The sequence below is a fragment of the Pelobates fuscus genome, chromosome 7 (genome assembly GCF_036172605.1).
Source record: "Pelobates fuscus isolate aPelFus1 chromosome 7, aPelFus1.pri, whole genome shotgun sequence".
Taxonomy (NCBI): Eukaryota; Metazoa; Chordata; class Amphibia; order Anura; family Pelobatidae; genus Pelobates; species Pelobates fuscus.
This window is the reverse complement of record NC_086323.1, coordinates 20343701-20415789: the sequence shown is the minus strand read 5'-3', so window position 1 is coordinate 20415789 and position 72089 is coordinate 20343701. Positions and strand designations below refer to the sequence as shown.

The following is a 72089-nucleotide window of genomic DNA, read 5'->3' as shown; positions in this document are numbered from 1 at the left end:
TTAAGGTTAATGGTTTGGGTTAGGGTTAGGGGTAGAGGTAGGTTCAGGGTTAGGGGTAGAGGTAGGTTGAGGGTTAGGGGTAAGGTTATACAGTATTTATTACATACATTCATTAATCCTGTACATAATGGCAGGCAACACCAGACCTAAAACATAAATATGTATCCATTTTTATATCACTGCTACTTTACAATATGTAAATGCAATTAATAAATATAAAGATATTAGAGCAATATGTTGCAATATAAGTGGACAGCTACATTTAAAAAATGGGTTACTGATGACAATGAGCCGTATACTTAACCCAACAGTATAAACATGCAGAAACTTTTAAGAGACGTAGTACTGTACATAATTAAAATCCCACGTTCCCACAATCAGAGCTGTATAAGTCTGAATTCCCTTGTTATGTGGCCTTAAGTTCTGGTTCAGTGAATAACTCATGCCGTATGTCATATTCTCTTGCAGGAGTCCTGCTATCAATGCTTTTTAATACTTTAAAGCATTGTATTTTATATTTATGTACTGACACAGTCCAGTTGCTCTCTTTATTATGTACCCAAATTACCTGACTTTTAAATAAAGTGTTTTCTTTCTATAGATTATAATCAAAGTAACCTTCAGTAGAAGAACAAACAGGCAGACGGAAACTTATTATTTCTCTGATTGAAACAGCTTCATTCTCCATATGTGCCAACCATCCTGAATTTGCAGAGACAGTCCTGTATTTTGGGATACTGCCTCAGCTGAAATATGTCCTGTGTACTGTCTCGCTTTTTAAAGTGTTTCCAACAGTTACCCCCGGAGGACCAAATTTTCACTACGTGTTCATCTTTTACAGAATGAGATGGGGCTGGCTGTTAGACATTAAATAATTTAGGGATTAACTTCTAAAGTTTATAATTTTAATAGACTGATAACATGGAACGTGCTGGTGACCTGCCATCTGCAGTCTTGTTTTTAGACAATTATCTTTTTTTTTTTTATTATTCTTTCTTTTTTCGTGCACCCCTACCTCTGTTGTTAGTATTTTTCTCTGTTTATTTTGTCACAGCGCGGCTATTCCATCACCAGCGTGAGCAGTTGGTCATCACTCCCTACACATAGTACTAGATACTCTGCACCATCACCACATATTTTCTTTTTTATTGCGTATACCTTTCATTATCGGAAGTGTGGACGACTACCATCTGAGAATATCCCAAGCGTTTGTGGACTTAATGGACTTTTAATATTGGCACAACCTGTATTTGCATTCTGTGTTGTCTTGTTCTCTGTTCATCAGTAAGGGGTCGAGGGTATCCCTTGCTATCAGTGTTGCAGCCTGTTTGTATATCCATTCATACAGGGAGTGCAGAATTATTAGGCAAATGAGTATTTTGACCACATCATCCTCTTTATGCATGTTGTCTTACTCCAAGCTGTATAGGCTCGAAAGCCTACTACCAATTAAGCATATTAGGTGATGTGCATCTCTGTAATGAGAAGGGTGTGGTCTAATGACATCAACACCCTATATCAGGTGTGCATAATTATTAGGCAACTTCCTTTCCTTTGGCAAAATGGGTCAAAAGAAGGACTTGACAGGCTCAGAAAAGTCAAAAATAATGAGATATCTGGCAGAGGGATGCAGCACTCTTAAAATTGCTTAGCTTCTGGAGCGTGATCATCGAACAATCAAGCAATTCATTCAAAATAGTCAACAGGGTCACAAGAAGCGTTTGGCCATATTTTGGCCATATTTCAGAGCTGCAACATCACAAGGTGTGCAATACTCAGAGACATGGCCAAGGTAAGAAAGGCTGAAAGACGACCACCACTGAACAAGACACACAAGCTGAAACGTCAAGACTGGGCCAAGAAATATCTCAAGACTGATTTTTCTAAGGTTTTATGGACTGATGAAATGAGAGTGAGTCTTGATGGGCCAGATGGATGGGCCCGTGGCTGGATTGGTAAAGGGCAGAGAGCTCCAGTCCGACTCAGACGCCAGCGAGGTGGAGTACTGGTTTGGGCTGGTATCATCAAAGATGAGCTTGTGGGGCCTTTTCGGGTTGAGGATGGAGTCAAGCCCAACTCCCAGTCCTACTGCCAGTTTCTGGAAGACACCTTCTTCAAGCAGTGGTACAGGAAGAAGTCTGCATCCTTCAAGAAAAACATGATTTTCATGCAGGACAATGCTCCATCACACGCGTCCAAGTACTCCACAGCGTGGCTGGCAAGAAAGGGTATAAAAGAAGAAAATCTAATGACATGGCCTCCTTGTTCACCTGATCTGAACCCCATTGAGAACCTGTGGTCCATCATCAAATGTGAGATTTACAAGGAGGGAAACCAGTACACCTCTCTGAACAGTGTCTGGAAGGCTGTGGTTGCTTCTGCACGCAATGTTGATGGTGAACAGATCAAAACACTGACAGAATCCATGGATGGCAGGCTTTTGAGTGTCCTTGCAAAGAAAGGTGGCTATATTGGTCACTGATTTGTTTTTGTTTTGTTTTGGAATGTCAGAAATGTATATTTGTGAATGTTGAGATGTTATATTGGTTTCACTGGTAAAAATAAATAATTGAAATGGGTATATATTTGTTTTTTGTTAAGTTGCCTAATAATTATGCACAGTAATAGTCACCTGCACACACAGATATCCCCCTAAAATATCTAAAACTAAAAACAAACTAAAAACTAATTCCAAAAATATTCAGCTTTGATATTAATGAGTTTTTTGGGTTCATTGAGAACATGGTTGTTGTTCAATAATAAAATTAATCCTCAAAAATACAACTTGCCTAATAATTCTGCACTCCCTGTAGTTGATTTCTTAGCACTTATCCTATCTTCTATTTTTTCACTTATTTATACTCCTCTGATAGTTACTTGTAATAACAATGTTGCAACATTGTACCTCCTAAGTACACTTTAGCTACATGATATCAACTCTCTGGCTATGTTTGTATGTTTGTTTGCTATATTGTTCTTTGCAAAGTTCGATACTGTTTACATGCTTTTTAACATGCATACATATCTTTGTCTACATGGTATCAGCTTACTGTCTGTTGTTACTGCTTATAACCCTTTTTGCAAAGTTTGATACTATTCTCCTGCTTTTAACTTGTACGTGTGTGTTTTGGGTTTTCTTAATATGCTTTTTTCCCACCAATTCCAAATGTGTTTACAGCCTCGGCCATGGAGCATTTGGTTTGCTGAGGATGATTGCTCCAACGGTCAACTTTATAGACATGTCCTGATGAAAGTACAAATGGGAACACACAGAGAAGATAGAGAGTGAGAAAAAACCCTCTACCACTCTGTGGGACAGTAGTGCAGCGCTGTACAATAGAATCAACTCACCCTGTCTGAGTTGATTGGACAATTCGACTCGGTCACATATATTTACATGTAAGGGGAAACAAAATAGAGGCTATATAGTGCAGAGTTGTAACAACCTATGGGTAAGGTTAAATGCAAAATGTTACACTCACATGCTTTTGAGCCTTTTATAGAAAACAGGCTCTAAAATCCTCAGCAGGTATGTTTTAAGGTAGCATACAACCCTCTTTTCCACTCTCCTCAGAGGTAGTGCTTCCAATATGCGTTGTGGGGAAAGGAGACACAAAAAAATATACGCTCTAAGTGAGATCTGTGTATCCAAAGCAAAGCATCAAATATAACAGAGTATGCTCACCTGGCTCAGAGCCTTCCAAAACTGGCTCTGAGTATAAAAGTGTATTGTCAAATAAGGGTGACAACTCCCTAGAAACCGGGCAGGAACTGGAGACTGGATCCAAATATTAGTAAAAAATGCACTAAAAAGTGCCAAATTTAATAAGATTAAGAAAATAAAAAGATTAAAATTACAAATAAAAAGTGCATGGATCCTCCGATACGCGTTTCGCCTATCCTGTAGGCTTTTTCAATCGACATAGTCTTTCTTCCTGGTTCCGGTATTTACGTCATCGTTGTGGCTCGCCCCTTTGGGTTTCGTCCTATTGGGGTTTTCCGATCCGTCTAGTTCCTCCTTCTCACAGCTAACCTTCATACAGTTGATTTTCCAAACCATTGTGATGTTACAAGCGGGTGGGCGGAACTACATTCCCCAGAGTGCTTTGCGGCTGCACGGTTTTCTCACTTCCGGTACGGCAGAGACATCACTCCCATCATACTCGGCGAAAATTTTGTTTAAAAATAACGAAAAGAGTCCCAAATTCAGTATAATCTCATATGATAGTCCATAAAGGAAAATGGGGGAAAACAAGTATTACCATATATACAAGAGTAAATCACAGTTTGTCAAACAGGAAAACATGACTCCATAACCCAGAGGAACTTATTAAGCTGGGTCAAAATGTTGATATAGAGAACTGTTATCTCAGAACTTTATAAAGGAAAATGTGTATACTCAAAAGGTGAAAAATATGAAGGGTATATATACAGTGTGTCAGATACACAATAAGGCAGAGACAGAGATGCGGTGGATCACAGGAAATGACACAATTCAAAGTCTGCGTTCAGACCCTGTGGGGCCAGAGTGTTCAAATCAAAAATCCACCGCATCTCTGCCTGTCCCATTTTTTTGATGACATCATCTCCCCTCCAGTTCAAATGAACCTTCTGGATTGCAACAAAAGTTAGGCACCGTGGGTCACTACCATGGTGTTCTTTAAAATGTGCCGAAACACTATGTTGCATAAATCCCTTTTGGATGTTTCGGATGTGTTCATTTATCCTTATATAAAGGGGCCGTTTTGTTCTTCCTACGTAATGTAGATTACATGTACACTTAAGTAGGTATATTACTTGTTTGGTATAGCAAGTAATTAAACTTCTTATTGTATATTCTTTTGTACCATGTGGATGTTTAAAGGTGGTTACATGTCTCTTCACACTGTTTGTCCGTCTGCATGATATACACAATCCACAGCCAAAAAAACCATCTTTATGCAGGAAAGTTTTAGGTTGATTATTAGTTTTTATATGGTTTTTAACTAGCTTTGAAGATAAACTTGGAGCTCCCCTGTATATCACCCTTGGTTGTTCCGGCAGTAGGTTATATAGTAAAGGGTCAGCCCTTAAGAGTGGCCAGAATTTTTTAATGATCTTTTTCACCTGCTTACTCTTTGAGTTAAAATTACATACAAAGGAAATGTTTTCACTTCCTTTCTCTTTTGTATCTCTATATTCCAAAAGTGGCAGCCTATCTTGAGACTTTACTTCCTCAATCGTATTTTGTAGTCTGCTACTATTGTATCCCTTTTCTAAAAAGCGGCTCTTTAGTTTTTCCGCTTGATTGCTGTATGTTATTATGTCGGTACAGTTCCTACGTATTCGAAGGAACTGGGACCTTGGGATATTCAGGAGCCAGGGCGAGAAGTGGCAGCTTTGAAGGTCTATATAATTATTGACATCCACCAACTTGAAATGCGTTTTAGTTTTTACAGAGCTCTCTTCAATATAAATGGTCAGATCAAGAAAGGTGACATTGCTCTTGCTGTAATCTACTGTTAAGTTAATCCCCCAATTGTTGAAATTTAGATATGCCAGAAATATCTTAAGACTCTCTTCCGGACCATCCCACACAAAAAAAATATCGTCAATATAACGACGATAGGAAACGAGGTTTGCACACCAGTCTGCGTTGTCAAAAATGAAAACTTTCTCCCATAGGGCCATAAAAAGATTCGCATAACTGGGTGCAAACCTCGTTCCCATCGCCGTACCGCAGATTTGCAGGTAGAACTCATTTGAGAACCAGAAGAAGTTGTTGCACAATATAAGGTGTATACCTTGAACAACAAAGTCTATCTGGTCCTGATGGTATAACTTCGACTCTTCCAAATAAAACCTTACTGCTTCCTCTCCTCTGCTATGGGGGATGATTGTATAAAGAGAGCTAACATCAGCCGTAACCAATATATAGCTCTCCTTCCATGTTATGTCTCGCAGAGTTTGGAGTATGCTGATAGTATCTTTCAAGTGGCTCGGAGTCTGGCGGACAAGAGGTTGAAGGCAGTGGTCGATATATTCCGATAGTCTACTGGAAATTGAATTGATTCCAGAGACTATCGGACGACCCGGTGGCAAGGTGGGATGTTTGTGTATCTTTGGGAGGTGATACACAAACATCCCACCTTGCCACCGGGTCGTCCGATAGTCTCTGGAATCAATTCAATTTCCAGTAGACTATCGGAATATATCGACCACTGCCTTCAACCTCTTGTCCGCCAGACTCCGAGCCACTTGAAAGATACTATCAGCATACTCCAAACTCTGCGAGACATAACATGGAAGGAGAGCTATATATTGGTTACGGCTGATGTTAGCTCTCTTTATACAATCATCCCCCATAGCAGAGGAGAGGAAGCAGTAAGGTTTTATTTGGAAGAGTCGAAGTTATACCATCAGGACCAGATAGACTTTGTTGTTCAAGGTATACACCTTATATTGTGCAACAACTTCTTCTGGTTCTCAAATGAGTTCTACCTGCAAATCTGCGGTACGGCGATGGGAACGAGGTTTGCACCCAGTTATGCGAATCTTTTTATGGCCCTATGGGAGAAAGTTTTCATTTTTGACAACGCAGACTGGTGTGCAAACCTCGTTTCCTATCGTCGTTATATTGACGATATTTTTTTTGTGTGGGATGGTCCGGAAGAGAGTCTTAAGATATTTCTGGCATATCTAAATTTCAACAATTGGGGGATTAACTTAACAGTAGATTACAGCAAGAGCAATGTCACCTTTCTTGATCTGACCATTTATATTGAAGAGAGCTCTGTAAAAACTAAAACGCATTTCAAGTTGGTGGATGTCAATAATTATATAGACCTTCAAAGCTGCCACTTCTCGCCCTGGCTCCTGAATATCCCAAGGTCCCAGTTCCTTCGAATACGTAGGAACTGTACCGACATAATAACATACAGCAATCAAGCGGAAAAACTAAAGAGACGCTTTTTAGAAAAGGGATACAATAGTAGCAGACTACAAAATACGATTGAGGAAGTAAAGTCTCAAGATAGGCTGCCACTTTTGGAATATAGAGATACAAAAGAGAAAGGAAGTGAAAACATTTCCTTTGTATGTAATTTTAACTCAAAGAGTAAGCAGGTGAAAAAGATCATTAAAAAATTCTGGCCACTCTTAAGGGCTGACCCTTTACTATATAACCTACTGCCGGAACAACCAAGGGTGATATACAGGGGAGCTCCAAGTTTATCTTTAAAGCTAGTTAAAAACCATATAAAAACTAATAATCAACCTAAAACTTTCCTGCATAAAGATGGTTTTTTTGGCTGTGGATTGTGTATATCATGCAGACGGACAAACAGTGTGAAGAGACATGTAACCACCTTTAAACATCCACATGGTACAAAAGAATATACAATAAGAAGTTTAATTACTTGCTATACCAAACAAGTAATATACCTACTTAAGTGTACATGTAATCTACATTACGTAGGAAGAACAAAACGGCCCCTTTATATAAGGATAAATGAACACATCCGAAACATCCAAAAGGGATTTATGCAACATAGTGTTTCGGCACATTTTAAAGAACACCATGGTAGTGACCCACGGTGCCTAACTTTTGTTGCAATCCAGAAGGTTCATTTGAACTGGAGGGGAGATGATGTCATCAAAAAAATGGGACAGGCAGAGATGCGGTGGATTTTTGATTTGAACACTCTGGCCCCACAGGGTCTGAACGCAGACTTTGAATTGTGTCATTTCCTGTGATCCACCGCATCTCTGTCTCTGCCTTATTGTGTATCTGACACACTGTATATATACCCTTCATATTTTTCACCTTTTGAGTATACACATTTTCCTTTATAAAGTTCTGAGATAACAGTTCTCTATATCAACATTTTGACCCAGCTTAATAAGTTCCTCTGGGTTATGGAGTCATGTTTTCCTGTTTGACAAACTGTGATTTACTCTTGTATATATGGTAATACTTGTTTTCCCCCATTTTCCTTTATGGACTATCATATGAGATTATACTGAATTTGGGACTCTTTTCGTTATTTTTAAACAAAATTTTCGCCGAGTATGATGGGAGTGATGTCTCTGCCGTACCGGAAGTGAGAAAACCGTGCAGCCGCAAAGCACTCTGGGGAATGTAGTTCCGCCCACCCGCTTGTAACATCACAATGGTTTGGAAAATCAACTGTATGAAGGTTAGCTGTGAAAAGGAGGAACTAGACGGATCGGAAAACCCCAATAGGACGAAACCCAAAGGGGCGAGCCACAACGATGACGTAAATACCGGAACCAGGAAGAAAGACTATGTCGATTGAAAAAGCCTACAGGATAGGCGAAACGCGTATCGGAGGATCCATGCACTTTTTATTTGTAATTTTAATGTGTTTATTTTCTTAATCTTATTAAATTTGGCACTTTTTAGTGCATTTTTTACTAATATTTGGATCCAGTCTCCAGTTCCTGCCCGGTTTCTAGGGAGTTGTCACCCTTATTTGACAATACACTTTTATACTCAGAGCCAGTTTTGGAAGGCTCTGAGCCAGGTGAGCATACTCTGTTATATTTGATGCTTTGCTTTGGATACACAGATCTCACTTAGAGCGTATATTTTTTTGTGTCTCCTTTCCCCACAACGCATATTGGAAGCACTACCTCTGAGGAGAGTGGAAAAGAGGGTTGTATGCTACCTTAAAACATACCTGCTGAGGATTTTAGAGCCTGTTTTCTATAAAAGGCTCAAAAGCATGTGAGTGTAACATTTTGCATTTAACCTTACCCATAGGTTGTTACAACTCTGCACTATATAGCCTCTATTTTGTTTCCCCTTACATGTAAATATATGTGACCGAGTCGAATTGTCCAATCAACTCAGACAGGGTGAGTTGATTCTATTGTACAGCGCTGCACTACTGTCCCACAGAGTGGTAGAGGGTTTTTTCTCACTCTCTATCTTCTCTGTGTGTTCCCATTTGTACTTTCTCACAATAGTGGGTGATTTTTGGAGCACCCACAAAGTGTACTAGCTGCTATTATTGAATAATTATTACACAAAAATAGCGCCTAAAACTCACACATTTGTTTTCTCTGTATGTCCTGATGAAAGCTTGAGGGAATCAAGCTGAAACGCTGGAAATTTTAACTGTAAGGTAAATAAAAGTTACATTTTATAAGTCCTTGGAGTGCTATCCTTTGAAATGTATTTATATATAAATATATATGAGCAAGCATTAGGCTGCTATTAGGATAGGACCTGCCGAATAGAGTACTTTGACGTAGTTGGCAGGCTTATGCAATGTATGATCATGTAATGTAACTAAACCCCCATTATTTTTTGCCTAGGTGAGGTGTTTTTATATAAAACGATTACACTCTAGGGCAGAGTACAGAATATTTGATAGAGTCCTAACCTCAACATCTGAGGAAAGGGATTTAGGGATGATTATTTCTGATGACTTAAAGGTAGGCAGACAATGTAATAGAGCAGCAGGAAATGCTAGCAGAATGCTTGGTTGTATAGGGAGAGGTATTAGCAGTAGAAAGAGGGAAGTGCTCATGCCATTGTACAGAACACTGGTGAGACCTCACTTGGAGTACTGTACACAGTACTGGAGACCCTATCTTCAGAAGGATATTGATACCTTAGAGAGAGTTCAAAGAAGGGCTACTAAACTGGTTCATGGATTGCAGGATAAAACTTACCAGGAAAGGTTAAAGGATCTTAACATGTATAGCTTGGAGGAAAGACGAGACAGGGGGGATATGATAGAAACATTTAAATACATAAAGGGAATCAACACAGTAAAGGAGGAGACTATATTTAAAAGAAGAAAAACTACCACAACAAGAGGACATAGTCTTCAATTAGAGGGGCAAAGGTTTAAAAATAATATCAGGAAGTATTTCTTTACTGAGAGGGTAGTGGATGCATGGAATAGCCTTCCAGCTGAAGTGGTAGAGGTTAACACAGTAAAGGAGTTTAAGCATGCGTGGGATAGGCATAAGGCTATCCTAACTATAAGATAAGACCAGGGACTAATGAAAGTATTTAGAAAATTGGGCAGACTAGATGGGCCGAATGGTTCTTATCTGCCGTCACATTCTATGTTTCTATTTGAAATCATTGTTTAGTGAATAAGCGAGTGTGCTGGATTTTGTATTTTGGGTATTTTGGCCCCAGCAGCACCCTATAATGTAAGCATGTTCAGGCGAGTGCAGCCCTCTTGGTTTCTTTTATATATTTGGGAGTCCAAGCCAACTCCTTGGTTTTGCACCCATCCCTGTCACAGGTGCCTCATTGCAGGACCCTATTTAGCCTTGACTTGCAGAGAGTCCCAGTAAGGAACTATTTCTCAAGTAATTGTATTAATCTCATAAGAGCAAGCTGTAACGAATCACCTGGCACCACGACTGGGTACCTCCGTTTAAGGATGCTCCTAGCGCTTCCTGAGGGCTCCAAGCACTCCAGCAGACACCTCAAGGCACTGGACAACACTCAGTCCTGGGAACTCTGGAACCGCTCCATCCTGGAGTCGAATGGGGAATTAGCTCTAGTCCTTACAAGGACATTCCCTGGTGAATCTCCTGCAAGCTGGTGCAGCAGACACCGGAGCAAAGCTTCTTTCCCTCCAATAACTGGAGGACACACAGTTTTAGAGTGTAAGCAGGAACAGACAGAGCTGGGGCTTTATTGCGTCTTTTATACACATTTCTCCACAAGGTTACCACCCACGTGGGCCTTGTGGAACAGCCAATCAACAACGTACAGTACAGTCAGAAACTCCCAGCTAATACACACAAACCCTCCCCTCTTCCTGTGATACAATTATCTCAACACAATGGGCTAACTTAACTATCACAGGCAGTAAAATGTACAGTTTTACACAATATTCATAACTTCCAAACCATACATGCAATTTCCATAAAGGTTACATATTCTGAACCAACATAATCAGTATACAAACATATTCAAAAATCATACAATTTGGTCCAGGGTTTCAAAAGATAGGTGGAAGTCCTAATTGACCAACTATAAGCTTGGCTTTCCTGCCCAAAACAGTTCCACAGATTTAGGCTGTGCAGCCGGTCTATCTTCTCCTCTATCCTGGAGATAATTGGCTTAAGTGGGTATGGTAACTTAATTATCTCCAAGTACAGGGAATATCTCCATTTACAACAACAGTAAAAATACATAAAAATACATAATTCCTATTATACTGTACAGAACCCCCACATTCAACCTATCCCCAGCTAGCCTGGATCTGAGCGCTCAATATATCCGCACAGTGCTCAGATCCCATGAACAGAATAAAATTGCCATGGGGTTAAAGTTTAGCAAGGGCTGATGAGAGCTTGAGGAGGGACAAAGCAGCCAGTTTAAACTGTTCTGGCAGTGTCCCTGGGACAACACCCTGCTGGAAAAACACTAGACAGGAAAAAGGGGGAGGGGAAGAGGCACATTTTCTCATGGAATTAAAGGGGCAGAAAAAGTGTTACAATCCAATATGCCCAAATAATGTTTCCAAGGGGCAATACCCCCATGGGCCATAGTCCTGGGGCAAGAGGCTGGCAAACAGGCCCCTCCAAAAACCTGTGGCGGGGTCACTTTTGCCACACAGGCATCCTACTTCTAGCAGCTGGTGATGTCTCTCCCAACCCAGGGCCTTTCACCTCGTCTGCTCACACTAAAACAACTAGAAACCACGCAAACCTCATCCAAATACCCTGCAGTTTATACTCCTCTACGAACATTCACTGTGCACTCTGCAACGCCCATTCCATCTGTAGCAATATTAAATCAACAGACATACATGACCTCTTTATCTCTAATTTCCTCACACAACTAGCACTCACTGAGACCTGGCTGTCCCCCTCTGATAGCGCCACTGCGGCTTCTTTATGTTTCGGTGGACTACAATTCTCCCACACTCCCAGACTCAACTGTAAGGGAGGCGGTGTAAATATCCTTCACTCCCCTCAATGTACCTTTTAACCTATCCTCCCTGCCCTATCCTTTACTTTCTTTGAAGTTTACACTGTCCGCATATTTAAACACACTCCTTTAAGAATTGCCATAATCTACCACCCCCTCAGGCTATTCATTGAACAATTTTCTTCCTGGCTACCCCACTTTCTCTCCTCTAGCACTCCTTCCCTCATATTTGGGGACTTTAACATCCCACTCAACAACCTCAACTGCCCTGAGGCCTCCCGTCTGCTTCGGCCTCACACAGTGGTCTACTACAGCAACTCATACAGCAGGAAATACTCTTGATCTCATCTTCACCAATCTCTGTAGCACATCTTATCTCTCCAATGTTCCATTTCCTTTATCTGACCACCATCTGCTGACCTTTGACATTGGCATACCCCGTACCCAAATTTCACCACCCTCAACTCTCGCAGAAACCTCCACTGCCATGATCTTCAGCATTTCACCACCAAACTCCAAATTCTCCTTTTACCCATCTCAGCTCTCACTTGCCCTAACTCTGCAACCTCACTCTACAACTCCACTCTCTCTCCTCTCAATTAGACATCATGGCACCGTCTACATTTAAACGCAGCAAGCGTTCCCAATTACAACCTTGGCACACCAAGCTGACCTGATATCTCAAAAAATGTTCCAGAACTGCTGAATGCTGCTGGAAAGAGTCTCACTCTGCACCGGACTTCCTCCACTATAAATTTATGCTGCACTCCTACACTCTGGCTCTTTCCTCTGCAAAAGTAAATTACTTCAACACGCTCATAAGCACACTGTCCCAAATGCCTATTTCACACTTTTAATGCTCTCCTTTGCCCGGTTGCTTCTCCTCCCCTTACCACTCTGTCCACCTCAAACTTTTCAACTCACTTCACTGAGAAGATTTCTACAATCAGGGAAGAGATCTCTAACCTCTCTCCCTCCCCTTCCAATACATCTTCCAATACATCACCCAACTCCACTCACTCCACTGTTCTATGCTTATTCGCACCAACTACAACGGAAGAGGTTTCAGCTCTGCTGCGGTCCTCCCGCCCCACCACCTGCTACCTCAATTCTATTCCCTCATATCTCATTCGCAATCTGTCTCCATCTCCTGCTCTTCCTCTTAAAATAAATTTTCAATCTCTCTTTCCTCCGGCACTTTCCATTCACCCTTCAAGCATGCAGCTATAATGTTGATTCTGAAAAAGCCCAACCATGACCTCAATTCCCCATCCAACTTCTGCCCTATATCGTTACTGCCATTTGTCTCCAAGATCTTTGTGAGATGACACACAAATCTACCTGTCCTCTTCTGATCTCTCTCTGCCCACCTTGACTCGTGTCTCTGACTGCCTCTCTGTGATTTCCAACTGGATGGCTGCTCACTTCCTTAAACTCAACCTGTCCAAAATAGAACTTCTAGTGTTGCTACTTCCAGGTTTGTCTCCCTCCAAGTAAACGGTGCCACCACTACTTTGTAGGCCCACTGCCTAGGTATTCTCCTTGACTCCGACCTCTCCTTCACCCCTCATGCCCAGTCGATCGCCAAATCCTGCCGCTTCCATCTCAAAAACATTGCTTGCATCCGCCCCTATTTAACACCTGGTCCATGCCATTGTTCTTTCTCGCCTTGACTATGCAATCCCCTTCTCAGTGGTCTTATGTGTTCCCAGATTGCATCGCTGCCATCTATAATGAATGCAGCGGCAAGGCTCATTTTCTTGTCCGCCCGCACCTCCCACACCTCTCCCTTCTGTTAGTCCCTACATTGGCTTCCAGTAAGATATAGGGCTCAATTTAAGATTCTGGTGCTTGCTTACAAGTCCCTACATAATGCTGCTCCAACCTACCTATCCTACCTAATGCACAAGTATGTCCCGTCGAGGGCCCCTGCGTTCTGCCGAAGACCTACGTCTATCCTCTGTCTGTACTCCCACATCTGATGCTTGCCTCCAAGACTTCTCCAGGGTTACACCTTTTCTGTGGAACCTTCCCTTCTCTGTTAGACTTTCACCCTGTCTCCACTCCTTCAAAAAATCTTTGAAATCACACTTCTTCAGGAAAGCATATAATTTAAACTGTTAGCGGGTTTTCATTCGGGGGGAATGACTCCTCTCCTGCAACTGTCAAAAATAACCTAGGTTCTCAGTGAATACTTTTGTAGCAACCTATTTCATTACCCCTACTTATACCCTTTGTGTCACTATACCCCACTCCCTCTAGGATGTAAGCTCATTGAGCAGGGCCCTCAACCCCTCCTGTGCATCCATTTGTTTGGTTACATTTACGTGTCTGTTAGTCCACCCATTGTACAGCACTACGGAATTTGCTGGCGCTATATAAATAATAAAATAAAAATAATTTATATATATATATATATATATATATATATAACATATGACACTATTTAATATTTGTAGTGATGAAATGTTTGTGTGTGTGATTACGAGGGTGGAGGGGGTGTTTTACCCGCTTTTGAGCACTTTTCCACTTTTCCCCTTTTGTAAGTTCTAGTGTCTGAATGCTGAGGGCTCCAAGGAGTCTTGGGCAGGCATTGTAGGCACGAGTCCTGATACATCAGTGATTTTCATATATACTATGAAATCAAGTCACAAATTGCGTTATTACCATTTTTCTCTTGAAAACATATGTCAACACTCAGAGGCTTTGAGAGGGGGTTAAACCATTACCCCACGAAGGACGGACATACGTCTAATACCCAGTTTCCAGTTCAGTTTATCGGTTTCTACTGGAGTTATGGAGTTCTACACCTTATATATTAGTTGCTAGGTGCTGATTGGTATCACTGTTGCTATGCAATGTTATGTTATTTTTCTCTTTTGTATACATCTCTCTTTCACTGCTAAGGCAAATTAAATGAAAGAGAAAAAGCATAATACTCGCCTCCGTGTCATTAATAAAATCATGACTTTACTCATTTAGTCTATAATAGGATGCAGTGGAGTGTCCTGATGACAAAAAACTAAAAGAGAAAAAATGAGAAGCAAGCTTGCAATTGTAGATTAATCAGTGGTGGGATGTATCTGCTGATCCTGTCGGTTTCCATGGTAATTGCTCCCATTTTGGAATGATGCATCGCTTGATATGAAAGTCTTATTAATCTTCACCTTTGAGTGTCATTGCCAGATGGGGGAAGACCAACGCATCACAATCCTGGTTCCATACACAACGACACCCTGAGATGAGGATACCCTCAATATGGAATAAAGAAATAAATTATGAAGATCACCAGCTGAATCATATAAGAAAAAAACATTGCTGAGGAAACGGAAACCCTCGAGAGATATGTGTAGGAAGAGGTAAAATTCCTTCCTTTGACTTCCTGCCAAGTGGATGAAGGTGGAATGCCCTTGTGAATTCATCTGTCAAATATAATCTCCCTGTTACACAATGAGTCCCATGACTGGGTGAAAGGACTCGTACTGTGACACAGGTGACATAGTTCCTTGTGGCATGCTCTTGTTTTTGTCAAACAATAATTAATATTATGTCACATAAGCAAACAATGACTTGCATATCAGGTGTAATTACATTAAAGTTATATCCAAATGTTTTTTTTTCTCTACGGAACAGATAAACCTGTCTCGAAAGGAACTATCATGTCTCTGTAAGTGAGAGAGAAAATAATCTACTCCTGGTAATTTAAATAGATATCCCTTTGTTTATAACCCACAAACCGAGATGCTTCTAGTGATCAGCGTTTGCCAGTTTCTATTGCATAGCAGAAGAAACATAAAGGCTACTCCCATCATGCATGATGTGTTTGTTTAGGAAGTTTCAATATTTACCATTTCAGCAACAGTTTTTACAACTCCTTTAACTCTCAGCATGCCAAAGAAGTATTTGGATGCTAGTAGCATACTGCAATACTAGCATATGTGCTTTCTATTGACTAACGAAGAGGCCTCTATAGGATCAAGAGCATCTAATCTGTTAAAGCCAATTGCTTAGCTCCCTTTCTTACTGCAGGGGCTCCATTAAAGGGACACTATAGTCACCTGAACAACTTTAGCTTAATGAAGCAGTTTTGGTGTATAGAACATGCCCCTGCAGCCTCACTGCTCAATCCTCTGCCATTTAGGAGTTAAATCCCTTTGTTTATGAACCCTAGTCACACCTCCCTGCATGTGACTTGCACAGCCTTCCATAAACACTTCCTGTAAAGAGAGCCCTATTTAGGCTTTCTTTATTGCAAGTTCTGTTTAATTTAGATTTTCTTATCCCCTGCTATGTTAATAGCTTGCTAGACCCTGCAAGAGCCTCCTGTATGTGATTAAAGTTCAATTCAGAGATTGAGATACAATTATTTAAGGTAGATTACATCTGTTTGAAAGTGAAACCAGTTTTTTTTTTCATGCAGGTTCTGTCAATCATAGCCAGGGGAGGTGCAGCTAGGGCTGCATAAACAGAAACAAAGTGATTTAACTCCTAAATGACAGTGAATTGAGCAGTGAAATTGCAGGGGAATGATGCTAGAGGGAGTGGGGTATAGTGACACAGTAACAGAGGGATTGAGGGCCTGCTCAGTGAGTTTACATGCTAGAGAGAGTGGGGTATAGTGACACAGTAACAGGGATTGAGGGCCCTCTTCAGCGAGTTTACATGTTAGAGGGGGGGGGGGGGGGTATAGTGACACAGTAACAGAGGGATTGAGGGCCCTGCTCAGTGAGTTTACATGTTAGAGGGAGTGGGGTATAGTGACACAGTAACAGAGGGATTGAGGTCCTGCTCAGTGAGCTTACATGTTAGAGGGAGTGGAGTATAGTGACACAGTAACAGAGGGATTGAGGGCCCTGCTCAGTTAGTTTACATGTTAGATGGAGTGGGGTATAGTGACACAGTAACAGAGGGGGTTGAGGACCCTGCTCAGTGAGTTTACATGTTAGAGGGAGTGGGGTATAGTGACAGTAACAGAGGGATTGAGGGCCCTGCTCAGTGAGTTTACATGCTAGAGGGAGTGGGGTATAGTAAAACAGTAGCAGAGGGATTGAGGCCCTGCTCAGTGAGTTTACATGTTAGAGGGAGTGAGGTATAGTGACACAGTAACAGAGGGATTGAGGGCCCTGCTCAGTGAGTTTACATGTTAGAGGGAGTGGGGTATAGTGACACAGTAACAGAGGGATTGAGGTCCTGCTCAGTGAGCTTACATGTTAGAGGGAGTGGAGTATAGTGACACAGTAACAGAGGGATTGAGGGCCCTGCTCAGTTAGTTTACATGTTAGATGGAGTGGGGTAGAGTGACACAGTAACAGAGGGTGTTGAGGACCCTGCTCAGTGAGTTTACATGTTAGAGGGAGTGGGGTATAGTGACACAGTAACAGAGGGATTGAGGTCCTGCTCAGTGAGCTTACATGTTAGAGGGAGTGGAGTATAGTGACACAGTAACAGAGGGATTGAAGGCCTGCTCTGTGAGTTTACATGTTAGAGGGAGTGGGGTATAGTGACAGAAACAGAGAGATTGAGGGCCCTGCTCAGTGAGTTTACATGCTAGAGGGAGTGGGGTACAGTGACAGTAACGGTGGGATTGAGAGTCCTGCTCAGTGAGTTTACATGCTAGAGGGAGTGGGGTATAGTAAAACAGTAACAGAGGGATTGAGGGCCTGCTCAGTAAGTTTACATGTTAGAGGGAGTGGGGTATAGTGACACAGTAACAGAGGGATTGAGGGCCCTGCTCAGTGAGTTTACATGTTAGAGGTAGTGGGGTATAGTGACACAGTAACAGAGGGATTGAGGACCCTGCTCAGTGCGTTTACATGTTAGAGGGAGTGGGGTATAGTGACACAGTAACAGAGGGATTGAGGGCCCTGCTCAGTGAGTTTACATGTTAGAGGGAGTGGGGTATAGTGACACAGTAACAGAGGGATTGAGAGCCCTGCTCAGTGCGTTTACATGTTAGAGGGAGTGAGGTATAGTGACACAGTAACAGCGGGATTGAGGGCCCTGCTCAATGAGCTTACATTCTAGTGGGAGTGGGGTATAGTGACAAAAAAGGTAAAGGTAGGGCAGAAAAGTAGGTTGCTAGAATAGTTTTCATTGAGGGCTTAGCGTTTGTTTTTTTAAATGCCAGTTGCAGGAGAGGAAGCAAGGTGTGTGGAGGGAAAGTTATTTAAGTTTAATTAATATTCTTTCCTGAAGAAGTTTTCAATCATTTTTTTTTAAGCATTTGAAACTGGGTGAGAGTCTAACAGAACAGTGAAAGGAGTTCCACAGGAACGGTGCAGCCCTAGAGAAGTCTTGCAGTTGACTATCAAAGATGAGAGAATGAACACACAATAGACAAATGTATTTTGCAGAGCGTAAGTGCCTATACAGAACAAACTCTTGTATTAGTGAGGATAGGTTGAAGCATCATTATGCAGAGATTTGTAAGCAAGTACCTGAATTTTAAATTGATCACTAAACCTTATGGGAAGCCAAGGCAGGGACTGACAGACGGGGGTGTTGTTCATCTTTTTGGATAGACAGGATTGATGGCTCACTTCCCTTCAATGTTTCTCGTTTAGCTCTATAAGTTTCTAACTCTGTGCCCCGATTGTCAAAATATTCTGTCCAAGTCTAATTCTTTTAACTTGTTTGTCTGAGATATTTTTATAATATTACAGCTAACCATTTAGGAGATTTAATAAGATGTACTGAAATGCTAAACACAATACATACATGAAAAATATAGCGGTGTGAGTGAACCAATGTATATGTAAAGTGCTGACCACACTGATCTTCTTTTATAGAATACTGGGTCTATGTGAAAGTCAAGGAAAGTACAAGAACTGGATACAAACTGACAGAGACAGAGAGATTGTCAGTGATTTAGATGGCATTAAATAGAAATGTTAATACACATATTAATGCTAATAATAACAACAGTATTAGGAAAGTGATCTAGTGTATGCAGAATGCGTATATGTATTAATACAGCAGGTGAAAGCTTAAAGGGACACTATAGTCACCTGAACAACTTTAGCTTAATGAAGCAGTTTTGGTTTATAAAACATGCCCCTGCAGCCTCACTGCTCAATCCTCTGCCATTTAGGAGTTAAATCCCTTTGTTTATGAACCCTAGTCATACCTCCCTGCATGTGAATTGCACAGCCTTCTATAAACACTTCCTGTAAAGAGAGCCCTATTTAGGCTTTCTTTATTGCAAGTTATGTTTAATTAAGATTTTCTTATCCCCTGCTATGTTAATAGCTTGCTAGACCCTGCAAGAGCCTCCTGTATGTGATTAAAGTTCAATTTAGAGATTGAGATACAATTATTTAAGGTAAATTACATCTGTTTGAAAGTAAAACCAGTTTTTTTTTCATGCAGGCTCTGTCAATCATAGCCAGGGGAGGTGTGGCTAGGGGTAGGGCTGCATAAACAGAAACAAAGTGATTTAACTCCTAAATGACAGTGAATTGAGCAGTGAAATTGCAGGGGAATGATCTATACACTAAAACTGCTTTATTTAGCTAAAGTAATTTAGGTGACTATAGTGTTCCTTTAACAATGACACTGTATCTCACTGTTTATAATCCAACCACAATTTTCAATCAACAATTCACAGGAAATGACTTGTGTATCAATTTATGTTAAAGGGACACTCTGGATCCCTGAAACACTTTATCTTGCTGAAATGCTTTATGTGTGAATAGTGTGTCCTCTTTTTTCATTTTACTAAAAGTGAGGATTTCAATAGACAGCCAGTCCTCTTACTTCCTGGTTGTTTAGCTCAATGGAGCGACACTCTAGAGGCAACAATTGCTCAATGTACAAGCAGCTGATGCCTTGCATGTGAAGTGTACCTGGGAGTTTCACCATTAATGGGGATATATTGCACATACTCAGAGATTCTCCCAATCACATCTAAAGAAAAGAGAGAATTGGTGGATTGCTTGGATATCGATATTTCCAGTACCACACATCAAACAAGTCTGGAGAAAATCTGCAAGACACTGAAATACAGAGACAGGTTTCTATGCCTTATCTTTTATTATTATTTGATTTATATATTTTCTTTTTTGGAACTGACAAAGGAATTGCAAGTTATAGGACAAAATAAAATTTTGAAAAGATATTCAACAGCTAGATTTCTGTCTGTTTTGAGTATCTGTTTTGAACCAAAATTTGCAATTCCTTTGACAAGTCCCATTATAGTAAGTAACTGTTTACAAAGAAAAACCAAAACATGGTTGTCATATAACTGAGAAAATATAAAAGTAGATACATATATGCATATAGTCATCGTTTACAATCCATCCTTATATCTTCATAAAAGAATGTTCATTATAATATTCAATCTTCAAGTAATTTAGTACACTGTTTAACAGACACATATTACAAAATAATAAATATTAATAAAGGAACTATATAGCAAGCATCATTATATATTATGTTTCAGTAGTTAAATCTAGTTTTTATAGACACACAGATAAACAAAGTGTAATTCCTCTTCATTCTTTTCTGGAATTTTTGAGATACAGATAAATTCCGTTCTTCGACCTCTGTACCAACATAACTATTTTGATGGGAGTTCGGGATGGATCCACTGACAGCTCAAAGGCATTTAGAGTTAAAGCGACAGCCACCTTCAACTCATTAATTGCCAAGTTCTGGCCAATGCAACCTCTGGTAAAACAGAAAGCACACAATCAGTGACAGGAAACTGTGGAAACTGTGTGCCAACAATGAAAATATTCACTGAACTCTCATTTCAGGTGGGATAATGGACTTGTGGGATTCCCAACAGTTAGACCAAGGTTGTAAGACCATGTCTCAACATGAACCACTCTACTGTCTGGCATGAGTGACTGTATCATGTGAAGTCAGTGTCCCAGATCTCAGAAACATCAGAGGAACCATTAAAATAGTCTAAAATTAAAAATAATGGTAAAATTATTTAGACCAGGCCTTTTTTCACCATCTGAGCACAAGTTAACGGTGGTCCCTAAAGTAATACTTTCCTGTTGGGTTTACTTGTGGTGCTGAGGTCAATGGGACAAGGTTTGATTTAAAAACTATAAAAAGACAGGAAACAATTCTGAGGCTTTTATCTGAAAATGGTCTAATTTCAGATTGTTTTTGGGACATGTCCTGCAATCAGTAGGTCTGCTTAGGAAAAAAAAAAAGCCAGAAACAGTAGGAACAGAAACATAGGAAGAGATCTTCTCCTCTCAAACATCTTATCTATTCCATTCACACAGGTCAGCTCAATGGGATTCTATGCAGGAAAGTAAACCTGACCCAACTGTTTCATAAACAGCCCTGCACTCATTTCCGATTTTGCTCTAGGGGAGATAAAATATTTAATAGTCACCTTGGCCCACCCGAGAAAGGAATAAATGCATGAGAATGTCTTTGTGCTGGGTCCTCCTGCGAGAACCTTGAAGGGTCGAATACCTGCAAGACACCGCAGATGTCATACATAAGCCAAGATAAAACAAATAAATTAGATTTTTGACAAATACAAATTAATGTCCTATTTATAGCAGCAGATATCAATGTTTTACATTAAATGTGGTTTATTGGTCACCAAGTTATAGAAGCATTCAAAATTATGGTTTGTTTTTTTGGCTGCTATGAATTAGATTGCGTTATTAAATATGGACTTAGATACATTTAAATACCTCATCCATATCATAACACATCATGTGCCGCCATGGTATAATGGGATTATTAGACTCCTTTCCATAAAGAGTGTAAATACCACAGGTGTTATAGGAGTCAAGGCTTGGTTCATTAAACAATCCAAGATGAACAATAACTCAGAAACTGTTACTTTCAGGATACACCTCGTCCACTTTGGCTTTATACAAACATTAACAGCTTATTTCTTACCTCGGGATCATTCCAGACAGAAGGGTTTCTGTGGATGCTATCGATGGACACAGACACCAGGCTGCCTGTGAGTAGCAGAGAAAGAAAAGCACAAGAGTCACTTATTTGCACCCAGTATTTCTGCACATTAAGTTAGTAACACAGATTTATAAAAGGTAAGAATTAAAACAGACTGTTACCCAGGGCTGGAATTCAAAGCAAATCTCAATAACTTCCAATGTCTGCCTCATAACTCTACTCCCTGTCCCTTCAAGTGTCACCTCATGACTTCACCAGTCATGTTACCATCTTAATTCTCTGCCTACCTCGGTGTAACCATATCCCTCTCTTTACTAAAGTGTCATACTGAGATATATGTGGCTTCCTTACCCCTTATGCTAATTCTCTAATTTCCACTAGTTTACAATAAAGTACATTGTGTATAAACTGCGCTCAGACGTATTCTTACAATGTACGTACTCCAATGAGTGGTGCCTTAATGTTTTATTTATTACAAAGGAAATTAGTCAAGCGTCAGGTCATAGCGCCCCATTTTGTCACATGTGCACCATTACAGGGTCCAGTTAAACTTTTGATGCGCTGAGAGTACCAGAAGATGGGTATTCCATGGGGTAGATTAATCTTATATAAGCAACCAATTATGTTAATACCTGCCAAAAAATAGGGAAATATATTATCAGCCATACTTTGTAACTGAACGCCATTATTTTACCTTAACTAAATTCATAAATAACATTAAATGAAAAAGGTATTGTTCTGCAGTTGTGGAATGGGCATATGCAAATATTACAAGTTTTAGAATGAAAAGTTTTATTTCATAAACTGTGCACTTCGTCTTTAAGAGATTTCGCAAACTGGCAAGTTGTTAGAAATGGTTGTTTTTCATAAAATGTTCCTTCAATAAATAACCTCTTACCCATATTCAGTGAATATTGTGTTCAGACTTTAGGATGCCACCTTGTTCTGGGTTAGTGTAATTCCCCAAGTCAGGGAATTTCCCACGTCATGTGTACCCTTACCTTTTAGTCTAAACATAGATAAGATGTTCCCATGTGAAATGACCAAGCTATGGCCTTGTATCTTAAGATAAGGTAGGTCCTAAAATGACCTAATTGAACATCTAAGGTATAAATATGTGTACTTATTTATATTAGGACACAGAGGAGAGATTTTGGAGACAGATGACTGAGAGGTTGACATGTTCAGGAGGGTATGTTATTCTATTTTAATGATATTTCTAAAATATACTTTAATCTTATAAACTCTGCTATAAATTATTGTAATGGATTATGTCTATATTTAGATTTGTATTTAATAAAATATTTAAAAATACAAAACTTTATTGCTTTCAAGACAATCCTTATTTTATATTATATTCTCAATTATTTATATATTTTAAAAAGAGGAACTCGTACTAACTATATACTATTATGGCTAAGATATCTGTATGGTTAGCCCTGCTAAATGATATGCTTTAAGAAGTTATAGTGGTAAATAAGGGAACCGGCTGTGGTTACAGTTGGCTTCCCTGTCATTAGACAGAACAGATATTGGACCCTGATTGGCATCCACGGTACTGACCTTCTGGTAGAGATCGCCCATCACTGAATGTGATTGGTTCATTGATCTGCCTGGAAATGACTGGCACTGGCGTGTTGAGGCGCAAACTCTCCTTAATACACATGGTGGTGTACAGCAACTTACTTAGGTCATCCCTGAAATACATGTGACAACAAGGAGACGATTTATTTCAGACAGGAGGCTCATATTATACTCAATCTTTTATTTACTTACTCCCATTGCTTCAAAGTAAAAAACATATAAACAAACTTGAAAAAACCTGGTGAACGGAATGTTGTAGCAACAAATTGAAAGCAGACCTGTCTATATAAACTCTACCTGGGGAACACTCCTCATTTTTCTCTGTTTGTGAGCCTTAAAAGGACACTATAATCACCAAAACAACTTTAGCTTAATGGAGCAGTTTTAGCATGCAGATCGTGCCTCTACAGTCTCACTGCTCCATTTCCAACAATTGAGGAGTTAAATCCCTGTTTTGTTTTGTTATGTAGCCCAATCCACACCTCTCCTGGCTGTGACCGACATGTATGAAAAAAAAAGTTTTCATTTTGAATCGCAAGTTAATTTACTTTAGACGTTTTTATCGTTTGCTCTGTAAGTTTTGTGTTAATCACTCACAGGGGGCTTCTGCAGGTTATAAAAGGCTGTTAACAGAGCAGGAGATAAGAAATTCTAAATTAAACAAACTGTGCTATAAAGAACGTTTAAGCAGTCTCTTTACAGGAAGTGTCTAGGAACGCTGTGCAAGTCACATGCAGAGCTACATAAACAAAGTGATTGGAGCAGTGAGACTGCGGGTGCATGATCTATACACCAAAACTGCTTCATAAAGCTAACATTGTTTTAGTAACTATAATGTCCCTTTAAGAATTAATGAGCTTTGAAACTTGAACTAGCTATATGGATAAAAAAAACTAAAAAAAAAAACGTAAGAAACAATATACCATTTGTTGGGCTGCATCAGCTCAAGCACAGGCTCACACAATTCCTGTCCACTTCTTAACTCTTGCAGCACTGCGCCAAAAGACATCCCAGCATACCTTTTATTAAACTTCCACAGAACGTAACAAATGCAACGATGCATCATAGTGATTCCTGAAACATTCTAAACTATTTGGGAACATTGCTAGGGCCATTTAGGCAAATTCATCTAATTTTGGAGGCTTTTACATTTCCAGGATAGGCAAACCAGCTGTACAGATTGCATTTAAAAGGTTTGGGCAGAATCTGCTCTATAGCGCATCTATTCAGACAGTTATGTGTATCTTGTGTAACATGATCGTAAATTACCAATGCAATAGTATAATGCAATTAATTGTCATAAGTTTGTATATATATATATATATATACCTCCTTCCCCCCCCCCCCCAAAAAAAAAAAACAGTATTCACTAATTTACAGTGTAAGATTGCCATCTTGTGGTAGTAAAAAAAAAAACACAGAAATAATGTTTTGTTTTGTTTTTTATCTGTTCACCTCTTTCATATTAACCCCTTCAGGACGGAGTCAATAGTGCACGTTCTGATCAAAACAAAACGTAAACAAAAACTGGAATTTGCGCTATGTGTCTGTTCACCCGTAGTTCCCCTCTTTCAAATTATATGCACCCACACTTATTATATATCATTTTGTTCAGGAGAAACAGGGCTTTAATCTATCATTAACTACTCATATATGGAACATCATTTATTATGAATAAAAGTAAAAAAAATGTGAGAAAATAAGATTTTTTTTTAAATTTGCATTTTCGTCTGACATTTTAACTGTGAATGTCATAATACTGTTAGGTTTTACTGCAAAAAAAATGCACATATTTGTAATCAGCGATGTCTCACGAGTACAACAGTACCCCCCATTAACAGGTTTTATGTTGTTTTGGAAAGTTACAGGGTCAAATATAGAACATTACATTTTCAAATTGAAATTTGCCAGATTGGTAATGTTACCTTTGAGACGGTGTGGTAGCCCAGGAATGAGAATTACCCCCATAATGGCATACCATTTGAAAAAGTAGACAAGCCAAGGTATTGAAAGTGGGGTATGTTTAGTCTTTTTTAGTAGCCACTTAGTCACAAACACTGGCCAAAGTTAGCGTTCATATTTGTTTTTGTGTGAAAAAAGCAAAAAACGAATATTTGGCCAGTGTTTGTGACTAAGTGGCTACTAAGAAAGACTGGACATACCCCACTTGCAATACCTCGGGTTGTCTACTTTTGCAAATGGTATGCCATCATGGGGTAATTCACATTCCTGGGCTACCATACGCTCTCAAAGGCAACATAACCAATCTGGCAAATTTCAATGTGAAAAAAATGAAATGCAAGCCTTATATGTGACTCTCTAACGTTCCAAAACACCATAAAACCTGTACATGGGGGGTACTGTTATTCTCGGGAGACTTCACTAAACACAAATATTAGTGTTTTAAAACAGTAAAACATATTACAACAATAATATAGACCATAAAAGTGCAGTTCGCTTGTAAAAAATGCAAAAAACGTCACTTTTACTTAAAATATCATCGTTGTAATACAATTTACCAGTTTGAAACACGAATATTTGAGTTCAGCGAAGTCTCCCGGGTAAAACAGTACCCCCTATGTACAGGTTTTATGGTGTCTTGGAGAGTTACAGGGTCAAATATAGTGCTTGCAAATTAAATTCTCTGCACTTTCTCCCTGTGTTGTCATGCATGTCAATCAAATTTTAATTAATCAAATCACATAATTACGTTAAAAGATTATTTAAATATACATGTAGAATTTTAATATATATGCATTTATAGGTATTTAAATTCTACGTGTATACTGATGTAATCTTTTATGTAATTATATGTATTTATCTATATATATATATTTGCGGTTATTTGCATTTTATATATAGATAGATATATATAGAATGTCATTCTAAGTGTATTTTGTTACCGATATATATATATTAATAACAAAATACAGTTAGAATGAAATTACATATGCATATATAATTTATATTAAATTTTGTTTCAATATTTTATTTATTTATTTTATTATTTAATTTATTTATTATTTTAATTATACGTATTTATATATAATATATATATGTACATCTATTATATATATAATATATATACATATTATATATATGTAATGTCATTCTAAGTGTATTTTAATATTAATATATATACTTATATTAATATTAAAATACACTTTGTATGACGTTACATATATATAATATGTATATATATTATATATATAATATATATACATATTATATATATATAAAAATGCATTTATTTTATTTTTACACATGTCTAATTATTTTTTTTAATTCTTCCCACCAGCAGGGGGACTGTCTGATATTTCAAACAGTCCCCCTGCTGGCATATCCACAGCCAGCTATAGGGGGCCATGTGATCGCTCTTTGAGAGCGATCACATGGCCCCCGGGGGCCTCATTTGCCGTGGGAGGGCTGCCTGGGCTGTGAGGCAGTCCTCCCGAAGCGGATCGCGGCGGAGGTAAGTATAACTTACCTCCTGGGGCTGCAAGCCGTTACGGCGTGCTATGCCGTCATAACGGCGTTAAAGCCCACTTAACCCGTGACGGCATAGCACGCCGTAACGGCGTTAAGGGGTTAAGTGCACCCACACTTATTATATATCATTTTATTGAGAAATAGGGCTTTCATTTAACATCAAATATTTAGCTATGAAACACTTTAATATAAATAAAATATAAACAAAAATTTGAGAAATTAAGACATTTTTTTTTTTTTAGTTCTGCATGACATGATTTAACTGTGAATGTCATAATACTGATTGCCTTTACTGCAATAACATACACTTTTGTATTCAGCGACGTCTCACGTGTAAAACAGTATCCCCTATGTACAGGTTTTATGGTGCTTTGGGAAGTTACAGGGTCAAATATAGCATGTAACATTTTTCAGTTTTTTCACATTGAAATCCGCCCGATTGGTTACATTACCTTTGAGACCGTATGGTAGCCCAGGAATGATAATTACCACGATAATGGCATACCATTTGCAAAAGTAAACAACCCAAGGTATTGCAAATGGGGTATGTCCAGCCTTTTTTAGTAGCCTCTTAGTCACTGTCCAAAGTTAGCGTCAATATTTGTGTGTGAAAAATGCCAAAAAATTTAACGCCAATTTTGGGCGAGCTTAAATCTCACATAAACAATCGAAACAGGTCTTTTCATAAAAAAATTAAATATTTTTTTGCAGTGCATTTCAAAATTGACATACAGGCATGAGGTACCCCAACAGCATTCCTCATGCTTTGGCTAAACATCTTTAACAGTGGGGTATTCTTAAGTACTTGCACACATTTTTATACTTAAATAACAGATTAATAAAACATGCTGGGTTCAGCTACGGCTTGAGATACAATAGCAGATATGTAAACCGTGCTTTTCACCCAAATAATGTGATAATGTGAACATGCTGTATATGGTGTAGGCTATATTCAAGCTTAAGTAGGATGAACAGACATATCTAATTGTTAGTTAGGGTACTTTTGGTGGTGGGCAAACTGGGGAGGCCTGCTTCGGATACTCAGGATGAACAAATAAGTGTGGTAGCCAGGGAGGTTTATATCGGGCTCGATATAGGATTGGCAGCTACATATTATAAGAGCCCAGGTAGGCCATCTCTGTTGGGGATTACATTAATGCATAAAACATTAGAGCATGAAATACAGGAGCAGGAGTTAAACTTAAACTAGGGCATAGTGAGTGTGCACTGAGAGCCATGTGCGCACCGGGTGAGTCACGTCCTGGATCTAGGGGGCATTGTTCTGTTTCAGCCAACTCCCAGGCTCGGGAACTCGCTGTTGTCGCTGGAAGATAGTTCATGGAAGGAGTGAAAGGTGGCAACCCTCCAGCCCCGGGCTGTGGGGAGAGCCTGCATTGGTAGCCCATGGACTCGGGTACTCACGGCTGAGTCCAAGTCCTTCCTTGGCAGGATGTGACATGGTCGCTGGAATGTTCGTCGCCTGTGGGTGATGCATAGGGGGAATAACCCTGGTGTCCCTCAGGCCAGGTGGGCTCAGCGCTGGATTCTTGACAGCTTGGTAGGGTTTTGTGCCCGAGGGTGGTTCACGGACCCCTTCTCCGCCCCTCTTCCATCCGCATTCCTGGCCTTGTGTTGCTGCCAGGCTTTGGCCCTCCAGTTGCGTCCAGAAACGGGCGAAGATTGCATCTAGTCGCGGTAGCATTTGGTCAAGTGCTGAGCATCCAGCTGGCACTTCATGCTGTTCCCAGAGCTCAAGATTAGGAGGCCTGTCCACCATTTTGAGGGGAGCTTCGTGGCCTGTTCCCCAGTAGAGGCTGTTGTGTGGGATTAACGGGATGCGTGGAGCCGATCAGCATGGACCGGGATAACCCCCACCGGTCAAAAGGGGGGGGGGAGTGCTGGTTGACTGTCTCTGCTGTGGGTAAGGAACCAGGTGAGCGGCTGTCTCACTCGGTTCGTTCAGGCTTAGGCAGCAAGCCTCCCACTAGGCTATTCAGATTCCGGTAGCTTATGTGGGGTATCACGTGTGTTGCAGGGTGCCCCGGTCACGATTATTGCAGTTTGCCGTTTGGAAAATGCGAGTAGTTGGGGTTTTTGCCCCAAAATCTGTTGCCAGTTGTGGGAGCTCCAGCGCGGCATGTCTAGTCTGCTTGGCATTCAGGCTCCGCCCCCCAGTGATCCTTAATTTTACCTATTATTCTGAAGTTAAGTAAGCTCTGTTTTATTCAGATTTTTTTTAAATAAGAGTTGTTCAGCCAGGATTGATCTGATGACAACACAAAATAATTACTTTTTTACACACACAAATCTCATAGATCTCTTCGTGGTTGGTCCCAGTCACATTGTACATGTGATGTGTGGGTATGACACATGTAGGCTGCTGGAGATGTGGGGTGTGACATAATGTATCTCTGCAACTTCCATTGCTGTGACCTGCACAGCATGAGGGATCTCTCATTCTGAATACTACAACTCCATTCTTATCAAAGACAATATATGTTGTCACGAACGCACCCTACTTCAAGAGTGTGCATGATGTAGTTGTGGTGGTGCAAGGGTTAAAGTTCACTATTTGTCTGCACTAGACCGGAAATAATGACAAAATCCCCCTTAACACCATCCATACTTAAACATAATATAACGGACTATTTTAACGCTGCCACCACCAAGACAATTTATAAATTGGGTGCCTTGGTTCCCCAGGTAAAGCGATAATAAACCCACCAAATACAACTTAGCACAATATTTAAGGAATTGCAAAAATACTAATTAGTCCCTTCAGGTAATGTGATTTTTTTTGAAAAAAAAAACCAAAGAACAGCTATTCGGGATACGGCTGTATAAATCTATAAAGGGACATAAGATCAAATATAGTGTAATACAATAACAACACAGGGTAGTGCGCAAAATGAATTCTCACTGGATAGAGTAGAATAAAAGTGCTCTTAGGGTGCCTCCTCCGAAGTAGTGGGGGGAAGTAGCCAGAAATCCCTCTTTACACCTCCAGGTGGTAGATCCGACACAGGACTTCCACAGGTGAGGTTTAAAAAATCAGTAGATTTATTAAATAAAAAAGTGAGCAGTCACCGTAAAGCATAGGATACAGAAAACGGCAACAAGGTCCCACGCGTTTCGTTCTAAACGAACTTCCTCAGGGACCGCAGATATGAAAACAATTTACCATGTACATAACATGTAAAACAAACATATCCTAATGTGATTTTTTACCAGACAAAGTCAGAACTTAAAGCAATATTTATTATGAGCAAAAAATATAGTCACAGTGCATTCAAAAACATAGAGGACAATCAAATTATTTACACCACCAATAGATAAAACCATAAAGGATGAAATAACAGAAGTCCTAACCACTTACTCAGATTTTTCAAAGTAAACTTCTTCCTAGGGGGTCACTGACAAGGAAGATGGTGACTTACTTCAAAATTAGATTCTGTCCCCAAGCAAGTACAATGCACACTTCAGTCTCATTAGTGATATACCCTCAGGATTACCACGCCTTACCCAGAGGTGGAGTTAAGGCATATCTATAGAGACCCTAAGTGACCACCTCTTGTGTCCAGATCCACTTCAATCCAAATGGAAACATTTGTCTCTCTCGTCTCTTATGCACCTGCCACAGTGTCAGGAACTCTTACCTAAGGTGGGAGACCGGTGGGCAGAGATTTATGCTCACCCTTGCAGATAAACACAGTCCAAGGTGATCAGGTAAGAAACCACCAGGACTGTGAATCTGTGCATGGGGGCTGTGCAGTAGGAAAGATGCTAGAATTTGTGGTACAGACAAGGACACAAGCAGGAGGATAGTCGAGGATAAGCCAAAGTCAGAGGTCAGGATAAACGAGGATAGAAGCCAAAGTCAGGACCCGGGGTCGATCTGGAGAACTAGTTCAGGAGACAAAACAGGAACACCCGATCACCAGAATTAAAGAACTGCCAAAGTTCCAAGGGAAAGGCAGTGTTTAAATATCCAGTTGATTAGCAATCTGTCTCAGGTGAAGCACAGGTATCAGCCACAGATGAAGTCCAGCCCCCTAGTGCTGCAGACAAAGCCAGGAATAACAAGGATAGAACTTACTCAACAGAAGAGGCTGTCACGGTTGGCGGCACAGAAACCGGGACCCCTGAGTGCCTGATAAGAAGTTGGGAGTCTTCAGCGTGGAAGTGGATTATCAGGGCCTGGTACAGGGCAACCACATGTCCCCTGGTGCTGAGTACCAGCATTAGTGCGGCCACATACCAGGTCCCTGATACAGCTACTGCAGATCCCAAGAGCTAGGAGACAAGCAGACCTCCCAGGAGCTGAATAGGGAGACTCTGCAGCAGGAATGTATCCAGTACAGAAACAAGGCAAGACTAGAGATAGGCAACAAACATGAACACAAGACAAAACTAGTAGAACCCAGAACCAGAGAAGGATAGTAAGCTAAACCCAGAACATGTACACAATACATAAGGGAAACATTAACATAACATGGGCAAGACAGGACTGTACATGGACTGGGAATAAAAATAAAACAAGACAAGATATAATAGGCAAAACAAGAGGAGACAAAACTAAGTACTATATATGAAACTATGGGGATTTAGTTACATTATATGATCATACATTGCATAAGCCTGCCACAACGCCAATGTACCCCATATTCAGCAGGTCCTACTCTGCCTAATGTATGCTAAAAAAAAAAAAAAACATAAGAAACACATATAGCACTTACCTGCAAGAAAGGACAGAAGGCTTGAGCAACTGCCTGCAGGCTCTAACTGAAACAAAAGGAATCCTGGAAAAGGAACAGTTGTGGCAACATAAAACAAACATTTAAAGGAACCCTGGAGACTGGGAATTCCCGGGACGGAATACAGGAATGAACCCAGAAAAACCCAGCATAAAGAAAATCAGACATGGAATAGAAAACCAGAAAAACCAAGAAAAACTAAACAAGAAATGTAAAAAGAGTACTGAATACCAGAAGCCAAGGCCAGACATCTCCGCAGAACCTGGCATAATGTGACAGAGGCAGTATAGCAGGCCCAGGACACAGAAGGATCCAGGTTCATATCCTTTGTTGGGCACTTCTGGGGTGACCATGTCTGGCTCTCTGGATGTCACAGTGAAAACCGTGACAGGACACCTCCCTTTAACCCCTTAAGGACCAAACTTCTGGAATAAAAGGGAATCATGACGTGTCAGACATGTCATGTGTCCTTAAGGGGTTAAGAACGCCCTCTAGGTGTAAACAGGTTCTTTAGAGTAACAGTACACCTCTTTGCTGGTTTCACTATCACTAAGATAGTCCTTATAATCGAAGTCCCCAGAGCAGAGTCCCTGCTTGTGGTACTGCTGGAGATAGGTCAAGGTCTTTGATGATCCGGTTACAGGTGGTAAGTACTTCTATTACCTTAGCAGGAGTGAAGTTCATGGCTTGCAACGCCATCTCGAACATTTGTAAGTCCTCTTTTCGGACTATGATACCATTTGAGGCATTCCGAAGATAATTCTTTGAGCTGGCAAGAAGAAGTGATGATGTTAACAGGAGCAGAAGGTAGAGACTTCTCAGGGGTACTGGTTGTGTTGATAACTGTGGTCTGGATTCCCTTTTGTGTCATGGAACTTGGACAGGTTATTCAGCAACCTTGGCAGTTTCCAGGATGTGTTGCAGGGATGGCAAGTTGGGTCCGTGTGGTACCCAATAGAAGAGCCTTTGGCCGAGATGGACGAGTTGGGCAAAGTGTGATAAAATGCACTCTTTCTCCACAATAGAAACAAAGGTTGCTGCGTCTCCTACGGTCTTTACTCGGAAGACAACCTAGTGCAAGTTTGGGTTGTGTCAGGGTGACAAGGCAGGTCCTTGAAGGTAGGCTTGCGATGTAAATAGATAGAATTGTTATACTCATATAAGCCTCTCTGTTCTCTTGGTAACAGAGATCCGTGGGAACTTAGAGCAGGTTTAAGAGCAGCTTTCTTGGAAGCAGAGCACCCTGAGTATATTGCGGTTATGAATGATTCCCAGTTGTCCAAGGCAGTATCTCTTTTTTGTAGCATCTGGTATGCCCACTCCTTAATCCGTCCAGAAAGTAAATTAATAGTGGTACAGACCTTGACAAAGTCACTGTTGTTGGTCCTGTGTTTAAGGGCAAACAGGAGTTCGCAATCCATTTTGAATGCTGTGAAGGAGGAACGGGAATCATTGAACCTGTCAGGCTTTAATATATAGGGCTCTGGATACGTAGGTTCCTGGGTTGGGCGTACCGTGTCTTTAAATGACAATACTTCCTTCTGTACCTCCAGAACAATCTGGGACAGGTTGGTCACTTGCTGAGCAAAGGAGGTAAGCAACTTGTACATCTCTGCGGACTCCATGACGCTCAGTTCTTTTGTCAGGAACTCTTACCTGAGGTGGGAGTCTGGTAGGCAGAGATAAATGCTCACCCTTGCAGATAAACACAGTCCAAGGTGATCAGGTAAGAAACCACCAGGACTGTGAATCTGTGCGCGGGGGCTGTGCAGGAAAGATGCTCCAATACACGGTAGAGACAAGGACACAAGCAGGAGGATAGTCGAGGATAAGCCAAAGTCAGAGGATGTTTAAATGCCCAGTTGATTAGCGATCAACCACAATGAAGTCCACAGGTATCAACCACAATGAAGTCCAGTCCCCTAGTGCTGCAGACAAAGCCAGGAATAACAAGGATAAAACGTATTCAAGACAACAGAATCGTCTGTGGCTTAGAGGCAGTATAGCAGACCCAGGACACAGAATGATCCAGGTTCATAACCCCTGTTTGGCACTTCTGAGGTGACCATGTCTGGCCGTCTGGATGTCATGATGAGAACTGTGACACACAGAAATAATAATTGCACCTACGAATTTGTTATTATTTTCCCATTCTATAGATATGTTTCACTCCATACTTGCGACCCAATATGGCGGACATCACAATTCCTTCCACTATGGTTAAGTTATGCCAATCATGTTTGGGCTTGTTCAGTAGAGGGCGCTTGTCACATTCCAAATATAACAAAATAAGGCTTAATTATTATTCTGTGGAACTGGAAGAAGGCTAATGGCCATTAACATATTAAAGAAACCCATTTATCAAATGGCCATTAACATATCAAAGAAACCCATTTATCAATTAAAAGGTAGAGCCCATATGGCTGAAGAGACATTCAGGATACTTATGTGTGACATCTCACACCTTACAGAGTCTTTGATTAATTCACAGGCCCCATCCATATTGTAAAACCCTTTTCACATTCCTATGCAATTTCCATTACCCCTTCTGTCATCTGACCTCTGTGGGAGTTCCCAGCTTCAAAGAGAATTAAGGCTAAAAATACCTTCTGACCTTCCATACAATCAAATTAACCCCTTTTTAACATTGACAATGCCATCTCTACCAGGCAGGCAGATCATTAATGCACTACACACATTACATTAAAGGACAATATTCCATAGTGCAATAATAAATTATGCCCCTTGCCGTGACATGTGCCATTTCTAAAACCTCCACACCATATACATTCATCATAAGCTGGTCAACCTCTGAAACTGTATTTTATTGGTAGGATAGTCGTGCCCTGTGAACGCCATGGAGATCATCAGCTCGGGACCAACAGAATGCAAAGAATCCTGCACAGTTCTTGTCTGCTGCCTCACTCGTGCAGCATTGTGCAAACAAATGCCACAACACACATCCTGCTAGTTTAATCCACAGAAGAATGGTGCTGGGAGACTGCAGCCAATAAACCCAGTGTGAGTGCATTCCAGGAAAACTGCCCTCCTGCTTTACCATCCCACTCTCTGGAGCGCACAACTTCATGTTGAGAACTGTGAGATTTATCAAGTGTCATTTACAAAAATGGAGTGGAAGAGGCAATAAGCATATAACTGTGTATTGACGATATTGACCTTGTCATCCACATATGGCATAGATGACTAGATCGACTGTTCTATGAAATCACACATTGCAGAAAAAATTACTTCAGGTTCTGCATGTACTTTATAGCAACACAAGTATACTGTGGTAAAAGAAGTTTGTTAAAAGAACAAAAGTTTTTCACCATTCCAATGTGTCTCTGTTACCCAGGACCTCTCTGATCTCCTCGCGGCATCTCTGCTGATATTCTGGGTGTTTGGCCATACAGTACAAGATCCAGGAGATCCCACTGGCTACAGTATCGTGCGCCTCAAAAATGAAGGTTTCCACTTCGGCCCGAATATCATCATCTGACAAACCCTGACCATTCTCATCCTATCAAGAAGAAACATATCCAAAAGAAATGGAAGATTATTTTTAGAGATTTCATTGTATCAGTAAAAATGGGTATGTCTAACAGAAAGTATATGGAATTCATGCATTTCCAAAGTGAAATAATTTAATTAGTTATTGCAAAATTTCAAGAAAACAGTGTGAATATTTTTTTTATTTTAAACCTGAAGTGCACAAAATGTATATATTGTCAGCACTTGCCCATGACTTAAACGCTTATTTTCCACATTGCTCCATTGGACTTTCGAACTAAGGACTTCATTTGAAAAGCACTGCTTCCCGGAATTCTCTTATTTAAATCTGATCAGAGTCTCGTATGAAATTGCAACCTTCCAAACCTAGTGCTGATCTCAGAGACAATGTGTTACTCTGTCCCATTTTTACTATTCAACTTAATTTAAGCGGATCTTTATGTTTGTTCAGCAACCTGAATTGGCAGGCAAATGACATACTTGTGCAAAAAGAAGTATATCCAGAAGATCTAGGTGTCTCCTTTTCTGGATTTTTTCCAGTTCTTCATTACGTTTCAAGGATTCTCTCCTCTGTTTTATCACATTATCTATAAATTTAAAAAAAAAAAGCCAAAAATTACTGTTTGAGTTAAAGGCACTAAATTTGGGATCAGTCAAAATAGAATGCTTCATGGCTGGGGAAAAAAACATGCATTTTATGTATATTTGTGGTTGAAGACATACAATAAGGTTTGAGCTAAACCATTAGTATCAAATTGGTTACGGTGTACTGAAACCAATGAATGGGTAGGCCAGAAAAAGAGGACCCAGCTATTGAGGGAGTATAATAGGGAGAGGTGGGTGGGGTTCCAAATGTAAAAGGTAGCTGTGAGGAGGTAGATAAAGGCTGGTGAAAACCCCCCTCACAACTCCGATATGCTGATATATATATATATAAAAACACACAATAAAGACCCAAGATTTGTTGCAACGTCAGTGGTTTCATGACATGAATGAATACTGTAGTGCTTCCCTCTGATCTAAATCAAAGGGACACTATAATCACCACAACCACTACAACTTAATATAGAGTGTGAAAAACTCCCCTTCCCATGTGAGTTTGCCAAAAGCTCCTGGAGGAGCTTGCTTGCCAGCCTCCTGCCCAGAGACTACGGGCCCTGTAATTTGCACTGTAAAAATCTCCGTTTGTGTATTTGGACTATATGGTTCGGGAACCGAACAGCCTCACGAACCAGAAACCAGAAACCAGAAACAAGCTCCCGGGTTGTTAAGCCTTATTGTTACTTTGTAGCAATTTCCACCGCAGTGTTCTAAGTGTTCGTCTGGGTGGCTGCATTTCCTATGGATGGCCACGAGGTGGTGACCATCTTGTTCGTACGAACGCAGGCAACAGTGTTTGGTTGTCGAGTTCATGGAACTGAAAATGGACACAGAAACTCCCGAACACCGCTGGACTTCCAGAATCACCTGCGTTCGGTTCTACAACACTTAGGAGGACACTGTTCGGTGGAAATGTTCCCACGTAAAAGGGAAACAAGCTCCAGGGTAAGAATATTTACTATGTTCGGTAGTTTGTTCAGTTTTATACTACCGAACTAGACCGACCGCTAGCCCTTCTTATGGAACTGTTTTGGGCAGGAGCCTCGTGTGTGGTCAGTCAAATTATGACTTCCAGGAAATTCACGAACCCCTGAACCAATCTAGGTCATTTTTGGATATGTTGGTCACTCAGATCGGGGTTATCAGGGGATGTAGGTTTTTTTTTAGGGTTTTTTATGTATTTTAAAGGTATTTTTGGAATGTCTGTGAATTGTGGATTTTTTGTTTCTGCAGATAATTGGGTTAGTTCAGTCCCTGACTAAATTATCTCTCAGGCACAGGGGAAGAGTTTGGCACTGGTAACTAGTCCCCTCTCAGGTCCAGGAGAGGAATTATCTTGTTTGTATGGGAGTGTCAGAGGTGTGCTTAACTGTGTTCAGAATTGTATAAAAGCGGGCTATCTGGTGAGTTTAAAACATCCCAGCTTGTCCTCTCAGAACTATGTATCGTCTGGTTACTGGGAGGGGAAAGGGCTAATCACTGTTCCAGTGTGGAAGATTCAACGGGAAAAGTCCTTTTAAGGACTAGAGCTCCCAGGACTGAGTGTCGTCCAGTGCCTGGGAGTGGATTCAGCTCCAGGAGTGAGCGGTTCCAGGCCTGCAGTTAAGCCACGGCAACTGTGGGCAGAAGTGCTGTTGTTTGTCCCCTGTTCCAGCTAGGAAGTGGTCCTTGGCGGAGGTACCCAGCCAGGGGTACAGGGAGCTTTGTTACACATACATATGGCAATACATTAAAGAATGGGTCGTGAGGCCAATGTCATGTATCTGATATGTATCCCTATCAGAAAAACCAAGGTTGTTTTTTGGCGATGGCCCAGCTAATAGGATGGATATGAAAACCTCTTATAAACAAATACTCTCACAACTCAGATAATAATTTGCCCTCAGAAATTCATTAGGTCATGTTACCTGTGTGTTCATGTGAGATTTTACAAAGTCTTCTAAACTGCCGCCCTTGCGGACTGAGATAGAAAATGAGATCGCTGTGAAACGGTAAGAAACGCAGTCTGTTCATCACTTGGTATGCAAGGTCATACGCAGCCTTTGTGTACTGATTCTTCCTAAAAAGAAATGGTCACAGCTCAAGCACTCTTAATAAAAAGAGCTCATTCAATCTTTCCAAAATGGGTAGTAGATACCTGGAGGATCTTCCTGTAGAAACATAAAGGGCTGATTCAGTAAAGCCTGTGGTATGCATAAGGCTCCACTGAATGAAAAACCAACACTTTTAAAATAGACCGGCTACATTGGCAACTTGGGTCTGTAGTTAATTATTGACTGACTTGTCAATTGCTCTCAAGCCATTGTGGGCTTACAGTAATGATGAAAAAGGCCTGCGTACCCTGTTAAGCATAGTTGGGGGCTAAGACATGTGTAACCCTATGGAACAAGCGCAGCTTAGTGGAATAGGGGCTTGACAGAGCTAGGAGGCGGGCATAGGGGGAAGGCCCCATGTGGGAGGGGAGTGAGAGTGTAAAAGGGGGTTGGCCCAGTATAAATAGGATGCCATTTTAGAATTAGGCACTTTTAATCTGCTTACCTGGCCTAAATTGTCCCTCCCACCCTCCCATTTGGTCACAGCGGCGGGGTTAGAGAGAGAAAAGTTAGGGGACAAACAGGCTCTGGGGTAGTGTAAATAGAATAGAGCAGTTAGGCTGCTGGTGAAGAGTTTGGTTAAACGGTTCGTTATGAGTCGTTTTGGAGGTGCTCTGACCCAGTCATCTAGCCATCACTATTTGGCCCTTGTAAAAGTCACTCAGATTTGTTTGCTTGCCCATTTTCCTGCTTTCAATACACAAAATTTAAGAATTGACAGTTCACTTGCTGCCACATATATCACACCCCTGGACAGGTAGCATTACAATGTAATCAATGTTATTTACTTCACCTGTCAGTTGTTTTAATATTGAGGCTGATTGGTGTATACTCGCAATTACATGGTCTCTGGATGGTGCTATAGGAAAGGATGACACAATATGTTTCTGTCTAGTTGGTGGCCACTAGATGGCTCTTTATTATATTAGATTGCATTATTAATTTAGGAAACATTGTAGGACATAGTAACATTTAATTATTGAGGCAATGCTAATTTATATGGGGCTTCCTGTGGATGTTTTCTACTTTTAATTTTTCATTTTGCACTGTTGTGGCCTTTTGTTGCCTCATCTTCATGGCAACCAATGAGAAACCTTGTTTCCAGATAGTCTCTTTCTTTCCTTGTGTCTTATGAGTGTGACGGTTTCAACATGGACACGATGCACAATAGGTATGTAAATTCAGTTAAGCAACAGGTGAAAGCTTTTTGCAATAATGATGGGGTGGGGGGGATTTAGAAGTGTATGTTGCTATCTTATGACTTGAGAAAGGCCATCTGTATTGAATGAAACATTCTCATGTCGTGCTTATTCCAATAAAAGTTTGCATAGTAATGGAATCATTGTGCCTGGAATCTCTCTACATATTTTACAATTATACAATAATAACATTATTCACTAACGTGAGAATTCAAGGTAAAGTGAATTGAAAACTAATTTTGCCGCCCCTGTACACTGTGCAGGGTCCGTGCTACTATAAGGTGGCCAAGGTGGTTGCCTTAGGGTGCACTGCCACGGGGGATACAGGATCCTGCTGACTGGCAGGAGAGAAGTACACTGCACAGCGTTCCCCTTCTGCCGGTCTCAGCATGTAGCAAGGTCAAGCCATGGACAGGGGTAGAGGACGTGCTCACAGAGTGAGCCAAACTGATTCCTGTCAGACCGGGGAGAGGAAAACAAGTTCCTCTACCCTGGTCCACAGCTCGGTCCCGCTACACGTACAGGGCTGGGGGAGAGAAAAAGACATGTAGAGGGGCTGAGGGGAGAAAGACACACACACAGAGAGCCTGGTTGAGAAATACACACACACAGAGGGGCTGGGGGAGAAAGATAACAGAGGTGAACTGGCATGGTGGGAGGGTGACAGAAACAGACAAGGGCCTGGGGGGCAGAAGCATACAAAAAGGGGCTGAGGGTCACAGGCTGACACAAAGGGTCTAAGGGCACACAAGCAAATACAAAGGTGCTGAAGGGACACAAGCAGACATAAAGGGTCTAAGGGCACACAAGCAGATACAAGGGGGCTGAGGGGACACAGGCTGACACAAAGGGGCTGAAGGGATACAAGCAGACACAACATGGCTTGGGGACACAAAAAGGGGCTGGAGAAGGGGCAAAAGAGACAGACAGGGCCTGGGGGGAAAATTCAGAGGGGCTGGAGAAGGGATAAAAGAAACAGACATGGGTTGGGGAGAGACGCCCAGAGGGGCTGGAGGGAGTGAAAAAGACACAGAGGGATGAGGGGAGAAAGAGACAACGTGTTTTTTGGGAGGGAGACACAGAGGTACTGGGGAGGGGTGAAAGAGACACACGCACGGGGCTGGGGGAGAGAAAAAGACATGTAGAGGGGCTGAGGGGAGAAAGACACACACAGAGAGGGCCTGGTGGGAGAAATACACACACACAGAGGGGCTGGGGGGAGAAAGATAACAGAGCGGAGGTGTAAGAAACAGAAATAGAAATACAGACACTCTGCATCCACTATACACACGCACATTCTGTATCCACTACACACACACACACTGTCATCCACTATACACACACACATTTAAGGCATTCACTACACAAACTGCATTCAATACACACATACACTGCAGCCACTCTGGATCCACTATACACACACATATACACACACTGTGCATCCACTACACATACACACACTGTGCATCCACTACACATACACACACTGTGCATCCACTTTAATCACACATCTACTATACACACGCAAATCACTCACTACACACACTGCATACACAACACACAAACAATGCAGCCACTGTAAACACCGCATCGACTACACAAATACACACTCTGCATTCTCTATAAACACACACAATTAATTCACTATACACATTGCATAACATAATGTATGTGGCAGTCTTTCGGTAGGTGTGGTTTTGTTGAGGGGAGCAGCATTTCATCCTTGTACCCAGGCAACCCGATGTCTTGGGCCAGCCCTGCCCCTGGACACACACTCTCTTCAGCACCTAGCCACACATATTACACAACAAACACGACACAACTGAAACCAACCTATTTACACAAAACACCACACCACAATCAGCTCTCTCTATACACACGCAATTCCACAAGGACACTACAAACACATGCACAATACGCTTTCTTGGCCTTTTGTCCTCTGGTATCCCACTTGACAAGTCACAAGCAAATACAGGGCAAGACATAGTTGCTGCACACATCACGTGGTATTCAGTCAATGAAATCTATGGTCTTTCAATCATGTTTAATATATGGTCATTGTGTATTATTTTTCTGTCTAAATGAATGAAATCCAACATGTTCTGTCATTTTGCAGTCCTTATGAAGATGAATACATATATCCATTAAACATCAGTTTGATCACTTGGACCAAAAAAAAAAAATTGGTCTAGATGAATATTCTTGTTCTTGGGTAGAACATTGGCTTAAGGATAGAGTACAACGATTTGTCATAAATGGTAAATTTTCAGGCTGGACAAAAGTGGTAAGTGGTGTCCCTCAGGGTTCTGTTTTGGGACCGCTTTTATTTAACATATTTATAAATGATCTTGAAATAGGCATTAAAAGCCATGTTTCAGTGTTTGCAGATGACACAAAACTTTGTAAAGTAAAAAAAAAAAAATGTGAGCAGGATATTGCTTTGCTGCAGAGGGATTTGGATAGATTGGGGGACTGGGCACTAAAATGGCAGGTGAAATTTAATTACTATTATTATTATTATTATTATGTTATTTATATAGCGCCATCAAATTCCTCAGTGCTTTACAATGGGTAGACGAACAGACATGTAGTTGTAACCAGACAAGTTGGACACACAGGAACAGAGGGGTTGAGGGCCCTGCTCAATGAGCTTACATGCTAGAGGGAGTGGGGTAAAATGACACAAAAAGGTAAGGATAGTATTAGATTAGTGACAGTTGCAGAAGAGGAACCAGTGGGGAGCTATTAACAGTTTAATTGATACGCTTTTATGAAGAAGTGGGTTTTTAATGATTTTTTGAAGGTGTGGAGACTGGGTGAGCATCTAACGGAGGAGGGAAGCGAGTTCCACAGGAACGGTGCAGCCCTCGAGAAATCTTGAAGGCGAGCATCAGAGGTGGGAGTACGGACCGAAGATAGATGTAAGTCTTCAGCAGATCGTAAGGGCCTAGACGGGACATACTTGTGTATATAGGAGGATAGATAGGTGGGAGCAGCATTATGTAGCGATTTGAAAGCAAGTACCAGAATTTTAAATTGAGCTCTATATTTTATAGGAAGCCAATGTAGGGACTGACAGAAGGGTGAGGCATGGGATGTGCGGGCGGACAGGAAGATGAGCCTCGCTGCCGCATTCATTATGGACTGTAACGGCGCAAGTTGGGAGCACATAAGACCACTGAGAAGTAGTGATGTCCCGAACGGTTCGCAGGCGAATAGTTCTCGGCCAACATAGCGTGTTCGCATTCGCCACGGATGGCGAACATATGCAATGTTCGGTCCGCCCCCTATTTTTTTTTTTGTGGCCAAATTTACTAATACTAAGTAAAAATTACTTAGTATTAGTAAATTGTGCCCCTACTCACAATACCGAGAGTAGGGGCATGCCTGTGGCTGCTCACTGTTAAAAAAAAAAAAAGGGCCCCCCCTCCCTGAGCGGGACGGGGCCCTAAATACCAATAGGGGGGGGACCTATTGTCTTCCCCCCTGGCCCCCACCCCTGAGCGGCGGGTGGGGGCCCTAAAAATAACAATAAGGGGGTACCTACTGTCCCCCCAGCCCCCACCCCTGAGCGGTGGGTGGGGGCCCTAAAATTAACAATAAGGGGGGACCTACCGTCGCCCCGGCCCCCACCCCTGAGCGGTGGGTGGGGGCCCTAAAATTAACAATAAGGGGGGACCTATTGTCCCCCCCCACCCCCCACCCCTGAGCGGTGGGTGGGGGCCCTAAAAATAACAATAAGGGTGGAACCTACTGTCCCCTCCGGCCCCCAACCCTGAGCGGTGGGTGGGGGCCCTAAAAATAACAATAAGGGGGACCTACTGTCCCCCCCGGCCCCCACCCCTGAGCGGTGGGTGGGGGCCCTAAAATTAACAATAATACAATAAGGGGGACCTACTGTCCCCCCTGGTCCCCACCCCTGAGCGGTGGGTGGGGGCCCTAAAAATAACAATAAGGGGGGGGGACCTACTGTCCCCCCGGCCCCCACCCCTGAGCGGTCGGTGAGGGCCCTAAAAATAACAATAAGGGGGTGACCTACTGTCCCCCCGGTCCCCACCCCTGAGCGGTGGGTGGGGGCCCTAAAATTAACAATAAGGGGGGACCTATTGTCCCCCCCAGCCCCCACCCCTGAGCAGTGGGTGGGGGCCCTAAAAATAACAATAAGGGGGGGACCTACATTCCCCCCCCGGCCCCCACCCCTGAGCGGTGGGTGGGGGCCCTAAAAATAACAACAAGTGGGGGACCTACTGTCCCCCCGGCCCCCACCCCTGAGCGGTCGGTGAGGGCCCTAAAAATAACAATAAGGGGGTGACCTACTGTCCCCCCGGTCCCCACCCCTGAGCGGTGGGTGGGGGCCCTAAAATTAACAATAAGGGGGGACCTATTTCCCCCCCGGCCCCCACCCCTGAGCAGTGGGTGGGGGCCCTAAAAATAACAATAAGGGGGGGACCTACATTCCCCCCCCGGCCCCCACCCCTGAGCGGTGGGTGGGGGCCCTAAAAATAACAATAAGGGGGGACCTACCGTCGCCCCGGCCCCCACCCCTGAGCGGTGGGTGGGGGCCCTAAAATTAACAATAAGGGGGACCTATTGTCCCCCCCCACCCCCCACCCCTGAGCGGTGGGTGGGGGCCCTAAAAATAACAATAAGGGTGGAACCTACTGTCCCCTCCGGCCCCCAACCCTGAGCGGTGGGTGGGGGCCCTAAAAATAACAATAAGGGGGACCTACTGTCCCCCCCGGCCCCCACCCCTGAGCGGTGGGTGGGGGCCCTAAAATTAACAATAATACAATAAGGGGGACCTACTGTCCCCCCTGGTCCCCACCCCTGAGCGGTGGGTGGGGGCCCTAAAAATAACAATAAGGGGGGGGACCTACTGTCCCCCCGGCCCCCACCCCTGAGCGGTCGGTGAGGGCCCTAAAAATAACAATAAGGGGGTGACCTACTGTCCCCCCGGTCCCCACCCCTGAGCGGTGGGTGGGGGCCCTAAAATTAACAATAAGGGGGGACCTATTGTCCCCCCCGGCCCCCACCCCTGAGCAGTGGGTGGGGGCCCTAAAAATAACAATAAGGGGGGGACCTACATTCCCCCCCCGGCCCCCACCCCTGAGCGGTGGGTAGGGGCCCTAAAAATAACAACAAGTGGGGGACCTATTGTCCCCCCCCGTCCCCCACCCCTGAGCGGTGGGTGGGGGCCCTAAATACAAAGAGGGGGGACCCTAGTCACCCCTCCCCCCCAAAAAAAATTATCTCCCTACCTACCCCCCTCACCCTAAAAATAATGAGAGGGGGACCTTTAACTAAAAACCTGTAAAAAAAATTTGATAAAAACAACTTACCATTCGATGTTTTCTTTCTTCTACAATCAGCCCCAAAAAAGGCCAAATAAAAAAACCATAATAACCGACACAATTAAAAAAAACAAAACATCCAAGAGCCATCCAATCACAGTGCTCTGTGTCATTTTACACAGCGTGGGAAAGTTCTTTGGAATTTCCCTACGCTGTGTAAAATGACAAAGAGCACTCTGATTGGCTTAAACCAGCCAATCAGAGTGTTCTTAGCCTAATTGCAGGGCGTGGCAAGGCTTTATAAGCCTTCCCCCGCCCTGCAGAGCTCAGTCTGCGCGGAGCCCTCCATGGGTGAACATGGATTTTTTTTTTTTATTGCGTCGGTTCTTATGGCTTTTTATATGGCCTTTTTTGGGGTTGAAAAAAGAAGATTTTAGAAGAAAGAAAACATCGAATGGTAAGTTGTTTTTATCTATTTTTTTTTTTGCAGGTTTTTAGTTAAAGGTCCCCCCCCCTCATTATTTTTAGGTTGAGGGGGGTAGGTAGGGAGATATTTTTTTTTTGGGGGGGGGAGGAGTGACTAGGGTTCCCCCCCTTTGTATTTAGAGCCCCCACCCACCGCTCAGGGACAGTAGGTCCCCCCTTATTGTTATTTTTAGGGCCCCCCTTGTCCTCCCCTTATTGTTATTTTTAGGGCCCCCACCCACCGCTCAGGGGTGGGGGCCAGGGGGGACAATAGGTCCCCCCTTATTGTTAATTTTAGGGCCCATCCCACCGCTCAGGGGTGGGGGCTGGGGGGGACAGTAGGTCCCCCCCTCATTATCTTTATGGTCCCCACCCGCCGCCCAGGGGTGGGGGCCAGGGGGGGGAGGACAGTAGGTCTCCCCCCTCATTATCTTTATGGCCCTCACCCGCTGCCCAGGGGTGTGGGCCGGGAGGGGGGAGGACAGTAGGTCCCCCCCTCATTATCATTATGGCCCCAACTCGCCTGCCTACTGAAATCTATGGCGGTTCGCCCATTTCGCGAACATTTGCAGAGGTTCACGTTCGCGGATCGCGAACCGAAAATTTTATGTTTGCGACATCCCTACTGAGAAGCGGATTACAGTAGTCAAGGCGAGAAAGGACAGTGGAATGGACCAACACCTTAGTCGCATCTGGCGTTAAGTAGGGGCGGATGCGTGCAATGTTTTTGAGATGGAAATGACAGGATTTGGCGATAGATTGAACATGAGGCTTGAAAGAGAGGTCGGAGTCAAAGAGAACACCTAGGCAGTGAGCCTGCCTGGTGGAGCTGATGGTAGCACCGTTAACTTGGAGGGAGACAGACACAGGAGTAACAACACTTGAGGGAGGAAAGACCAGAATTTCAGTTTTTGTCAAGTTGAGTTTAAGGAAGTGGGCAGCCATCCAGTTAGAAATAGCAGAGAGGCAGTCAGAGACACTAGTCAAGAGGGACGGGGAGAGATCAGGAGAGGACAGGTAGATTTGCGTGTCATTTGCATAGAAATGATATTATGATTAATGTAGAGAAATGCAAAGTTATACACTTCAGGATCAAGAATGCACAAGCAACTTACACCCTAAATGGTAGTGAATTAGGGATAACCACAGAAAAAAAGATTTGGGAATTGTTACAGACAACGAATTAGGCAACATTATGCAATGTCAATCTTCAGTTGCTAAGGCCAGTAAGGTTTTGTCATATATAAATATGGGCATAAATTCTCGGGATGAAAATATAATTTTGCCTCTTTATAAATCGCTGGTAAGACCACACCTTGAATATGCTGTGCAATTTTGGGCACCTGTTCTAAAGAAGGATATCATGACACTAGAAAAAGTGCAGAGACAAGCTACAAAATTGATAAAAAAGGAATGGAGCATTTTAGTTACGAAGAAAGGTTAAAAAATTTAAATATCTTTAGTTTGGAAAAATGGCACCTCAGAGGGGATATGCTAACATTATACAAAAATATTCGGGCCAGTAAAAACCATTATCTGGAAATCTATTCATAATCAGGGCTACACATAGGACACAAGGTCACGCATTCAGGCTGGAAGAAAGGAGATTTCATCTAAGGCAAAGAAAGGTTTTTTTTTTTACAGTAGGAGCAATACGGATATGAAATTCTCTGCCTGAAGAGGTGGTTTTGTCAGAGTCCATACAGATGTTTAAACTGCAAGTGGATAAATACTTGCAAAAACATAACATACATGGATATTATTTCTAATTAGTGGGGTAATAGCTGCTTGATCCAAGGAGATATCTGACTGCTATTTTGGGGTCAAAAAATTCATTTTTTTCCTAGTTTGTTGCAAAATTGAAAGCACTTCAGACTGGGTTTTTTTTTTTGCCTTCTTTTGGATCAACAGCAAAAACAGATGTGAGGAAGGCTGAACTTGATGGACGCACGTCTCTTTTCAGCTATGTAACTTCTAAATGAGGATCTGTGAGAAAGCTGATGGTGGAAACACTTACATTTGCTATAATGCTTTTCACAAGCAGCACTGAATGACAAAGCCCCATGTTTCGGTGAGGATACAAAGTATACTCGTGGTCTCACCCAGGGGCGTACCTAGAGCATTTGGCACCCGGGGCGGACCCTGAGTGTGGCACCCCCCCCCCATAATAAAAATTTAAGAAAACACCCACATTTTTTTCAATGTTTTCAATAATATTTATTGCACAAATTTGTAAACTGCTAGTAACATTTGTAAAATGCGCCAGCTTTGTAGAAGGGGGGAGACCAGTGCTTTTGTAGAAAGGGGCTGGTGAGAACCTTCTAGAAAACTCCTGCCCTGCCCCTTTCTACAAAGCCCCTTGTCTCGCCCTTCATTTAAAAACCCTGCACCCCGATCACATAAATTTCATACACTCCCTACACATAAAAACCCTGCACCCCGATCACATAAATTTCATACACTCCCTACACATAAAAACCCTGCACCCCGATCACATAAATTTCATTCACTCCCTACACATAAAAAACCCTGCACACCCCCTTAATAAAAACCAAAAACGTGCACAACCCCTCTTAATAACAAAAAACCTGCACACCCCCCTTATAAAATCCCTGCACACCCCCTTAACAAAAAACAAAAATCAGCAGTGCACATCCTCCCTTAATAAATAGAATACTGCAACCCCCTTAATCAAAAAAACCCTGCACCCCCATTATTTAAACCTCCCCCTTTAATTCTTTAATCCACAGCCCCCTTTAATTAATCCACACCCCCCTTAATTAATACACCCCCCTTAATTAATCCACAACCCCCTTAATTAATACACCCCCATTAATTAATCCACACCCCCCTTAATTAATACACCCCCCTTAATAAATCCTCACTGCCCCTTAATTAATACACCCCCCTTAATTAATCCACACCCCCCTTAATTAATACACCCCCTCAATTAATCCTCACTCCCCCTTAATTAATCCACACCCCCCTTAATTAATACACCCCCTTAATTAATACACCCCCTTAACCCCTTAAGGACACATGACATGTCTGATATGTCATGATTCCCTTTTATTGCAGAAGTTTGGTCCTTAAGGGGTTAATTAATACACCCCCTTAATTAATACACCCCCTTAATTAATCCTCACTCCCCCCTTAATTAATACACCCCCCTTAATTAATCCTCACTCCCCCTTAATACAGCCCCCTTAATTAATCCTCACTCCCCCCTTAATTAATACACCCCCTTAATTAATCCTCACTCCCCCCTTAATTAATACAACCCCCTTAATTAATCCACCCCCCCTTAAAACACCCCCTTAATTAATCCTCACCCCCCTAAATTAATACACCCCCTTAATTAATACACCCCCCATAATTAATCCTCACTCCCCCTTAATTAATACAGCCCCCTTAATTAATCCACACCCCCCTTAATTAATACACCCCCTTAATTAATCCTCACTCCCCCCTTAATTAATACACCCCCTTAATTAATCCTCACTCCCCCCTTAATTAATACACCCCCCTTAATTAATACACCCCCCTTAATTAATCCACACCCCCTTAATTAATCCACACCCCCTTAATTAATCCACCCCCTTAATTAATCCACACCCCCCTTAATTAATACACCCCCTTAATTAATCCTCACTCCCCCCTTAATTAATACAGCCCCCTTAACTAATCCACACACCCCTTAAAACACCCCCTTAATTAATCCTCACTGCCTTAATTAATACACCCCCCTTAATTAATCCTCACTCCGCCTTAATTAATACAGCCCCCTTAATTAATCCACCCCCTTAATTAATCCTCACTCCCCCCTTAATTAATACATCCCCCTTAATTAATCCACAACCCCCTTAATTAATACACCCCCATTAATTAATCCACCCCCTTAATTAATCCACACCCCCCTTAATTAATACACCCCCTTAATTAATCCTCACTCCCCCCTTAATTAATACAGCCCCCTTAACTAATCCACACACCCCTTAAAACACCCCCTTAATTAATCCTCACTGCCTTAATTAATACAGCCCCCTTAATTAATCCACCCCCTTAATTAATCCTCACTCCCCCCTTAATTAATACACCCCCCTTAATTAATCCACACCCCCTTTAATTAATACACCCCCTTAATTAATCCTCACTCCCCCCTTAATTAATACAGCCCCCTTAATACACCCCCTTAATTAATCCTCACTCCTTTAATTAAACCTCCCTCCCCTTTAATTCTTTAATGGCCATTATCCACCCCCCCTTTAATTAATTAAGCCCCATCACATAAAATGACTACTTACATTTTGATGATGCCTTGACCGACTGGGTGCCTCACCGCCCGGATATTGGATCCTTCCGCTGGATAGTTCCGTGAAGGCGGGCTGACGGCGCTGCGCACGACGTCATCACGTTGCGCGACGCCGCGGCCCGCAACACTCCTCCCCCTTCTCATCCTGGAAGTAAGTCCTGCCGGGCCGCAAAGGTGCTGCGGCTGTGCGCAGCCGCCGCAGCGTAATGATGGGGGGTGACACATGACACTGGACGTCATGGCACCCCCCTAGTCAGTGGCACCCGGGGCGGGCCGCCCCCCCCACCCCCCCCTTAGTACGCCACTGGTCTCACCTGTCCGTCTGGCAGTTCGTATGGCAGCTGAACGCACATTTCATTATAGTGTCCAGTGTCATCTTCCTGACAAATGGATCAATATCAATGGACTGGCCTGTGGATCCATGCTTCTGGAGCTTATCCTGGAGATGAGAAAATATACATCACAGGTATTATAAGGGCTGTTACTAACCTAGTTAGCCCTGATTCCTCTGTAATATTTTGAGAAAAACAACACCTCCAATGACATTATTTGTAACAGTGCCACATTAATATTACGAGTTAACTATAAAGCACAGGTTTAGGGTTAATTCAGTAGATAAGCATAAATATATAGCCCCTTCTATAGTAATAAATCAAAAAAAAAAATATGACCTTCCTAGAGCACTCAAAGTTAAACACAATTTATTGTAAAAATTCAATATAAAAGAAATCACTTGTGCATAAAAAATGTCCTGCCCGGACACAAAAAGCAACCACTTTCAAACACAATATAAAATAAAGCAATCGCTTATGCAGAAAAATGTCCTGTGCGGACTATTTGAATAAAAGCCATAAAAAGAGTCCAGACCTTATTCAGATGCTCGGCGTCCCGAGTCAGAATATATGATGTTGAAAAAGTCTTGAATAAAAGTCCTTTTGTAATCCGAGTTAAGGCTTGTGGTGATGGGAGTCAGACCTCTCCAGACGCGTTTCTCCGCTCCTGCGGCTTTATCAATGGATGAGGTCTGTCTAAATGCATTCACTTATATACCGGCTTGCCGATACCAATTAAGTCACAATAAATTCCTCACAGAAACAAAATTAAACTTGCGTATAACTTGGTGATCAAAATGTATCATAATACAATAACTTTTAAATCTTATTGCTTGTTATGACCAGCGAGTAGCGTTTTTACACTCTGTTGATTATCGTTACTATAGTAACGCCCGCCCAGGCAGATTTAAATGTAACTGCCGTTTTGTGTTCTCGGGCAGAGAATAGCAGAATATTCACAAACGCTCATATTTAAAATAAAAAAAATAAAAATGTATTAGACATGAGTGCTCTGTAATTAAATGGTCAAGTCACAGCAGCATTGCATAGACCAAAAATCTTACTTTTGATTTATAATCGAATTTTTGCATTTATAATATTAAGTTAGTTACCGATGTTATACTAAATAGTCTTAACTGTAATCTAAATATTCAATCTATTATATAAAGAACTGGAAATAAGTGAGAGTCACTCACATCTGAGCAGAATTACACCTGCATCTAAGATGCAAATATTCATATGCCCAGATTCAAAAAATGTATTTAATTTAGACGACGAGAAAAAGAATTATAATTCCCTTACATTTGCTTCCGTTGCTATAGCAACGTCTGCCTCAGCATATTTCAATATACTTATAATTGCATATTTTAGAAAAAATGTGAATTACTTCCATTCACTTTACTTCCGTAGTATATATGGAAACGTCTACCTTAGCAGGTTTAGATATCCCTAATAGAACAGAGAAATATATCGTAAATAATGTTAATGTATTTTTATGAATAAAATATTACTATAATACAGAATTACTATAATATAGGTTGAATATATATGAGATATACAAAAAATCCTGGTAATTTGAACCTATTCATTCCCATCTTTACATGTACTAAGGGCCCTTTCTTTCAGTGGTTCATAAAAATAGACCACAAATTCAAATAACCATTGGACTTTTTAGAGGGAAGATTTATCCCAAAAAGTGGCATAGTTCAAACTCCGCATTTAGGCCCTTTGGCTGCAGCGTGTCCAATTGGTATATCCATTTCATCTCAGCTATGCCAAGTTGTTTGGTGTGGTCTCCTCCTCTCCAGTTTTTATTCACTTTACAAATTCCCTTAAAGTTTAGAAGGCTCATATCCGAATTATGTTTGTGTGTAAAGTGGGCAGAGACTGAGTGTTGCATATATCCTTTTTTTATATTCAGCATATGTTCTCTGATTCTGACATATAGTTGCCTCTTTGTTCTTCCCACATATTGGAGTCCACATGGGCACTCCAATACGTATATAACATTGGTGCTTTGGCAGGTGATGTGATCTTTTATTTTGAAAGACTCCGTCTTAGTCTTACAGTTATTTTTAAAAACTTCACATATTCCTTTTGCTTGTTTGTACCTGCTACCTTTGCATGCAATGCAGTCTAAGCAGTGGAAGAAACCGTTCTTCTTAGTTGTAATTGGGGCGTATTTGCCTTTTAGATGTTTGTTTGTTATTTTCCTTCTTAAGTTCGGTGCACCCCTGAAGATAATCTTAGGTTTTTCCGGTAAACTGCTTGCCAGAATTTTATCTTTTCTCAATAAGTGCCAATGTCTCGTCAGTATCCTTTTCAATTTTAGATTTTCTTTATTATAGTTCAGTATGATAGCTGGGAATTCTCCACCTGCTTTTGATGTTTGTAGTTTGTTCTTATTCTCTAAGAGTTTAGTCCGATCTAGGTTGTCTACTCTGCATAATGCTTCCTCTATCTCATTGTGTTTATAATTTTTCGACAGGAATTTGTTCTTCACCATCTCCGCTTGCTCTCTATAAACTTCAGAGTCTGTGCAATTACGTCTCAAGCGTCTAAATTCATTATAAGGCACGTTCTTAAGCCACAATGGTAGGTGACAGCTCTCTTTCAGAATAAAACTGTTCACATCTACTTCTTTGAAGTGCGTTTTTGTCTTCACTCTCCCAGAATCTACATAGATGGTAAGGTCAAGGAATTCTACTTGTGTTTTGCTGCAGATGGTATTCAGTTTGACTCCCCAGGTATTCATGTTCACATACCCTAAAATAAGTTTTTTAGGGTATGTGAACATGAATACCTGGGGAGTCAAACTGAATACCATCTGCAGCAAAACACAAGTAGAATTCCTTGACCTTACCATCTATGTAGATTCTGGGAGAGTGAAGACAAAAACGCACTTCAAAGAAGTAGATGTGAACAGTTTTATTCTGAAAGAGAGCTGTCACCTACCATTGTGGCTTAAGAACGTGCCTTATAATGAATTTAGACGCTTGAGACGTAATTGCACAGACTCTGAAGTTTATAGAGAGCAAGCGGAGATGGTGAAGAACAAATTCCTGTCGAAAAATTATAAACACAATGAGATAGAGGAAGCATTATGCAGAGTAGACAACCTAGATCGGACTAAACTCTTAGAGAATAAGAACAAACTACAAACATCAAAAGCAGGTGGAGAATTCCCAGCTATCATACTGAACTATAATAAAGAAAATCTAAAATTGAAAAGGATACTGACGAGACATTGGCACTTATTGAGAAAAGATAAAATTCTGGCAAGCAGTTTACCGGAAAAACCTAAGATTATCTTCAGGGGTGCACCGAACTTAAGAAGGAAAATAACAAACAAACATCTAAAAGGCAAATACGCCCCAATTACAACTAAGAAGAACGGTTTCTTCCACTGCTTAGACTGCATTGCATGCAAAGGTAGCAGGTACAAACAAGCAAAAGGAATATGTGAAGTTTTTAAAAATAACTGTAAGACTAAGACGGAGTCTTTCAAAATAAAAGATCACATCACCTGCCAAAGCACCAATGTTATATACGTATTGGAGTGCCCATGTGGACTCCAATATGTGGGAAGAACAAAGAGGCAACTATATGTCAGAATCAGAGAACATATGCTGAATATAAAAAAAGGATATATGCAACACTCAGTCTCTGCCCACTTTACACACAAACATAATTCGGATATGAGCCTTCTAAACTTTAAGGGAATTTGTAAAGTGAATAAAAACTGGAGAGGAGGAGACCACACCAAACAACTTGGCATAGCTGAGATGAAATGGATATACCAATTGGACACGCTGCAGCCAAAGGGCCTAAATGCGGAGTTTGAACTATGCCACTTTTTGGGATAAATCTTCCCTCTAAAAAGTCCAATGGTTATTTGAATTTGTGGTCTATTTTTATGAACCACTGAAAGAAAGGGCCCTTAGTACATGTAAAGATGGGAATGAATAGGTTCAAATTACCAGGATTTTTTGTATATCTCATATATATTCAACCTATATTATAGTAATTCTGTATTATAGTAATATTTTATTCATAAAAATACATTAACATTATTTACGATATATTTCTCTGTTCTATTAGGGATATCTAAACCTGCTAAGGTAGACGTTTCCATATATACTACGGAAGTAAAGTGAATGGAAGTAATTCACATTTTTTCTAAAATATGCAATTATAAGTATATTGAAATATGCTGAGGCAGACGTTGCTATAGCAACGGAAGCAAATGTAAGGGAATTATAATTCTTTTTCTCGTCGTCTAAATTAAATACATTTTTTGAATCTGGGCATATGAATATTTGCATCTTAGATGCAGGTGTAATTCTGCTCAGATGTGAGTGACTCTCACTTATTTCCAGTTCTTTATATAATAGATTGAATATTTAGATTACAGTTAAGACTATTTAGTATAACATCGGTAACTAACTTAATATTATAAATGCAAAAATTCGATTATAAATCAAAAGTAAGATTTTTGGTCTATGCAATGCTGCTGTGACTTGACCATTTAATTACAGAGCACTCATGTCTAATACATTTTTATTTTTTTTATTTTAAATATGAGCGTTTGTGAATATTCTGCTATTCTCTGCCCGAGAACACAAAACGGCAGTTACATTTAAATCTGCCTGGGCGGGCGTTACTATAGTAACGATAATCAACAGAGTGTAAAAACGCTACTCGCTGGTCATAACAAGCAATAAGATTTAAAAGTTATTGTATTATGATACATTTTGATCACCAAGTTATACGCAAGTTTAATTTTGTTTCTGTGAGGAATTTATTGTGACTTAATTGGTATCGGCAAGCCGGTATATAAGTGAATGCATTTAGACAGACCTCATCCATTGATAAAGCCGCAGGAGCGGAGAAATGCGTCTGGAGAGGTCTGACTCCCATCACCACAAGCCTTAACTCGGATTACAAAAGGACTTTTATTCAAGACTTTTTCAACATCATATATTCTGACTCGGGACGCCGAGCATCTGAATAAGGTCTGGACTCTTTTTATGGCTTTTATTCAAATAGTCCGCACAGGACATTTTTCTGCATAAGCGATTGCTTTATTTTATATTGTGTTTGAAAGTGGTTGCTTTTTGTGTCCGGGCAGGACATTTTTTATGCACAAGTGATTTCTTTTATATTGAATTTTTACAATAAATTGTGTTTAACTTTGAGTGCTCTAGTAAGGTCATATTTTTTTTTTTTGATTTATTACTATAGAAGGGGCTATATATTTATGCTTTTGTACTGTATTCTATAGGTAGTTAGGTACCCTATTTAGTTAACCCCCTGCACATTCATTTAATCAGCGCTCCACTTACTATATATTTTTCTTAATTCAGTAGATGTTGGGTTAATACAGCAGATATATAGCTTATAAATATAAGTTTAGACAAAATTATGAATTTATTCAAAAAATTGGTGGCTTAATGCTCCCTTGACAAAGGCTTTTTTGCCAAAATGTTCCCTGTCTTTATTTACACTGACATGAAATCAGTTATGTATAGTGAGCTAGGTGGCATTGTGTGTTGCTCACCATTATCTTGGAGGGGTGCTTTTATATTTGAAATGGGTATCTTCACGGTGCTGCCCATGACACAACTTCTGTCATGTTTGTGCTGTGGGTGTAATGGGGCTAATTGGTGTCAAAGGTTCTCTAATATGTTTCTTACCTTCAACTGTTACTAGTGATGGTCGAGGGCTTGACAAAGCTTGACAACATTAGTTCTGCCTTTTCGTCAAGAGGAAAAATGCATGAGTCAAAGAAGACCCTAATGTATCTTATGATATATTTTGACTGGGTTTAGAATTTCAGTGAAATTCCAACACATTATTTACCATCATTTCATAATTATTTGATCTTTATGAAAAGTTTTTTTTTTTTTTTGGTGGTGGGGGGGGGGGGGGGGGGGAGTGACAGGGCTTCTTTAGTTCCACTTGAGCGATTCCTTGTGTTCCTTGTCCCTCTTAATCCCATCTCACAAATTACATCCATTCAGCTCCTTGCCTTTTACCCTTCCTTTCTAATTATTTACTTTGTCACTTATCTCTTTTATTCCTGCAGCAATGTGTTGTGTGCTCTATTTTTCCCTTCCCCTGCTCTGCTAATGTCACATAATGCAAAGAACAAAAGTGTAACATTGATAAAGTGCAATAGTGCTGCCTAAAGACAGAACCACCTCTTCCAGCTTGTTGTAACAGTTGTGAATTCACCTTAATGATCTTGGAGATGGAGAACAGAAGGGTTCTCCGAATTCTCAGTGTGCACCTTACCAGAGATAAATGGCCCCCTAGTGGGCAAAGCAAATATAACACAATTTGTTTTGTGCAATTTCCCTCGTATCTGTTTGGCTATTTCTGTATTTTTGCTGTATTAAATACTACACTATATGTATTTCCTTTTTCTTGTGCGTTCTCTTGTAATATGATTGCTCACATATATATTATCCAAAAGTGCCCTGACCAGAATTTTAAAGCCCTCTTTAGGTAACATTTTTATAAAACTTTTTCTGCACTTTATCATGTGTTCACATTGTGCACATTTTTATTTGCACCTACAACTATTTTTATTTTTTCATCTAATGTCACATAATACATGTTCAAGTGTGTCAATCAGTACAGCCAGAAACAGAAGTAACCCAATATAATTATTACAAAGTAGGCACCTAGAATGGACTCATAAACTGCCCACATCAAACTGAACTCATTAATAGAGAAAAATATTAATTGTTACCAGCATGACTTTAGTGCAGTCACTCATTATCTTCACATACGGCTTCAGCACATCATAGTGAAATCCATGGGTCAGCAGGCGACGGTGCTGGAACCACTTCTGTCCAGTCAAAAGCAATAGTCCTCTCCCTGAATCAGAGACAAGTAACAGATACAACTTTCTTTGTGAAATGAACATGTCATTTAATGAATAGAAGGCAGTTACATTGGACTGTTTGTCTCAAACCATTCTTCATTGACCATTGACTAATGTTCCAATTGGACTTTAAAGACTTGAAAAAAAAAAAGATTTTTGTGTCCTATGGTACCCTCATTCATACACTCACTTGCTGATGCTCCTGAATTCAGGGGCCTGCGGAGCATGTTTAGGAGGTCAGAAGACGGCTGCTTTTCAGCAGAACCAAGATAGCTCATTACATTTTGACACCAACAGGCCAGCTTCCCACCACCAAAAGACATGAGCAAGGCATGAACCACTGCTGCCACCTGACTTATTTCATCACATTCATAAGTAAGTAAGATAGGAAGGTGTGGGTAAATGGGCATGCTGGTTGAGGAACAATATACCTGGAAGGGTAAATAAGATGCCTGAAGGGGCAGAGGAAATATAGACATAGGGAAAATCCTGGGTGAGAAACATGGACAGACAACATGAAAATTAAGTGAGGAAGAATATGAACATGTCGCATACTGGCTGTTTCAAGAATGGAAAGAGATTGGTAACCCAAAAGGGATGGCTGGGGAAGGAGAAAAAATAATGTAGAATACAATAAAAACAAAAAATAGAAATAATGCCACTACAAGTGCTCAAAGTCCACAGGAGGTTTAATCGGCACAAGAACAAAATAAAAAGTAAAAAACAGGGGGAAGTGCCACACCAAACACCTAATGCATTTCAGACCTACAGGCCCTTATGTATAGGACATATGTCTAAGGACCCGTCGGTCTGAAATACGTTAGTTTTCTTTCAAATGTCAAGTATAATATATGGATGGCTGGGGAAAGAAGGACATAGAAGACATTGTATGGATGGCTGGGGAATTAGAAAGAAGGATATAGAAGACATTGTATGGATGGCTGGGGAAGGAGAAAGAAGGATAAAGAAGACCATGTATGGATGGCTGAGGAAGGAAAAAGACGGACATAGAAAACAGTCTATAGATGGCTAGGAAAGGAGGAAATGGTGCATGGTTTTGAGTGAGATTAAGTGGGTCTAGACAATTTGTATGAAAGGAAGATAAGCAGAGGAAACAATGGATTATGGCTAGTTTAACATTCTTCTTCAGTGGTCTGCCCTCGGTTTAATGAATTCTAGAAAAAAAAACAGACCGGAACCAGGAAGCAGACACATCAGCACAAGCAACCAAGCCTAGTGGGAAAGAGGGACACTCTTATACAGTCTATACACCCCAGATGAACTCCGAGCAGGTTAGAGGGCTGGTGGGCTGATTGTGGACACTGATATTTTATGCTGCTCAACTTTTTTATTTACCCTTTGAATAAAGTTTGCTTACCTAAAATTCCGGCCACAAGTGTATCCATTGGACCCCATGTACTCAAGGGGCTGATCCTCCCTGAGTTTTATAGTTGTGAATGGTTCTTTAACCAATCTTATTTTGTGAGTTATAGACTATTTTCCAGAATTTGGGGAAAAGCATTCCCAGAAGAGTGGAGCCTGTTATAGCTGCAGAGGGAGGAAGGGGGGACAGCCACATATTAATGTCTATGTATTTAGAATACAATGTCATGAAACTCCCTGTTGATGTAATGGCCACGTGTCCCAAAACCTTTGTCCACGTAGTGTATATTTGATGGAGTAAATGTTAGACAAAGGACATCCACCTCCGCCTTCAGGATTTTCATTTGATGGAAAATAATTTTTATAAAACACAATTCACTATTCTGTTTTTTGCTATATCTCTACTAAACATACCCATCCATGTATAAAATAACCATTGATTTCAGTAAAATAATTGGTGCTTAGTGCTTACCAATCCAGGGAATTAGATATTCATATTGGATATAACCCTTGCGATCTATAGTAAATCAGAAAAAAGAAATAATAAAAAAAAAAAATTTAAATGACGTCCTGGTTACAGCACTATAACCCAACCACTAAGTAGGCAATACATAAAAACAGACAGCAATACTAAAGTATACAATAATTTTTTACATATCTACTAATGGAAACGTATTACATAATACGATAAAACAGCAGGCGGAGAAGACAGGAAAATAAAGCAATAAGATCCCAAACATGGCTATAAGTAAATAAAACATTGTTTTTAATTAGAGAATAACCAGTGATTCATCCAAAATAATTCTTAAAGAAACACTTTGATTACCATAACCACTACAACCTATTCTGCAAGAAGTCGTAGGAGTTCTGTTCTACTGTTTTGGGGGCTTTTATTAAAAAAAATAAAATAACTGGAGCTCTCTCAGCACCAAAAGTTCAGCCTATCTTCTTTATTTCAAAATTGTGGAACATTTACTACACTGTGACAGGCCCGGACTGGCCATCGGGCATACCGGGCAAATGCCCGGTGGGCCGCGATGGCCGTGGGGCCGAGGCCGGCAGGGGAAGTCCCAGGATCTCCCCTGCCGGTCTATGCAGGCGAGCGCCGGCTCCGCTGTTTTCAATGATGGGCCGGTGGGGAGATCAAAGATCTCCCCACCGGCCCACATAGAGAATATTCCGGCCGCCAGCAGGGAGGGAGGGAGGGAGCCAGGAGAGGACCCGGCGGAGCTCTATCTTGCAGCTCCGCCGGGTTCCTCTCGCGAGATCCGGAGCGTTGCCATGGCAATGACCGGATCTCACGAGAGTGAACGAGAGTGAACTCTAGCCCGCAGGCAGGCTAGAGTTCACTCACCCACTGGACCACCAGGATAGTGCCTGAACCCCCTCCCAGATACCACCATGCCGGTCCCCCCCTCCCAGGTTAAAAGGTAAGAAGTGAGGGGGGACATAATGCCTACTTTTTTATTTGTATCTACCCCCCAAACTCTCACACCCATCATCCATAGTACTTTCACACTCAGCAATCTCACACACCCATCATCCACAGCACTCTCACACACAGCACTCTCACACACACATCACACACAGCACTCTCACACACAGCACTCTCACACAGCACATCACACAGCACATCACACACACATCACACTCAGCACTCTCACACACAGCACTCTCACACACATCACACTCAGCACTCTCACACACACATCACACACATCACATCACACACACACACACAGCACTCTCACACACAGCACTCTCACACACAGCACTCTCACACACATATCACACACAGCACCCTCACACACATCACACAGCACCCTCACACAAATCAATCACACACAGCACCCACACACACAGCACCCACCGCACCCTCACACACACATACTGCACCCCACACAGAACCCCCCACGACACACTGCACCACACACATACACAATACTTCCAAACATATTTATATAATATATACATATATATATATATATATAATATTCACACACACACACACACACACACACACACTATAGCCTGTATGCACACTTTTGCTACATCCCCTATACACACATTCTCTTCAGCCCCTAGCCACATATGCATTACAATACACCACAAACACAACACGACTAAAACCGACCTTATAACACAATACCACACCACAATCAGCTCACTCTGCACACACACAATGGCAGGCTCCAAACACATGCACAATACTCTTTCCTGGCATTTTTGTCTCCTGGTATCCATTTATAGAGACACCAGAGACAAGTTGCAAGGAAACACAGTGCAAGCATGTTATTAAATTTGCTTGCACTGTGCAGAACAAATACAGGGCTTTTTTTCTCATGCTAGAGCTCTTCAGCAGAGCTCTGCGCATGGTCTGCCCTGGCCTGCACTTTGAGAGGGGGCGTGTTTGTCATTAATGATGACAAAACACACTCTCTCTGCCCCGCCCCCTTCTTAGTGGGCCGCTGTGTTAAAAAAAAAATGCCCGGGCCGAATTTTTTTCCCAGTCCGGCCCTGCACTGTGAAGTGTAAAACAGCCGAGGGACCGGACTTTCCGTGCCAGGAGAGTTTTGTGGGGTTTTTTTGTCAAACAGCTCGAAAACAGTTTTACAAAAACAGGAAAGACAGCACCCAAAAACTGTTTTGGAAAACTTCAGAAATAGTCGTGGCTTGGTTATTGCAGTCTAAATTTTTCAATTCAGTTTTTTATGTCATTACAGTTTGGTGTTTCGGGAATAAACCTGTCAGAGCCTAACCGCCGGCATCCGCTACCCTAAGATTTCCGGGTAGACGGAGCACGGCCACTCCCCCTCCTCTGACGCGGTCGTTCCCAGGATACATAGGGAGACCGCGCCAACGCCAAAGGGCTGGATTAATTTGAAAGCCTCCCGCGAACTCCAAACTCTAAAGAGCAATTGTATTTACCTCTACTGTGTACCGGACCCGGACTGTTTAACGTTGACCCCCCTTCTCCTCTCCTCGACCACGGACTTGCCTTTGGAATACTCTTTTGTCTGCAGCTACCTTATCCAATCTGGGAACAACTTTCACAGAACCTGGACTACCACCCCTACAAAGCTAAGTAGTACTCATCGTCCTAACCAGGATTATAACTGCTTGCATTTCTGCTTACACTCTATTGCCTCTACCTCACTAATTATTCTGCTGCCTATTTACTAATTCTAATTTGGAAGCTCCTCTCTGCTATGGACTAAATATTGCTTTAAACTAAACTACTGCGAATCCTGCTGCTGTTTATCTTCTGCCAAAGAATTAAAGATACGGTACAAGTACTGAATAAACCTTTATTTCAATTGTTACCATTTAATTCACATTATCAGTTATCTGCAGTTGTGTTCCATATTGTTAATAAGTGAGCATTACAGATTAATCCAGCCTTTTGTAATGGATCCAGCAGATCTCACTTCTGAAATCACTAGATTGAACCAAAGAGTGGATACGCTTACCCAAGGCATGCAAGATCTACAGATCACCAATGAACGGATCCTTACTTATGTAAGGGACTTGCAAACACATACTCCTCATACTGTTACACACTCGGCTAGTGACCCTGCTGTCTCCAACCCCGAAAAGTTTTCTGGAGATCGGTCCCAATACAGGGAGTTTCTCAATTCCTGCAAATTATTGATTGCTTTAAAACCTAGATCTTATCCCACTGAAAGATCTAAGGTTTGTTCAGTTATTTCTTTTCTAAGAGGTGAACCCATGGCCTGGGCTCACTCTTTTCTGGAGAACGATGACCCCATCTTAGACTCCTTGGATGAATTCTTTGAAACCATGTCCCTTCTTTATGAAGATCCCAATAAACAAGCGACTGCAGATCAAACCATCAGAACTCTGCATCAAAGAAACAGACCCGTAGAAGATTACATTGCTTAATTTAAAAGATGGGCACCAGAAACCCAATGGAATGACATAACCCTACGCAACCAATTCCGTATCGGGTTGTCTGAAGCTGTCAAAGATGAACTCTCCAGAACTGAACTACCTACTACACTAAATACTCTGATCCAACTTTCAATCAGCATTGACAGACGACTTAGGGAAAGAAAAGCAGAGAAATCTCTCTCTAGTTCCCTATGGAAAAAACCCTTCACTCCGTCAAGGGCACCTGAGAAACCGATAACTCCTACAGAACCTATGGACATAGGGGTGGTAAGAAGTCCTCTTACTGATGTAGAATTATTAAAAAATCTTTATTGTACTTGTATTGAATTATTGCACTAACTCCATTTTAACCTGATGCTGTGACAAATCCTCCATTTTGTCCTCATAACCTGACTTCTCCATATGAAAACTACATTACATGACAGAATTGCTCAGCACATCTAACACAATAGACAAAGACTGTATTTTTCCATAAAGATATGACTAACCCAGGAACTGCTGAATTTCCCCTAACTCGCAACATAGTATAAATTGAAGGCCATGAGAACACTGTAGTAATGAAATGTTCTATTCATAAGAGACCTTGCACCTGACCACGAGATCTGACATCACCGACCGTGTAAAATGACGCTCAAGACCCCCTTGTCCCTACCCGTGTCCAAAATAATACCACCTCTTGGTGGGTGGACACGAAGCTAACCACTTAGTTTTTGATCCAATTAATAATATTGATGGGTGGACACTGATATAGTCACATAACATTTAATCCAATTAATGATGTTTATTTGTTATTATCTGATATTCAATGATGATGTCATTTTGCCTTTAAAAAGGTTTGCATAACTGTTTTCCAACTAGATGGCATTAAATTTTCTGAAGTGCTTTTAACCTGAACTCCATGTGTCAGTGTGAGCTTACTTCTGCGTATACGCAATTTAATCATCTCAGATTTGGACAGGAACAGATAGACATTTAAACATATTTGTTTATTTCTAAATTAATCTACATCAATTCCAGAAGAGAGAACCAGAAGAAGACAACTGAACCTTTGTATGTACTGTGCTTCACAAGAACATGTGGTCCCAGAATGTCCTCTATTGAAACGTCCAAGAGGCGGTAAGCATGCTTCTATCACAGCTATAATGAGTGTACTTCCTTCAAAACCAACCTCTCATTTCTCCTCTGTTTCTCTCATATTACAGTGGGACAAAGAAAGAATTACGACTGAGGCCATTATTGATTCCGGTGCTAATGGGGTGTTCCTTGACTCATCCTTTGTAACAAAAAATACAATTCCTTGTGTTCAAAAACGTATTTCCGTCTCTGTCAGAGTTATTGATGGCTCCTTAATATCCTCGGGGCCCATTCGCGATGAAACTATTCCTTTAAGAACGACTACTAATAATATTCATTCCGAATTTCTTGTATTTGATGTTATCACTTCTCCTCTTTATCCAATTATACTAGGAATCGACTGGTTAAGGACTCACAACCCGCAAATTACATGGGCTCCCTTTTCTCTCACCTTTGGCTCTGCATATTGTAAGGGAACATGTTTACAACACATCCCCATTTTACAAGTTACTGAAGAACCAATTATACCTCCTGTCTATTCTGACTTCAATGATGTGTTTAGTAAAAAGGAAGCTGAGACACTTCCACCTCATCGACCATATGATTGTCCAATTGACCTCATTCATGGGGCTCCTATTCCTTTTGGGCACATTTATCCTCTCTCCGAATCAGAGTTGAAAACCCTCAAGGAATACCTGGATGAAAACCTCCGTAGTTCATTAGACCTTCCTGCTCACCAGCTGCTTCCAGCATGTTTTTTTGTAAGAAACAAGGACCAGACTATAAGTCCCATCATAGATTACAGATCTTTAAACAAAATAACATCGTCAAAAATCGTTATCCTCTTCCCCTGATAAATGAGTTGATCGAAAGATTAAGAACAGCTACCATCTACACTAAACTTGACCTTCGTGGGGCGTATAACCTTGTTAGAATCAAGGCCAATGATGAATGGAAAACGGCGTTCAGGACCCGATATGGCCTTTACGAATATCTTGTTATGCCCTTCGGGCTCTGTAACGCCCCTGCAACCTTTCAGCATTTCATAAACGACATCTTCAGGGATCTTCTAGATGTATGTGTTATCATTTACTTAGATGATATACTTATATACTCTAACAGTCTCGAGGAACACAGGAAACACGTAAGATGGGTGTTATCCAGACTAAGAACTCACAAATGATACGCTAAACCAGAAAAATGTATTTTCGAGGTTAATGAAATTACCTTCTTGGGATACGTTATCTCACCCAATACAATAAGAATGGATACTACCAAAATAGACTGTATTCTTAATTGGTCTACTCCTACTAATGTAAAGGACTTGCAACGCTTCCTTGGATTTGCCAACTTCTATAGGAAGTTCATTAAAAACTACTCCGATGTTGCTCATCCACTTAATCTGCTCAACAGCAGTAAACATTCCTTTTCTTGGAACGAAAAGGCTCAAGCAGCCTTTGATGAATTAAAGAGGAGGTTTACAACTGCTCCTATTCTTCAACTCCCGAATCCTGCATTCCTCTACGTCCTGGAAACGGATGCTTCTGACACAGCTATCGGAGCTGTCCTCTCTCAACACCAAACACCTCAAGATCCTCTCCATCCAGTAGCCTTTTTCTCACGATCCATGTCTCCTGCTGAAAAAAATTATCCTATAGGAGAAAAATAATTATTGAGTATTAAGGCAGCCTTCGAAACCTGCCGAAATATTCTTGAAGGGACACAAACTCCTGTAATAGTATATACTGACCATAGAAACCTTGAATATCTTCATTCTAACAAAACACTTTCGGCCAGACAGGTCAGATGGAATCTTTTCTTTGCTCGGTTTAATTTTCAAATTATTTATAGACCCGGATCCAGAAACAAAAAGGCGGATGCCCTGTCCAGAATCCACCAAGGTCCTCCTTTTAGTGGTACTCCTCCATCTAAAGTTATAGGGATTATATCCTCATTAATAGATGATATTAAACATCTTAAAGAAGAAGCTCTTGAACTTCCCAAAACAAACAAACTAACAAAAAAGGACGGTATCTACTATTTCAAGAACAGAATATATATTCCTCCCTTATTTAGGAATAAAGTACTCGACTTAATTCACGATTCCCCTTTGGCGGGTCATCCTGGTATAAAAAAGACACTGGAGTTGTCTAAAAGATGTTATTGGTGGCCTCGCCAGGACAAAACCATAGAATCCTATGTCAAAACCTGTCCAACCTGTCAGAGATCCAAGTCTGAACATCATCAACCATTTGGTCAATTATTGAGCCTACCTATCCCTGAAAGACCTTGGCAATCCATTTCGATGGACTTCTTGGTAGAACTCCCTCCTTCTCAACATCATACCACCATTCTAGTAGTGGTAGACCGCTTCACAAAAATGTCCCACTTTTATTCCCTTGAAGAAGTTGCCCTCTTCATCTGAACTTGCCAAAGTATTCATCGACAATATTGTGAAACTTCATGGACTTCCTGATGAAATCATATCGGACAGAGGAACACAGTTCACCTCCAAATTCTGGTACGAGATGTGTTCCTCCCTCCATATTCAACGCAAATTGTCTTCAGCCTATCATCCCCAAACCAATGGGCAAACGGAAAGAGTTAACCAATGTGTTGAACAATACTTACGATGTTATTGCTCATACTTACAAGATGATTGGATCACATGGTTGCCGATGGCAGAATTTTCGTACAACAACTCTATTCACGCCAGTAGTAAAATGACTCCCTTCTTCTCAAATTTTGGGTTCCATCCCTCTTCGTTTCCTGATCACAGACTTCCTTCTTCTAACCCCTATGTCTCCAATCAGAACGCCTTCATGTCTTCCCTCTTCCTCAAATTACGTGAAAATCTTAAGAACGCGTCGTTAACTCAAAATAAGTTTTTCGATGCTAAAAGGCAACCTCCTCCTACTTATAAAATAGGTGATCTTGTATGGCTCTCCTCAAAGAACATTGTCACCAACCGTCCCTCAAAGAAACTGAGTTCCCTCTTCCTTGGTCCTTTTCGTATATTGTCAATCATCAACGAAAACGTGGTTAAATTGAAACTTCCACCTAACTTGAAACTTCATCCGGTCTTCCATGTTTCCTTGCTTAAACCTCACCTCTCCGACCCTTTCCTGAGGGATGTTGTTACTACTCCTGATCCTATTTTTGTGCAAGGTGAAGAAGAGTACGAGGTCCAAAGGATCCTGGATTCATGGATCCATCGTGGTTCCCTACAGCAGGGCCGCCATCAGGGCATGACAACCGCAACGGTTGTCATGGGCCCGGCGGTCCTGGGGGGCCCGGACTGCTCAGGTCGTCCGGGCCCCACATTCAGTGGGAACATACCGGGTCGCAGGGGGCCCTGCGACCCCGGTATGTTCCCACTGGGCCAGCCTCTTCTCCTGGGGGGCCCAGCAGCCGGTCACCACAGGGCCCCCCAGAGGCTGGCCCTGCTGACACCCGGCGGGCGCGCGAGGGAGCACTCTCCTCTGAGTGCTTCCTCTTCAGCTCCCTCGCGCACCGTACTGATGCCGGAGCCGGAAGATGACGTCATCTTCCGGCTCCGGCATCAGTACGCGGCGCGCGAGGGAGCTGAAGAGGAAGCACTCAGAGGAGAGTGCTCCTTCGCCCGCCCGCCGGGTGTCAGGAAATTTGAGTGAGTGGGGGTGGAGGGGAGAGGGAAGGGAGGAAATTTGAAGGAGGGAGGGAGGAAATATGAATGAGTGGGGGAGGGAGGGAAGGGAGGAAATTTGAGGGAGTGGGGGTGGGGGGGAATTTGAATGAGTGGGGGGGAGAGGGAGGGAAGGGAGGAAATTTGAGGGAGTGGGGGTGGGGGGGATTTGAATGAGTGGGGGGAGAGGGAAGGGAGGAAATTTGAGGGAGTGGGGGGGGGAATTTGAATGAGTGGGGGGGAGAGGGAAGGGAGGGAATTTGAGGGGGGAGGGAGGAAATATGAATGAGTGGGGGGAGAGGGAGGGAAGGGAGGAAATTTGAGGGAGTGGGGGGGATTTGAATGAGTGGGGAGGAGAGGGAGGGAAGGGAGGAAATTTGAGGGAGTGGGGGGGGGGAGAGGAAGGGAAGAAATTTGATGGGGGAGAGGAAGGAAATTTGGGGGGGGAGGAAGGAAATTTGAGGGAGGGGAGGGAGAGGTAGGAATTTGAGGGGGGAGAGGAAGGGAGGAAATTTGAGGGAGGGGGGAGAGGAAGGGAGGACATTTGAGGGGAGAGGAAGGGAGGACATTTGAGGGGGGAGGAAGGGAGGACATTTGAGGGGGGGAGAGGAAGGTAGGAAATTTGAGGGAGGGGAGAGGAAGGTAGGAAATTTGAGGGAGGGGAGAGGAAGGAAATTTGAGGGAGGGGGAGAGGAAGGAAATTTGAGGGGGGAGGGAGGAAGTAAATTTGAGGGGGGAGGGAGGAAGGAAATTTGAGGGGGGAGGGAGGAAGGAAATTGGAGGGGGAGAGGAAGGAAATTGGAGGGGGAGATGAAGGAAATTGGAGGGGGAGAGGAAGGAAATTGGAGGGGGGAGAAGGCAATGAGAGGGAGGGGGAGAAGAAGGAAATTGGAGGGGGGGGAGAAGAAGGAAATTGACGGGGGTAGGGGGAGAGATTGACATCCATCACACACACACACAATGCACCCCTTGCACACAGAAAAACACACAATGCATTACACACAGACACACATACACAATCAATGCATCCCTTACACACAGCAACACACAATGCACCCCTTCCACACACTCAGTGCATCCCTTACAGACACACACACTGCATCCCATACATACACAAACTCACCTTGCAGCCCTTACACATACAAACACAGATTCACACAATGCATTCCTTACACACATCAGGACATCCCCCCCCCCACACACACACCCCTGTGAACAAACTCATTCGTGGAACATGAAGGTGGACCCTGGGACCCAGACCTTGAGCTGTGTAAATGGCCCTCAAAAAATGGAGCTGCTTCCCGTTCTCCCAGAACATTGATTTTTGTGACCACAGTTACAAACCGCCTCCAGAGAGCCTGTTCTACACCAGACCAGTGGAGCCAGACGGCAGCTGAAGCCCATCATCATCCTCATCTGGTTGTAAGTAGGCAATCTAGTATATTATTCGTGGCACTTATCTTTAATTTACCTCACATTAAAGGGACACTATAGTCCCCAGAACCACTGCAGCTTAATGTAGTGGTTCTGGTGTCTATAGCCTGTCCCTGCAGGCCTTTTATTGTAAACACGGCGGCACTGCAGCACTGTGTTAGTTAACATGGCAGATCATATGGGTGGGGCACTGTGATGTCACATGGGGGGGCGGCAAACTTTACTTTTGCCTAGGGCGGCAAAAATCCTTGCACCGGCCCTGCAGACATTGCATCCCTGTGGGCGGACTCGGGGGGGGGACTCGGGGGGGAGGGGGGACTCGGGGGGGGGACTCGGGTGCAGGCGCCAGGGGGCCCAGACCTTGAGCTGTGTCAGGGGCCCCAAAATTTCTGATGGCAGCCCTGCCCTACAGTATCTTATTCGGTGGAAGGGTTACGGAGTAGATGAGGATTCTTGGGTTTACTCCTCCGTGGTCCATGCTCGCAGACTAATCAACGCGTTTCATAAACGCTACCCGTCTAAACCTCGTTGATAGCACCCTGTGGCTGCTTCTTACGGGGGGGTACTGTCAGAGCCTAACCGCCGGCATCCTCTACCCTAAGACTTCCGGGTAGACGGAGCACGGCCACTCCCCCTCCTCTGACGCGGTCGTTCCCAGGATACATAGGGAGACCGCGCCAACGCCAAAGGGCTGGATTAATTTGAAAGAGCAATTGTAGAGCAAACTCTAAAGAGCAATTGTATTTACCTCTACTGTGTACCGGACCCGGACTGTTTAACGTTGACCCCCCTTCTCCTCTCCTCGACCACGGACTTGCCTTTGGAATACTCTTTTGTCTGCAGCTACCTTATCCAATCTGGGAACAACTTTCACAGAACCTGGACTACCACCCCTACAAAGCTAAGTAGTACTCATCGTCCTAACCAGGATTATAACTGCTTGCATTTCTGCTTACACTCTATTGCCTCTACCTCACTAATTATTCTGCTGCCTATTTACTAATTCTAATTTGGAAGCTCCTCTCTGCTATGGACTGAATATTGCTTTAAACTAAACTACTGCGAATCCTGCTGCTGTTTATCTTCTGCCAAAGAATTAAAGATACGGTACAAGTACTGAATAAACCTTTATTTCAATTGTTACCATTTAATTCACATTATCAGTTATCTGCAGTTGTGTTCCATATTGTTAATAAGTGAGCATTACAAAACCCTTTACTGAATTGGCAGTTCACAAGGACGATTAATGGTTGGCCTTCCCAGCAATACAGATTTAATTAATAAATAAAGCTAGTTACCTGGCCTTGACAGTATAGTTTTGGCGTATTCTGGGTGAGTGATGTTCAAATATGCATCAAACGGTCCAAACCAAATAGGATTGGCATACGGGAATTGGGTGGCCCAGCCCAATAATTTATCCAGTGATTTCCCATCTTCATTAAGCTGCAGTAGAAAGCGTAACGCACCAGACATTAGAGATTAACGGAGAACCAAAACTTCACCATTCAATAAAACACTGACAATTACGTGTAACTTGTGTTATATGTGATGCTCCATTTTCTTTTACTATAGATTCAGAATGTAGCAATAGACCTCACAATCTAGTTCAGCCCTGGCACAGCCAAGGCACACATTGTATTGAAGGAACAAATTAAACAAATTAAATTTAGGGAGGTTTAACAATGTGTTCTGAAACTTAGGGTGTTAAATACTCTGTTCCAGTTTATAAAGTGGTTTAAATGTTGTGCAAAACTTGTCACCTTTTCTTTCCTTTTTTTTCCCTCTCCACTTAAATGTCTTTGATAGGAGTATAAAGTAATGAGGACCCTGTAATACCCCCTGTTCTTTTAGGGCCAGGAAATATTCAGTCACCTGACCTTGTATGTGTTAAAGGAAAATAGGTCTCCACCCCTCTGGCCCTGTATGTGTTACCAGAGCTAGGAGATGGCCAGTCACGTGGCCATGAAATGGTTAACATAGTGAGTGGATAGCCAGACTACCAGCCCTGAACATGTTAAAGGGATAGTCTATTAAAAATTTGACAACAGCTGTCATACAATAAGCTGCATGATCAAACACGTGACAAGTCACGTAGCATCCAAGACACGGCAGTTATTTGTAAACACACACCTGACTAGAGATCTGCAAACAAAGAAAATTATACTATATATAAATGTAATATCCACAGTCAAAGAACATAAAACAACATAAAGAGAAAGGGAAGAGAACACCAGTAGTTCCTGTGTGAATCTAACAGAACTCCCACACCCAGACAGACATGGTCATTCAGTAAAGTGAGAATCCAAAGTGAATTTAAATGTTAAAGCCAAAGTAGACGAAATGGACAAAGTTAGAGAATTTTTCCAATTCTGCTATTTTGATCTTACATTTGAAATTGGTTTTGTATCCCTTTAGTGAATAACCCTGTGAGTAGAGGGAAGAAAACAAGTAGACATCATGGAAAATCAACCAAGGACAGTCCGGGGAGAGGGCTTGGATCTGGGATCAGACACGGCCAGAGAGCAGAAATTCACCGATTCCAGTAACATATCCCAGACAAACCTGGTCTTGCTGCAAAGGATTTCCTTGACCTTGCTAAGCCATTGCGAGATGGTGTCCCACTATTTATAACGCATTATAAAGCATTAAAATATGGGCTATCCCCTGTCCGGCAGAGGATTATGGGAAAAGCAGTTTATTCCATCAGGTGACCCTGGGTATCGGATGGTGGAAGTGCATGGGCCTCCCGGTTGCACCGGTGGTAGTTCTGCCACTGGTTTGAACACTGTGTAATTATATTTTTTGTAGTTTGAAAAGACCAATTAAAATGGAATTGGAAAAAAAACCGATCTTTAAAGGGTTATGCTTGGAGTAACCCAGGCATCATGACCATTTCAGTGATTTGAAGTGGTTGTGGTGCCTTGAGCTTGTATGTGCAGCATTTCACTATGCACACATGCAGAAACTATCCCCTCTACTGTAAATCCACCAGCATCATCATCAGGGTGGAACTATGGTTCCAGGGTAGTGAATTTAGTGCAAATTCATGTCTATAGCCAGATGGTCAATCATGGCGTTGCTTCCCTCTCCATGTCACTCATGTCATCCCCTCTTCCCACCCTGCCTGACCACCTTCCCCAACATCCTTCCCCCTCTGGTGAGGATTGGGCTAAGGGGAGAACTTGGACCTGGCACTGGAAAAGACGTAAGTTTAGGCTTTTTTTTCCCCATTTGCTGGTGGCCCACAACAGAAAGGGTCGGACTAACCAAACTCAATGTTTTCTGAAAACACTGGTGTTTGATCGGAGTGACCCTTCAATTTGCAAAGCTATACAGAGGTTTAGGAACAAATAAAATGCACCTGTCTGTTGAGATTTTACGTTGGTTAGAATTGTCGTTCACAGCAAACGCTAATGATATTATCTGCAATTATTACAAATTATAATGTAGTGGACTTTAGCAGTATAATATCTCTGTGTTATAATGTGTTTGTGCCAACACGTCCTTTATCGTTTGCAGAAAAAGGTTACTTACCATGTAACCCCTTCAGGACTATGGTTGGTTAAACCTCACCACAGCGATGTCATGTTATCAGCGAATTAACTGTGTTCACATATTTTGACACATTCTGTGACACCTTAATGCACAATATAAAGTATATTACAGTATAAAGTAATTTATGCATCGTGACAGCTCGGTTGTCTCTGTATCCCTTACCACATCAGCCTGCCCAAATAGCCAGTGACCAGGGGGTCCGGGGAAGGGTTTCAATGCTGTCATTAAATTATTTCTCTTCTGGAAGAGTTGGATCCCCTTTAGCAACACCAGAGACAGACAGAACACAGCGGCTAAATACAGAATCCTATACCCATCTACAGACAGCAGAGATTGCACCAGAGATCCCATTGTCTGCTCAGACAGCTGAAGATGCTTTCTATGTGACTGTACTTTCTGATCGTCTTTGCAATGCTGCCTCAGTGAGCTCTGTGCACACAGTTCTGTCCACAAATCACTGACAGACTGTAGCTTTTGCAAGAAAAATAAAAATAAATAAATACACGTGTGTACTCAAGTGGCCGTGAGGACATATACCCAGTCAGATGATTCCACCTGTGCACACTGCAGTGTCTTTATCCATGGTTCTTTTTTATTGGTCTTTTTAAAATAAAAGTAAATAAGAACATCAAAGTATGTTTACATTTCATTGTTACTTTCCTGCAGGCTGTTCTCTCATCAGTTTGATTAGACTGTAACCCCTCAGGCAGCGAGATGGCTGAGCATTTCACTGATACAATT

At 41.8% G+C, this 72089-nt stretch overlaps 1 protein-coding gene across 1 annotated transcript; it reads right to left on the bottom strand.

The window, feature by feature from the left end:
• Positions 1-20403: 20403 nt before the first annotated feature.
• Positions 20404-71699, bottom strand: LOC134569109 (cytochrome P450 4B1-like). The gene is made up of 12 exons (XM_063428011.1): positions 71511-71699; positions 69092-69236; positions 58182-58226; positions 56192-56319; positions 49417-49541; positions 37650-37801; positions 35623-35729; positions 34962-35152; positions 23369-23502; positions 21788-21852; positions 21267-21349; positions 20404-20578 (listed from the first exon to the last, which is right to left on the bottom strand). Exons 1-12 carry the CDS (start codon positions 71697-71699, stop codon positions 20404-20406), a joined length of 1539 nt encoding a protein of 512 aa, XP_063284081.1.
• Positions 71700-72089: the final 390 nt, after the last annotated feature.

Coding starts and splice junctions, on each gene's coding strand:
- LOC134569109 (XM_063428011.1), bottom strand. CDS start 71,699: ATGGGATCTCTGGTGCAATCTCTGCTGTCTGTAGATGGGTATAGGATT. Junction 56,320..58,181: donor ATATCTAATTCCCTGGATTG/GTAAGCACTAAG, acceptor TCTCTGATTCAG/GGAGAGGACTATTGCTTTTG. Junction 49,542..56,191: donor ACTGCACTAAAGTCATGCTG/GTAACAATTAAT, acceptor TCTCATCTCCAG/GATAAGCTCCAGAAGCATGG.